The sequence below is a fragment of the Mustela nivalis genome (genome assembly GCF_964662115.1).
Source record: "Mustela nivalis genome assembly, chromosome: 8".
Classification (NCBI taxonomy): domain Eukaryota; kingdom Metazoa; phylum Chordata; class Mammalia; order Carnivora; family Mustelidae; genus Mustela; species Mustela nivalis.
Genome location: NC_139027.1, coordinates 111,712,832 through 111,784,920, shown reverse-complemented (window position 1 = coordinate 111,784,920; position 72,089 = coordinate 111,712,832). Strand labels below are relative to the sequence as shown.

Below are 72,089 nucleotides of genomic sequence, written 5' to 3'. Positions count from 1 at the left end.
GGACCATGCAAATATATTAAAAGCAAATGGACTTGGGGAAAGAAACAGATTGAATGAATTTCCATCCTTCCTTCCTCATTTTGTTGGTAGTGGTAAGGGTGATGGATTAAAAATAATAATAATTGGGGCGCCTGGGTGGCTCAGTGGGTTAAAGCCTCTGCCTTCAGCTCAGGTCATGATCCTAGAGTCCTGGGATCAAGCCCTGCATTGGGCTCTCTGCTTGGCAGGGAACCTGCTTCCCTCTCTCTCTCTGCCTGCTTCTCTGCCTACTTGTGATCTCTGTCAAATAAATAAAATCTTAAAAAATAATAATAATCATAACTTAATTTTTAAAAAGAATTATAAAGGGCTTTTTTAAATATATATTTTGGTACTTCAACTCCATATGATCTTCAACTCAGCATTGCCGGCTGTAACCCCTAGGGCAAGGTAGATAACCAACCATAAGGAATAGCATAGGAAGAAAGACCATTTAACTTCTAAATATTACCAGTGAGGAAATAGTTCGGCAGGGATGTCTCTTCTCTGTTTTGGGGTAGGAGGTAAAGAACTGTTCTTTACCAATTAACTTCAGTTAGTTCCACGAGGACTGATTCTCTGCTTTTTTCAAACCCTACTGGAACTCATGCATTTGCCCATTAAGCTTTAAAAGCTACAATAAGGGCACTTGGGTGGCTCAGTTGGTTAAGCAACTGCCTTCGGCTCAGGTCATGATCCTGGAGTCCCAGAATCAAGTCCCACATCGGGGCCTCTGCTCATCAGGGAGCCGACTTCTCCCTCTGCCCCTCACCCCTTTCATGCTCTCTCTCTCTCTCTCAAATAAATAAAATCTTTAAAAAAAAATAAAAATAAAAGCTACAATAATATAGTCTCTTTGCTTTTCACTGTAAATATATTTGCTCAACATAATATGATATTGATATATATTGTGTAACATCTACTACATTAACATGCATTGTAGGACATTATTTTAATACATATTAAACTTGTTAAATACATGTTAATACATGTTAAACTTGTGGATCAAAAATTATACAGATCTTAGTCTAAGGCAAAATTGGAAAACACGAATTATTACTTATCAAAGGCAATGTAATTCCACTCTTGGTACAGCACCAAGTAGTATTTGTAGATTAATATTAAATATAGGTGCCACGGGGAACTTTCAAGTATTTGTCTCTCTTTTTTAAAGATTTTATTTATTTGAGAGAGAGAGAGAGCATGAGAGGGGGCAGAGTCAGAGGGAGAAACAGACTCCCCCGGGTGGGGAGCCAGACGCAGGGCTCGATCCCAGGATCCTGGGATCATGACCTGAGCCGAAGGCAGACACCTAAATGGCTGAGCTACCCAGGCACCCCTATTTGTCTCTTTCTTATAAAATTGACATGGTCAGGTCCTAGCAAACAGAAACGATGGATAAATTCCATATCAGTACACTGTGCTGCCCAGCTGGTATGTGCTTTATGTGTTGGAAGAAAAATCTACCACCACCTTTCACCTTCTCCATGGCCTTTTCCTTTAAATACTCCTTGAGGGAGGGTAATTCAGCTGCTGGGTCCACTCTTTGCCATTCCCACCTTTTCTCCTCTGTTCAGCTTAGAAGGCTCCAGTGGCTCGGGTGACTGGGTGGCTCAGCCAGTTGAGGGTCTGCCTTGGGAGTCCGGGATCAAGTCCCGTGTGGGGATCCCTGCTCAGCGGGAAGAGTCTTCTTCTCTCCTGCCCCTCCCCTCACTTGTGTACTCGCTCACCCTCTCTCTTTCTCTATTGCTCAATCTCTGTCTCTCAAATAAATAAATAAAATGTTAACCATGTTAACCAAAAAAAAAAAAAAAAAAAAAAAAGCTCCATCAGTCATCTGGGGACAATGAGGTAACCCAAGGATGAAGACCAGAACTAAAGGTGGCAGGCAGAAAGAGACAAGGAGCCTGGGTCCTAAGGCCCATAGAGCCACCATACCAATGCCAAACCATCAGCTTCCCAATTTCCTTCATGTAATAGAAGATAATTCTTTATCTTATTTAAGTTCTTTATGCAGGGTATCTTTTGCTAAACTCAAAACACAGCTCCTTACTTACCAGAACTTAGTTCATCAGCACGCCCAGGAAAAGATGCAATAAGGAAATAATAAGATATATAACATACTGTATAAACAAATAAATGCACACTTACATACACACACTCACACAATATTTTGTATGTATATAATATAAAATATTTCAGTTACCATATATATGTATATATAATACAATTAACTATAACTTATAGTTAATTGAGAATTAAATGTAACTTAATACATAATTTACAGAACTCAAGATATTAGGAGTCATCACCATTAGTTTTACTATTTTACTAAGAATAATCCCCAAAACACTCATTAAAATACTGGTTCTTTTCTTTTCTACAGATTTATTGGGATGAACAAAGCCGTGTACCTATGTGCGTGTGTTGTGATTTTGACCCTCAACATTAACAGAAAAAGATTCAGTTTCAGATCTTATCAACTGAAATTTTCCAATAGAGTCAAACACTATCAATGAGGATACAGCTGGTGGTGCCCAGCTGTAGCTTCTAAAGCCACAAGAGCAGAATGATTGATTCCTCTCCAGTGCCTTTTAAACTATGATCTAAAAAGCTATGTGCCCAAAGTCTGGAGAACCTCTTCTTAGAGCAAACAGATAAAATACCTCAACAACCACTAAGCCAGGGCATTTGGCTTTTAGAAATCCCAACAGAAGAGATCTGCTCTGTGCAAGAAGATAGATAAAAGACATATATCCTAAGCCTGAACTCTATCACCCCAGGTGGACATTAACCCTCATAGCTGAGGCAGGATAGCACTAATGGGATTTTGTCCCCAGTAATATGCCCTCGTTTCTTAATGAACCCTTCCAGCAAATGGCAAGCTCAGAGACTCTTCCAGTATGTTGAAGGAGACCCTTACTATCTGAGCTCTCTCTTCAATAATGAACAACAGATTGTTTCCAAGGTTCTGTGGGCAATTATAAATTTACCTCTTGCCAACAGCTTCATAATCAGGAAAACAAAGGCCACTTTCACTCCCTGCAGCCCCTGAGTGAAGTCTACCAGTCAGCCCTTTACAGAAAGTAAAAGCCAACAAGTTTTCAGGTGACAAAGGTGGTCAGCCCCTGGAGTGGAAAAGGCAAATGACAGGTTTGGGGGTGGTTTGTTGTTGTTGTTGTTGTTGTTGTTGTTGTTTTGTTATGGCTGGCTTTCACCCCAAGCTAGAATGAGATACTAATATAATGAAACCTTATCTCTCTCTCTCTCTCTCTTTTTTTTTTTTTTTCCTGAGCCATGCCGTGCTTTATCCACTGAGGAATATCTCCTGAAGTTTAAATATACGCATGTTTAAGAATCTTATTGTTACGCTTTGTTTGAGAGAAAAATCACAAAAAAGATAAGAATTGTAGAAAAGAATATGGTGAATTTGTAGCAGAATGACAACTAGAAAAAATCCACCTAACATTTTTCTCTGTCAAGTGGCTTTCACGGTTGCCCCCTGGGAACACTTACATCCCTTCTGAAGACAATAGGATAAATTAGCCTGTTTTCTCACAGGTGCTCAGCACAACCGTGTCTACCTTTTTCTCCTCTGAGTATCCACAGTCATCCCTGCAGTTCAGTTAGACAACGGTGGGAACTGGGCCAGCCCCATAATTCTCAGCCCTTTATCTTAATAGGATTTCTGAGAAGTCATGTGGATACGGATCATACAAATTATTCTGCCTTTTCGGGTCTCAGTAGCAGGAAAGTGTCTGCTAATGAGATTTCAGTATTGACAGACAATCAACATTTTCCAGAAAGGAGATGGCATCATTTTCAATGTGCAGGAAACAATTTCTCAAGTTCAAAAAGTACAGGAAATATCAAACGATGATTTTAAAATTACGATCCTATGGGCAGGTTATTTATTTTTGACCAATATTTCTCAATAGAAATAAAGTGTCTTTTTGTTCTTTTTCCAATCTGGAGTCACTTTCTACTGCTCCAAAAATTAGTATCTGATAATGTTAAATAATTCCTGCCCACAAAGTAGACCTAAGTTCTCAGAATGTTTAGATACATATAAATGAACAGTATCTGGAATTTAAGTTCAAATAGTGAGACACAATCTATCTTGTATCTGCCTTTTTTCATTTCCTGTGATCAACAAGCAGAAAGGCAGCAGCTTCTAATGTCATTTCCCAAAGTGGGTTCCATTTGTCCCTAGTCGAGGGTCCTGGACAAAAACACTCATAGGAACAAGTATGAGCCTCAGTGAAAACTACAACTATTTAGATCGCCACCTTCCAGGTTATTTGATTTTAGTCTCTCATTGTCCTTGAGCTGTTTTACAACACTTTATGTCATAGACATCTGATGGGAATGCCGTGATTTTTGTCTATAGACAAGCGGACTCTCTCCTACGTGACAGAAGAGCAAGAGGCTTCCCTTCCTGTCCTGTAGGAACCTCAGTCCTGCTTCATATGCACACTCCTCTTCATGCTCTTGATCTAGAAATGTGTCCACCTTTTCTGTCTGGTTCTTTCACTGACTGTGAGTTCAATAAAATCTTTAACATATATTCATTGTTCTATTGGTCTGTGAGTCATTTTATCCCCTAGTGAAATCATCTTTTGACATGTGTATCTATTTTTTTAGAAAAGATACTACAAGTTTGGGAAAAGCTGGTAATGAGGACAGGCCACTGAGCGGAGACTCTGAGACCTGAGTCCCGCCAAGACTGCCCTTAACAACGGGATAGCTATCTTTTAACTTTCTGTTGTGGAAAATTTCAGACAGATTGTAGAAAGAACACGGTGATGGCGTTTCCTCCATCTAACCACTACCCAGCTTTCGCAATTGCCAATTGTGGCCAGTCTTATCTTTTCTGTTCTTTCCCCACAACTTCCCGTGGGATTATTTTGAAGCAAATTCTAGACATCATACCACGTTGTGTATCTCTAAAAGATCAAGGCTCTTTTTAAAAAGTCATAGCCACAATACCATTATCATACATAAAATCTGACAAAAATTGCTGTAAGTCATCAAACATTCAGTTATTCAAATTGCAACTTTCCGACAAATCGTCTTCTGGCTCTGAACAACACTTCTTCTGTTGATCTTCGCTTATACTCTTTGAAGGTGCATTTTTAGGGGTACAGGTCTCCTCCACTATCCAAAACAAGAGTGTTCCCATGAAAACCTTCAAAAGCCAAGAGGGCATAATAAAGCTAAGACGCAATTACGATTTTATATGGAAAAATTTTCGAGTGATTTCAGAGCCAAAACATAATTGCTTTTAGGTTTTCCTGATATCTTCGGACCCTGCTGAGGGATACACAAAATCAATCAACCACGGATGTTCACATGCACATTCAAAATTATGGCAGCTCAATGCTGAAAAGTTGAGTATAAGTGGGGGCAGGAGCTTAGTGGGGTAACATTCAGTGCTTGGAGCACAAGCTGCCTTTACAAGAGCTTGCTGCAAAACAAACCCTAGGGGTGACTGGGTGGCTCAATGGGTTAAAGCCTCTGCCTTTAGCTCAGGTCATGATCCCAGAGTTCTGGCGTTGAGCCCCACATCACCGGCTCTCTGCTCATCAGGAAGCCTTCTTCCTCGTCTCTCTCTGCCTGCCTCTCTGCCTGCTTGTGATCTCTGTATGTCAAATAAATAAATAAAATCTTTAAAAAACAAAACCCTAGAAGCTACTTGTGAATTTCACATTTCTTTTTAAAGCAAAAATCATCTCTGTTATTTCTTTTGGTTAAAGAAAATAGGTATTAATGTAGGTCCGTCATAAATGCCAAGTGGCTTAAGGCAGACTTCCAAAAAAATGGGGGATATCTGTATCTTGTTGAAATATTGTGCCTCTGAAATATTCAGCTTGGTCTGAAATTTTAGAAATTCAGACCCCTGTTCAAATGCACCATTTTGAATTACTACTTCAAGAAAATGATCAGTAAAATGGTTTTGAATGAGCCTCTCCCATTAAGGTGTTTATGTGTATAGAATTTTAGGTAAAAGATTTCTTAGAACGGGCCACTCTTTCACTATTTATCTACTTCAACAAGTCTTCCAAAATGATGATGCAGCTGACCATTGAACAATGTGGGGGGGGGGGGTAGGGGATCTGCCCCTCTGCACAGTTGAAAATCTGAGGAACTTCTGAGTCCCTAAAAACTTAACTACTAGTAGTCTACTGTTGACCAGGAGCCTTACGGATAAGGTAAACAGTTGGTCAACACATAAAAAGCATAAGCAATTGCTAAATAAGATCTCTGAATTTCTCTATAAGTTCATGAATGTAAGAGGCATTCATTTCATATCTTTAGATTTGCCTCTATCATATAAGCCAGTAGAAAACACTCTGGAATGAAAAGCTAATTGTCTTCACTATTAATGATTGGGAGGTATCTTAGTCAGCTTGGGGTGTTATAACAAAATATCACAGACTTTTGTTTAACCAACAAAAATTTATTTTCCTCATTGGGGCTGAGGACTTTAAGATCAAGGTGCTGGCTGCTTTGGTCCCTGGGAGAGTTCTTTTTCTGGTCTGCAAATGGTCCTCACATGGTAGAGAGCGGGGAGGGGACAGTGCTCTGGTGTCTTTTCTTCTTCTTCTAAGCCTTCTAGCCCTATCAGATGAGGACCTCCCCCACCCTTATGAATTCATCTAACCATATCACTTCCTCAAAGGACCTTTTCTCTAAATACACTCACACCAGAGATTAGGGCTTCAACATATGAGGTTGGGGGTGGGGACACAAATATTCAGTCCATAACTGTAGCTTGTTCCAAAATTTTCATCTTCCATGAATCATTCATTCAAGTGCTCAGGCCAAATGCCTAAGAAACACTACTAATTCTTCTCTTTCCCTTTCACCTTCCACATCCAATCTATTTGCAACTTCTACTGGCTTCATATTATATCCCAATTCCCATCACTAACCAGCACCTGTGTTTCAATTATTATGGTCTAAGCTACCATCTTCTCTCACTGGAGATGGTGGCCCGAAGATGAATTTAATAATGGATCAAATCATATCATTCATCTGCTTCAACCCTGCAATGACTTTCCATCCCTCTTGGAAGAAGAGCCATACTTCTTGCCAGGTGGCCTTCAAGGCATTACAGGATTTGCCCACTCCCACCACACACACACTGAAGGCTTCATCTCCAGCTATTCACCTTCGATTTATTTCTGCTGGAAGATATACTTATTATAGCCCCAGAGCCCTTGTAAAAGCTTTTCTTCTCCAAGAAGCGGTTACCTTCTAGATTTTTCTAAAGCGGGCTCCTTCTCGTTATTGAAGAAATCACTCAAATGGTGCATTTTCAGAACGGACTTCCTTGACCCCATTTAATTGCACCTCCTTCCCTAATCCTGCCCCTTATCTTTATTTTCTTCATAGCACTCATGAGAATCTCAAATTAAGTCTTTTGCCATTTGTTTATTAGTCTTGGTGCCTCCACTAGAATGTAAGCTTCTTGAAGTCACAGGCTCATCTCTCTTTCCACAGTGGAGTCTCCAGTGTCCAGAATGGAGAGTGCCATATAGGATGCTATGGTAGGCTGAATGACTCCCCGACCTGCTTCAACATGCTCATACCCTTATTCCTGGAACCTGTGCATATGTTACCTTGAATGAGAGATGGACGTTACAGATGTGGTTAAATTAAGGGTCTTAAAATGGGAAGGTTATTCTGAATTATCTGTGTGGGCTCAAATGTAATCATGAGTTTTTATAAGACAGAGGTAAAGAGGCCAACAGAGGAGAAGATTGATGTGATGGCAAAAGCAGAGAGTAGAATGATGTGGCCAGGAACCAAAGAATGCTGGCAGCTTCTAGGAGCTGGAAGAGTCAGGGAAATGCATCCTCTCCTGGAGCCCGCAGAAGGAAGCATCCAGCTGACACCTTGATTTTAACCCCTTGAGACGCATTTTGAACTTTTAACTTCCAGAACTGTAAGAGGATAAACTTTTTGTTGTTGTTGTAGTTTTTGTCTTATATTTTTATTTATTTATTTGACCGACAGAGATCACAAGTAGGCAGAGAGTCAGGCAGAAGTAGAAAGGAGGAATCAGGCTCCCTGCTTGAGCAGAGAGCCCGATGCGGGGCCCGATCCCAGGACTCTGAGATCACGACCCGAGCTGAAGGCAGAAGCTTTAACCCACTGAGCCACCCAGTCGCCCCTAAACTTTTGTTTTAAGCCACTAAATGTGTAATAATTTGTTACAACAGCTGTAGAAAATAAATATAGATACATTTAATAGATATTTGCAGACGTAATTATGATTTAGCACAAAAGTTATAAACTAACACTTTTTCTATTCAAATCTAATCTCTTAATGAGTGCATGTAAATCACTTTATACAATCACTCAATAAATGCCAACTATCGTATTATTATTGCTTTTGGTTCAAAGAGAAACCCTAGCCTTGTGCTCCTTAACCTACTTCATGTCAAAATCACCCAAAGAAGTTTAAAATGCTTGTACTTTATCTCCCAAAGCCAAGCCAGCTACATAATTTGCAGGGCCACTTAGTCATACATTATTTAGAATTTTGAAACAGCAGCAATGTGACATTTAAAGATTTTTATTTATCTATTTCAGAGAGGGAGAGAGCACATGTGCCAACATGGGAAGAGCAGACAAGGAGGGGGAGGGACAAGCAGACTCAGCGCTGAGCACAGAGTCACCCATGGGGCTTGGTCCCAGGACCTGACCAAGAGTCAGGCACTCCCCCCAGGCACCCCAACAATGTGACATTTAAATTGAGCTCTGAGCCCTTTTAAGCTTGGGCCCTGTAGAACTGTATAAGTCGGATTCCCATGGAGCCCCTTGGGATGGAGGACTCTGAAAGAATTCATCTAGGGCAGTGTTCTGGTGTCTGTGGTATTTGAAAAGCCAAGTTATTCTAGTATAAAGCCACAGCTGAGAATCTCTAAACAAGCATGTTTGGGGCCCATGCCCAATGCTCGCTCCCCAGAACATTACTGAAACAACCTCTTGGTAAGACAAAGTTGAATGTATCTCTTACTCTAGTAAGGCAGAGCACTGCCTCGACACAGTCCTAGTAACATCTCAGAAGGGAAAGGATGAACTTGGAATATTAATTGAAATCTGGGAGTCTCAATTAAGGTAGTTTTCTTCTCAGGAGGGAAGGCAGGCTTGGTTGGAACCGGGTAAGAATCAGAACACAATAGTTCAGGGATGGTGAACACAGGAAGCCAAAAAGACTTAAAACACACCATCTGATGCCTTCTACTAAAGAGTCTGATGGGCCTTTTAGAAAGTTTCTGGAAATAGCATAAAATTATTTGTAACTTTTAACTTCCTGTGCAAGTGTTTCTAGGAGTAGTAAAGTTAAACTGATTGAAGACAATAGAATAATAGTCACATTAATATAGACAATAAGCTGTGTAGTCTGAATCCTCACCCCAAAGGGTTAAATGATTTTCATACTATTACCTAATGAGTGAGTCAAGCTAGAACCTAAACGTTCTTATTCCCCAGATAGTGCTCATACCACTTTTTTTTTTTTACAGATTGCTTCTACAGAACACATGGGAGGTACAACTACTTAATTAAAACCTCTTGAGTTACACTCAGAATTCTCACTAAATATATTTCAAAGACAGTATCTGCTGTAATAGGCTTTAAACTTCCAATTTTAAAATAATAACTTCCAATTAGGGTTTTTTAAAAGATTTATTTATTTTTATTTTATTTGGAGAGAACAAGTGGGCAGGACAGAGGAAGAGGGAGAAAGAGAGAATATCAAGCTGACTCCATGCTGAATGCAGAGCCTGAGGTGGGTTCGATCTCATGACACTGAGATCAATCACGACCTGAGCTGAAACCAGGAGTTGGATGCTTAACTGAGTGCACCACCCAGATTCCCCCTCCCATTAGGTTTTATAACAGAAAAGCTTAAAGTATTAACTTTTCATCATTAAGATGGCAATATTTTCCAATTTAAAGGTAAACTATGAAAATGATTTTTGAGGATTTTGAAACTGTTACACACATAAAAGTATCTGTAAATCTCCTAGTTCAATGTGTATCAGGGAACGAAGTTGCTTGAGGAATCAGATTTGAGAGGGAAGGCTTCGTTACTATTTCATGGCTGTTACTGTAAATGGAAATATATCCCAGTCTTTTAGTCTAATTGCCTTCCTTTCTTCACACGATGAAGGGATGTATGTTTTAGAAACTTTTACGAGAAATCCCCATCTTTCCATGCACATGGAGTTAGGTCAATTAATAGAAGTCTGTAGAATTTTACCTACATTAGAGAAGTTTTTGTGAGCTTTCAGAATAAATTCTAATTTCCTGTTGGCATTATTTCTCCAAAAGAAAGCTAATTAATGATGTTTCCTTTGATAGAGAGCCTGTTTCTTTGAGTTGACAATGGTGTCCTGCTGAGAGCTATGTAGCCTCCGGAAAGGCTTTTACATAAAAAACTAAATTGCATACAAAAAAACAAACAAACAAACATTAGCATTGCATGCTTTTTGCTGGGAAATTATGATGGTGACAGGGAGAGGAGGACAGAGGCCGAGGCAAAAACTTTCCCATGCTAGAGGTAGCAAATGTGAGATTTTCTTTTTCTACAGCCTAATTTACTTTTCTTTTTTTAAGATTTCATTATTGGACACAGAGAGAGAGATCACAAGTAGGCAGAGAGGCAGGCAGAGAGAGAAGGGGAAGCAAGCTTCTTGCTGAGGAGAGCGCCCAATGCAGGTCTCGATCCCAGGACCCTGAGATCATGACCTGAGCCAAAAGAAGAGACTTAACCCACTGAGCCACCCAGGCACCTCTCTACAACTTAATTTACTTCTGAGCAAATGAAAAGAACTGAATTGAATTAATATCAATAACTTGGAACCCATTAGAGCATCTTTCATTCAAATGTGAAAATTGTTATAAGTAAATGTTGGGGAAGAAAGAAAGAACAATTGTTTTATTCCTAGTTTTAGAATGAAGATTCAAAGTGTCAAACTCAGAAAGAAAAAAGGGGGAATAAGGGGGGAGGTGATGGATGAAAATATGGTCCATAGAGGAAACAAATTATATCAGCTGTAATTTATTTTTATTTCACTGTAATGTGACAGGGACAATGTATTAATTTATGAGTATTTGATCATCTCCCCCCAGCAAGGGGCAGCTTTACTATATTCCATTTCTTCCTTTGTCTTCTTCCTTCCCCCTAGACCTTGTTATATAAACTCAAAGCAGTCAGGTGAAGAAAGGGGCCAACGGAAAATAAGAGATAAAAAGAGAAAAGAAATGAGATCTGTGAAAAGAGAAAAAAAAATGAGACATGGAAGGAAAGGGGAAAGAGGAGTTAAAAAATAAGAGCTTCTTTAAAAGGAATCCAGGGAAAAGTTTGTAGGGGGAGAGAATGAGCAAAGGGGTAGAAGGTGAAGAGCAGTCAAAACAGAGAGATGGAGTGGGGGCTTTTACAAAAGTTTCATGGGTAATAATTTGGACCCTCCTTAGGATTATTCCAGAGATAGAATTATGTTTCTGGTTCCTGGGCTGTGTTGCATTGGCTGGAAAGACTGAACCACGTAGGGTCACTATATGTATCTGGGTTACATTTTGGGCGTGAATCTCCAAGTCTTTGGAATTTGTGATGTGATCTCCAACTGCACCTTGACTTCAATTATCACCTGAGTCAATGGTGCATTTTGGTATGAAGGCCAGACCCTCGGAACAATGAAATAAAGGAGGGAACCGAAGAGTGGGTTTTTGAAGTAACTCCAGAGGTCATGGCAATATGGCTGAGGCTTTGCTGAAATGAAAACAGCAACTGGGAGGGGAAGAAGGAAAAACAGCTCCAGCTTGGAAATCAGATTTGTGAAGCAAATATAATGAATTAAATTGAGATTGTCTTAAAAAAACAAAAAACTTCCTTTGTGAAATTGCAAACGGGACATTAGTTTTAAAACAATTTCAATGGCCATCTAACTTCTTAAGAAATTATATTCCTTTCTCAGTAGAGAAAGGCGGCCTACTTTAGTCCTGCTTGGAGTGGTCAAAACCTTCCTGCTGCACTGGTGGTGAACAGACTCATTCCAGGGGCTTCTGGCTGCTGTCGTGGAAGTCAACTTCAAGCAGAGTTTGGAACCAGTGCAACAGAATAATAGCTCCCAGAAACTTGAGAAATTTATGGGAAATGCCATGCCAAAAAAGGGCCAAAGAAAAAAAACCCTGAGTTGATAATCCACCAAAATGATACAAAGATGCACAGACACAAAAATAGAGATGCTAGCATCTACCATCCTCCCTCAGGGATGATTTATGAAGTCAAAGCTAAAATTTTAAAAAGCCGCCATTAATGTTATGGTTGTTTTTGAGAGGACGTTCCCCTAAGTGGCTGGAAGAATTCCTAAAGTGGATTGCACCAGGGATGATGGAATGAAGTTTGTTTGGCAAATCTACTGGTTGGAGTAAATAGGTGAGTGAGCCATGTTTTGCTGGGTTTTAATCCCAAAGCAAGAGCCTTATGAATTCTCGCTATTGGTGAAGCAGACCTAGGTTGAGGAGGATAAAGAATGAATTGTAATGGCTTTCAGGATCACCTAATGTGGCTGGCACCAGAGGCATTGAGCAGATTCAGGATACTAGAAGTTCTAGCAAGGATGCTCCATCTTAGTCAATTCTTCCGATGTTTGCGCTAAATAGGATCCAAATCCTAATCAGGGACCCTGAGATACAGCTCTTCTTGCAGATTGGACAGCAAAATGCAAGTAGGTTTCCTATGATGAAAGTAGATTTGAAAGAACCCAACACAGGTGAGTCCATGTAGGGATCACTCTTAGCATGCTTGGTCAAACTTAGAGGACCGTACATAGCCAATATTTGCTTCTGTTGTGGAGAAGAGGAACATCTCATGACAGTCTCTACCTCAAGATGTCTATTAGAGGAATAATGTTTCATTACATGAGAAAGGGGAACTGGAGGAGAGGAGGGGAGATTCTCAGGGGTGGGGGATGGTTAAATACTGCATCTGACATGTTGGCCATCAGGGAGTTTTCCCGTTCTTTGCTTCCTGTGTTTGTGGAAAGGACAATGATTAATTTTGGCAGAGGCAGCTGAATCTGACAGTTCCTCCTGAATAAATCTGACAGTTCCTCCAGAATAAACTAGAGAAGTTGGGGGCAGCAGATGGAAAGTGTAATAGGCACATAGGCACAATTTCTTTTGACACATGGGCATTCACGACCTCCCTCCCACCTCTCCTCCCAATCAAGGAGAATCCTGGCAATGTCATTTTGGTATTTATTATTTTCCTAGAGCTCTGTGGCCTAATTTACAGTGAAAGAAACTTGTGAGCCAAGATGGGTTAACTGAATTGGAAAGGATCTGTGGAGGAAGGGTCCTTCTCCAGAAAGGGGAAAAATGGAAAGGTAGTAGGTAAAAGGGAAATGGAAAGGGAAAGGCAGCAATCAATGCTCACATTTTGGGGATACCATAGCATATATAAAGAATGAAAGAGGCAGGTAGTGCTGACTTGGGTAAGGAATTGCTTTGGGGCTTAAAAGAAGCAGATAGTGAAAGGAAAATAAGGAAATCAATGCTGATTTTTGATTGCAAGATGATGGTCTTTTGGATGCAATGATTCACAAAGACAAGTCTATATAAGCCCCAAGATTTATTAAGATCATGGAATCATACCTTGCAGCAAAGTAAAAGAGGCAAGAGAACCCCCCAGTTAACTTAAGAAGAATTCGATCATTACCAAATTACTTCCTCCCAGCATTAGTACTTGCTTCCAGGTTCACCTCCTCTTGTTTTCAGGAGCTGGGCAGATCATAGCTGAGCTGTGGGGCCAGTCTACTCCTGGTTCATCCTTAGTGTGCATTCTTTCAGAGACCCAACCCAAACAAGGAGTTTCATAGGCCCTCCCATCCTCAGCCAATCCCTGTTCCCTCAGCCAGCCAAAGTTGTCAAAAGCAACACTCAGCCTCTCAGCACACTCTCTACCCCTGCTCCTAGAAACAACAAATTCCCCCCAGACAAGCAGCTCTGAACACCAGCCTGGCATTTCTGACCTTTCAATCTCCCCTAGATTCTGGCCTGGTACTCCTTCACCATCTGGTAAACGGTGATGCCTTCAAGCCCTGTGTGTGTGTGTGTGTGTGTGTGTGTGTGTGTGTGTCTAAAATTTATATTAATATCTTAACATACACATATATAAATATATATGTATATATAACTATATAAAATATATAATAAATAAATATATGTATATGTATGTGTGTGTATTTTAGAGTAGCTTTTCTAGTTGTTCTATTTAGGAAGGTTGTTTAAAATTATCTAAAGCTTCATTAATGGATGTGGAAGTCCCTTATCACCCCACTATAAAGATGGGGCACAGAGAAGTTAGGTAACTTGCTCAAGTTCACATCACTGGCAAGTAGTGGACCCAGAATTCAACCCAGGGAGACCTGCACCACATCTGTTTTCTCAAGCATCTTCTCCTGACAAAGGTAATACACATTGCTTGCTAGTGATATGAGAACAAATCTTGGAAAATCCTAAGGAATAAATTTCTAACATTCACTCCAGTATTTCTACCAAAGATTATGAGAAAATAGCTCTGGGAATGCCTCATAGTCAGAAGATTCAAAGGGCCAAACAAAAATGGGAAACACCTTACATGGATAAATGTGTTACATATTCACACGAGATATGCCAGTAAAAAAGATTGAGCTACTGAAACATGCAGCACACATGAACCTAAAATACATTATTCTCTTTTTTAGAGACTTTATTTTAGAGAGAGAGAGAAAGCATGGGAAGGGTCAGAAAGAGAGTGAGGGGCAAGATCCCAAGCAGACTCAGTGCTGAGCGCAGAGCCAGACAGGGGGCTGGATCTCACAACCCTGAGATCATGGCCTGAATCCAAACCAGGAGTCAGAGGCATGACTGACTGAGTCATTCAAATGCCCCTAAAATACATTATTCTGAGGGGGGGAAAGCACCTTATTCTTTTGTGTTTTATGTTCCTCTTTTTTTAAAATCATTTGTGAGAGTTTAATGTTTTTATCTGATAGGATTTCAAGGATTAGGGCAAATCTAATTCTGCTGATTAATAGTTTCCTTGTGTAATTTGTCATTTTGGATTGTGAGTTCATATTAAGTGGGCTTCATCTATGAGAATCTTAAGGCCAGGTTGAGGGTGTTTCTAAGAGCACGTAGTTTAGTGCTCGCTTCTGCTAGTATGTCACCTTTCCCCATTAAGCTTTTTATTAGAATCTCTGTTTATGGACTTTTGAGACTATGAAAGTAGTATAAATTCAAACTTCAATAGGTAAGAGTTAGGCCCATGGTTACACTTTCTCAGGGAAGTCTAGTTTTGGACACATAGACCAGGTTGAGATGGATGAACTTTATTGCAGTGGCCCTGTGCTAGAGAAGAGATTGTTGTGTTCCCACTGGGGATGTAGCTGGGAAGTTCATGGAGTTTCAGTTTCAACTTCCAACCTCGCTAGAGTCAAGACCTTAATCCTAGACCACTGTGGCCAGTAAAATCCATGGGTACCCAGGGCAGCAGCTGTCCCCTGCCACCACCATCACCCCCACCAAGGCAGTCCCCCTACCATGTCACTTTACATCATGGCTTTGGGTGACTGTGAATTCTTTCTTTTGCAATCAGCTCGGCCTTTAAAAAGAGGTCAGTTATATTTTAGCCATCATTTTGAATTGTTATAGTGGGAGGGTTTTCAAATTTTCTGTTCTACAACAGTGCATGTCAAGTAAGTCTTGGAAATGCTATACTCCTTGGAGAGTCACATCATCAGCCTGGTAAAGGAATAAGAAACTGTTTCTCTATCACTCCCTCATACAAAAGGAAAACCAAAACCCAGAATCTATCCTGATGGCTCAGCAAAGAAACTCCCATTGAGATAAATGTTGGTCCTATCTTTCCACATGTGCAGCTTACACATGTACATGTCTTGGAGGGGTGCCAAATCCGTCTCTGCTCAGCAACCCCTCATCATGCTTCCTGGTCCCATGTACCACTTAAACTCTCATCTAGATCAGGTTCCTTTTGCATAAGCCCATATAGATCCCTTAACTTCTCCCTTTGTAATTCTTATCCCACTTATTCATGTTCATCTTCCCCAATAAAATATAAACTCTCTGAAACACCCCACTCATCATTTGAAAAGTCTGGTATCTTGAGGATCAAATATAGCAAAGTCCAGAAGGAAGCCAAAAAGCACAGGGCCATGTGCATCACTCCCTCTCCTGCCACCTGCACTTTCACGTGGCTGACATTTCTCGGTTGCTTACTCTTCGTGAGACAGGCAGGTGACCCAGGTAGGTAGAATAAAGTCTCTGTGGCAAAGAGGCCAGCTCTCTAATCTCTCTCTTCTTAAGTACATGGCAAGATGACCTATCTGAGCCTCCCTTTTGGTTAGGCTTGACCCCATGACTTTGTGACTAGGTCCTTTTGTAGGAATGAGAAAAGAAGTAATGCGTGTGTGCCTCTTGGAAGCCTGGCTTTGAAATCTCCCAGAAGACCTCTTCCATATGCTCTTCTCTTCAGACTGATGGAATGAAAATGGCCATAGCTGCCTTTGAAGCCACCATGTTAGACAGCAAAGCCTCTCTTGACTTGGGTCCCAGAAAAACCTGCACAAAGCATAGCTACTGTTATTTGGGATGGCTAACCTGACCTAAGAGAAGCAGAAATAAAATTCTTGTTCTTAAAGCCTCTGAGATTTGGGAGTCTGTTAACACAGTGTAGACTCTCTAATAGCTATCAATCTTGAGAAATTCACATGTTCTAAGAAAGAATTCCTATTATTTTGGAATATGTTCCAGAGTCTTCAAGATTGGGCCAAAGCAGGGGATTGCATTTTGCAATTCAGGGTTTTTGACTTCAAAAGCTGCAAGTTTTGTTCCCACCAAGGATGCATGACTAAGTTCACCTATGGTGAGACACTGCATAATGGATAGTCTTCTCTATATAGACAAATGAGCCTACTGAGCCATTCTGTCTGAGGGAATGACTGGGTGGTATGGAAGTTCAGTCATTTTCTTCTTACTACACTTCCCTCTTACCATCTTTCAAGAGTGGAAAATCCAATATCCATGGTTCAGTCCCAGAGGGGGTTTAAGAGAGTCACCTCCTCTCCTTTGTGCCTTTCCAACGCTATGGTGATAGGAAGGATTAGGTGTAGACCAGTCTTCTGAATGCCTTAGGAGACCAGGTCAGTCCCAGTGTCTTGAAGTATTAGCAGCATTCTTAGCCATCTGCACCAGCCCTGACCACCTCTAGACCTCAGGGCTGAGGGAAACCTAAGAAGTGAGTGACATTGAGTTTTTATAGGTAACACAATGGCTATAACAAAGAGGATCTTGGATCTTTGCATTTGTTCTTGGTTTGAAGCACTTTCTGGAGCAACTAAAAGGCACCTGGTTTGCATTTCATCAAGTCAAAGAGAAGGAAGGGAGGGAGGGAGGGAGGGAGAGAGGGAGGGAGGAAAAGAAAGATGGCGGAGCAAACAGATTGGACAGAGGATGGGCACATGAAAATTATTTTTTTTTAACAAAGCAGTATTTTTTACTGCCTAGGCGAATGACTTTCGTGAAAATACTTCTATGAAAACTAATATACTGTTTTGATTTTACTCAGCACTATCATTAGGCTTGGATGCAAACAGAAGTTTACAATAAAATAAAAACATGTATGATCAAAGACTGTATATAATTTTGTGATAAGGTGATTTGTAATTCAAGCAGTGTACTGCTCGAGACTCGTATTTTGATTCCCCATTCCAGATGCTGCAGATGCTCTCTGAGGAAGCAAAGAACACATGGATGAAGAGAAAAATAATTAAATATCACTGAGCTAAATAATTAAGACTATTACAAACAATATAAATAACAAATTTATAATGTATTACAATACAAATAAACAGCATTTTTAGTGTAAAAACTGCATTTGCACAAAGAAGCTATTTAGTAACAAATACAACGAAACTACATCAGAAACATGTGAAAATGATCTGAGTCACACATTTGCAGGGGCACAGTTGCCACGAAACTTGACCAAGAAGAAGCCATATGAAGGCCATGTGCCGGTCTGAAACCACCAAAGGCCTTCTAACCAAATCTCCTGGTTCAGAAAAGCTGCTCAAAAGGTTGCCCCATCAAGGTTCATCATCATTTGGTTTTTCAAGAGGAACTGATCCGAAGAGGATTGAAACATCAGACTAAGGTAACAATGCTGAACAAGAAGGAACTTTTCTGTTGGCACAAAAGATTCACATGAATACTTTTCAAAATGTTGTATTTGACAGGATGGGTCTGTTACACACTTATAATACTGGCGGAAATAACACTTCAATACTGAGCTGGACAGAGATGAGTTGATACACATTAGCGAAAGCACCAATCTTTCCCTTCTTTCTCTCCCTTCATACCAATTTAACATTTTATACTGAAATCTTCGGTGGACCTTACTGTTCACATATATTTGGGCTTTTTAATGTTTGCCATCCTGGAAAGCAGCATACAGGCTCCACTCTTAAAGACTTGGTTGTAAAAAAACATAAAGGCTAAGTGCTCGCCTTTGAAGACATTTTTTCTCATCCTTTCCCAAAGGTCTTACAGGATGCCGGCTCTGCAGACTTACATATCCTCAAATCACGCAGCAATGCTGTAGTTATCAACCAGGATTTGGGCCATAAAAAGGTCAAAATTTGACTTTCTCCCCTGCTAAAAGCCAACCTGGCTAAAGCTTCTTTACTTTTTATTACAGTCGTTAGTTTGGATTTCTTTTTGTAGTTAGAGAGGCCTGTGCTAACAGGGCCCTTACACACCAGATAAGGTGTAAGTGTGCACCCGTGAGGTGAGGTTCGGGGACCTGTGAAGTGAATGAGTACTGCCTGTTACCCCATTCAGTGCTTAGACTTCAAAGAAAAAGAAAGAAGTGGGCTTGCCTATCCATAGCTCCAATAGGAGATCTCTAAGCAAGCTGGGGTGGTAGAGCAGATCTAGCAAGAGATGAATGATAAAACAAACTAATAAAAGGTAGCTAGAAGTTTCAGATTTTCCCTCTCATCAGAGAAAAGAACCCTGCTCCAACTACTCATGCAAAACACACTGCACCCCAGTACAGTCTATAGTCACTTTTATTTAATTTTCCTAATTTTGATTTACATAAAATACTTTTCTATAATTAGAAAACTGATATTGCAACATAGGGAAGCATGATTATTTTTTATTTTTTTAATCAAAATCATGTTTCCACACATTTGACTTCTGGATTAAATAGATTATCTCCAGGAAAAAAAATCCATAAAAGCCTATTGGAATGTTAATCTAATTTCAAATTATTTTAGGTTGACATTTTTCCCTGTAGTTTTTTATTCAGTAAATACTGGAAACAAACCTACAGGCCTTAAGTGAAAAGAAATTAAATTAGATGTGTACTTTTCCAGCCATTTAGTAAAAACCCCACTTTTTGCCAGGATATTAAAAAAAAAAAAAATGGTTCCTATAGCCACAGAAGCTTCAACTTTTAGTGGATCTTCTTCTCTAAGTTGTTTTCTCCTCTTCCTCCGATTTTTTTTTTAAGTATTATTGAGAAAGAACATACATTTCTCTTGTTGTATAATTAGGTATTATTTGGGGTCCAGTAGAAAATTGGCCTTATGTTCATAAAAAGCAAAAATAAATTTTATTTCTTCATTCCTTCCCTTTTGGTCAAATACTCCACTTTAAAAACTTTTTTTTTTTTTTTTTTTTTTTTTTTAATATGAGGAGTGGGAAAGGGGGGAGGTATTATGCAGAAAAGCCAAACTATGAAAACTTTATTCCATACCTCTGAACTTGAACTTAATGATCTTTGAAAACTTTGTTTCAGCTGATTATAGGAGAAAGAAATCCAGTGACAGAAGCACAGGCTCTGCTCAGCAATGAACCAGAAAAGCTTTCCATGATCAGGGAGATGGAGCTGCCACCATCAGAACCATGGTGCTTGGGCTGAGGATGTGTTAGAGACGTACATGGCAGGAGGGGTAGGAAATGAGCCAAAGTCAAGGTTTTCCCAGTCTGTCAGTTCTGTGATGGCCTCAAACTCAAGGTGCTGTTGCTGCGAAGAGAAAAACTATTGGCGACTCCTCATGAACTTCATAGTACTGGGGGATGAGACTGTCAGGTAACGGAGTTAGAAAGATGAAAAATAACCATCTCTAAAAATTGGACTCTGTCAGAATAAAAACTCCCTTTGTGTGAGGCTTGCAACAGGCCCATTCAGCCACTCGAGGGTGGAGGGTCTCAGCACCTCCCCCTCCTCTAGGGAGCCTGTGTTCAAAGTTAATACAAGGTAAGGGTTATCAAAACAGCCAGACAGGAGTATATTGCATATTTCTTTATAAAGATGACAGAAAGTTTTTGAATTTCATAAACCTGTATTACTTGTTTTTCTGTCTGGACCCAAGGGGTGTAGGATCAACTTTAGACATCTTTCATAAGCTTGGAATCTAATTTTATGAATTTATTCTAAGACATAAATCAGGTAAGGCAGAAGTAGATGGATGGATTCTTTAAAAGAAATCGGGCCCCTTGGGTACTTTTAGTAGATTGAGTATTGAGAGATTTACAGGGATAAAATTCTTTACAAGATTAAGGAAGAAGGAAACGAAACCAAATCTTTCATTTCCAGATATTCACTTTCATTAATTCTTTCACCAAAAGCACATCACTGAAAGAAAACCAGAAATGGTTTTGCAGTTAATATTAAAGTGGTTCAAGAGCCAGGGAACCCCTTGAGATGGAAGCAAAACAACAAAGTATTCAAGTTCTCTTCACAAGACAACCTTGTCCTGGGCAACACTTAGGGCACTTCTGGCTTCAAAAAGAATATTGCTAAAGGAACCTTTTGGAAAAAAAAAAAATTACTACGTTTTGGCAAACAACAACAAAAATCTCTCCTGTAAAATCCCTGCTTCCCTTTTGAATCTCCAAAGGTTACAACATTTCATTCAAGACGCTTGGCAGTCACGGCTCCGCGGGCTTTGGTTCTGGATTATGTAAACCCTCAAGTCAGAATGAAGGCGGCTGATGGGAAGCGGCGGCTGCCGGAGGCCGCTCACTGAGGAAGTATTGTGAGGAGCGTGGGGCGCCTGCAGGCCCGTGGTGGGAAAGTTGTAAATACTAAAGGTAAGAAGTAAATCCTAACAAAGGAGGATCGGAGAGTTGGATGGCGTCCAAGCTCTCTTCTACCATAATATCCAGGGCCCTCACGGTTTCTATCTCTGGAAAAGCGTCTCCGCACAGCGGTGGCTGATATCTCTTACAGTTTGACAAAAACAAATATTTAACACAGAACACTTCTGCAAGAACTCCCTCCCATGCGCTGTGAGGATGGTCGTGGTGCTTGGCTTTCGTGTTATGGCGCCTGCGGGCTGCTTTCCCTGGTCAGGACTCTCTAGCCTCAAGCCAGTGAAGGTGTGCCCATCCCAAGTCCCCGGACAGATCCCCCACACCCGGTTTGTCTCTCCGTTTCCTGATTGTCATGCCTGAAACGCTCTCATTAACCTACATGAGGCTCAATGCCAGAGACTACATGACTAGAGATCGCTTTTTTAAGAGAAGCTTGCTCATTCAGGAAAAAATAAGGATTTGATTTACACTGCAGACCCGAGGGAAGCGGACCTACTCCTTCGGTCTGAATGCTCGGAAATACTGTCATTAGACCTGTGGTCCCTTAGCGGCGTGCTGGCTTTTGCGCTGCCTCAGTGTGTCTTCCGCCACCTCAGTGTGGGCGGCGCCGGGCGGCTCAGGCAAGTCTTCCTCAGGCTCAGCTTCGGCCTCCTCCTGGGCCTCCCTCAGGGGCCCCTGGTCCTGGGCGTCATTCCTCTCCTCGTCCGCGAGGGCGACAGAGCCGTCCTCCTCCTCGTCCTCCTCTACTTCGTCCTCATCAGCAAGGTCTTCTTTTTCTTCTTCATCATCTACAAGGCTGTCCTTGTTTTCTTCTTCATTCGAATCATCTTTTTCCTCCTCTGCGTCCTGCGGCTGTTCGGCTTTGTGAGCCTCCTCTGACTTCCGGGTCTGCTCTGTGGAGGGAACAGAAGGGAACGTCCTCTCGATAAACTGATCACTCAGCAGGCCATCGAGGGTGTTTAGTCGTGAAATGAAGCCGGGGTTGGGGGTATGGGGGGGAGGGTACGTGACAGTTTTCTCCAGTCTGAAGCTGTGCTAGCCCACAGCATGGACCTCAGCTGATGGTGTCCTACCTCCATCCGGGGCTTCCTTGATCCTGTCTGGAGATTTCCCTGGCCCTGCTGACTTTGGTAGAGAACAGAGGGCAAAGGTTCCTTCATGCTTTATATTTGGTACCTTACAGAACACTCTGTGACCCACCCACTAGTCAGGTGATTGGTTGAGAAATGTGACTTAAGTCAAGCCAATCACAGGACTTCCCAGGAGCTTTCAGCCAGAGTCAAGGGGATAAGCCTTCTGTCTTCCCAAAGGATTTGTTCAGCTGATAATATGCGAGTTAGGGTTGTTGACAGCCCCTGAAACAGCCACATAGAAGCGGAAACCCAACATCCCTTGGGGTGTGCTTGAAGCCAGAACATCCCTGGATCTTGCAATTATGTGAGTTAATAAATTTTCCTTTTTTTCCTAAGTTACTTTAAACTGGATTTCTGTGATTTTTAAAAATTCTAAACACAATATATTTTCTAATTATCTATGAAAGCCTCCAAGCCTTCACAACTTCAAGAACTCAAAAGAAACAGAAGTTTATTTAAACTCCCACATAAAATGCAACAATTATAAAGTCTCATAAAAGTCTTCACGCAGAGTCTCAAAACTAGGAATAAAAGCATGCCAACCCAAGGCTCTTGAGTCCCACAAATGGTGTGGGGTAGTGCAAGGATTTGGGAAAACTGTTCTTACAGGACTTAGGAGAGTTAATGGTACACAGTTGAGACTCAATAAATATGAATTCCCCTCCTTCATTCCAGTTTGAATGAAGGAAAAGGTATCAACTAACTGATGAAGGGCATACACTTAAAGGGAAAAAACAATTGCCAAAATGAAGTATTCCCTAATTTAAGGAAGAAAAAAAAAAAAAGAACCTTTGTTCAAATCTGATGTAGAGAATACATTTCAAAGAATTTGGTAGTGGTGATGGTTTGGATACCTACTGAATTACGGGGGAAGAATCTAGTATCTCTTTGAGCACAAAAGGGTACACCACAGAATTCAAAAAATACTCTATTCACATGAGTTTGTCATACTTACCAGTGTGTTCAGATAAATGCTTTGGAAATGGTAGATAGAAACATTCTGATATTACCACCAGGACCTGGAAGGAAAAATGTGGTTTTACAGTGACTAGATATTTATTACCTCAAATGTAAAGAACCTCAAATGTAGGCCTTGGTTCTTTAACCAGACATTCAGAGACAATTAATTAGCAGTTGGTCAAAAGTCCTCAAAAAAGACATGGATACAATTAAGAATCTTCTATTTTTTAAATGAAACAATGTAGGAAAATATTATGAATATATAACAGGAGTCAGGGATCACAAAGTCAAATGTCTATAGAGGGCCCATTAAAAATAGGTATATCAAACAGGTATAAGAAAATAGATACTCTCAGCCAAGCCTAAAATGGCCTTTTAAAAAAACACTCCTATGGCCAAACAAAATTAGTCTGCATATGGCTGCCTCTCACCCATGGGTAACCACTGACTGAATAAAACATGATGTCCGGGGCTAGAATTCTTAAGAGTACCAAAAGAAATTTCTACAGAAATAAATTGTGAGAAAAGTCATTGATGATATGAACTAAACCCTATTTTAGACAGTGATTGCCTTGGCTTCGTCTTCAACCTTACTGCAGCATGACTCACTTTCTACTTGCTATAAGCATCCCTCTCCCTTTGTAAACTACAAGCTCTTTGGAGGCAGGTTCCGCCCAATCTCTGTTCCGCGCCCGGACTGGCATGGGCCACGGTGATGAGGCTACAGATTGTGTCAAAAAGGGCACAGTTCTCTGACTGGGAATAAGCTGCAGTCATTCTTCACACCTTCCCCTATAGCACCCCACAACACAAACATCCACCCAGAGAGAAGCTGCCTGTTTAGAAGGGCAATCCACTTCTTGTACCTAGCTAACTCCTGGACTATGCCTTTACTTTGAATAATTGCAGGGCTTTAAAATAATACTACTACTTCATACATTAGTGTTTTAAAAGGTGCTTTAAAATGTTAAAGAACCTAAAGAAGTCATAGTACTTTTGATTCAACTTCATAAACATCAGATGAGTACCCTACTTTGTGTTCAGAATTATTATCATCAAAATTTGGTTCATTAGGTTCCAGGTATCATGTCAACTTCTGCAGGGAGAAGTTAAAAAAAAAAAAAGGAAAAAATGGTGATTTAATTATAAAGCAATACAGAACATGAATTCCATAAGAAAAAATGAATAAAGCACTTTGACAGATATTCACGAGATACAGATACGACAACCAGTTCTAGGTTTGGGAAGGATCAAGAATGGCCACTTGAAGGAGGCAGCTTTTAAGGCCATGGACATGATCCAGAGTGGGTGGGTAGCACCAGCTGCCAGCTCTTCTAAGCTACACCAAATTGACCATCAGGGGACCACTCACCAAGCAGGGGTCCAAGCAAGTGACAACTCCTGAGAGATCTGGCTCCTTCCCCAGGGAGGAGCACTATGGGGCCGAGCCATAAGGCAAATGCTCCAGGCCTGGGGGGGGGGGGGGGTAGGGACACTCCTCCCTACCGGGAGGGTCTGTAGGGGCAAGCACCCTAGGATTCCAGGAGTCTGGCTCCAGGAGTCTGGCGCATACAAAAGGGATTGACTGCCTTTCCCTGAGGGTGCACTGAAGAGAAGGGGCAGTGATCTTTCAGCCTGTGGGCTGGAGATCAGGGAGCTGCCATTTGTTACTTTTTTTTTCATCCCTAAAGTGGTGTGAACAGCCTTCAGGGAACAAAAGTCCCATGGAGCAAAGGGTAGGAGCTTCCACTGAGCCCTGCCAGGAGAGGTGCAATTGGGTGCACCAGGCCCCACCCCCAGAAGTTTGGCAGGATCCTCAGCAAATACCAAGTTTACAGATGGCTCAGAACTGAAAAAAACAAAAACAAAACAAACAAACAAAACTGCACTAGAGTAAGATAGTATATAGAATTAGAGGTTGAGAACTTTGTTTACAGGTGAAAAATAACATTTAGTAACATAATTTAGTTGTAACGAGGTTCAACCAAGAAAACAAACAAAAATCCAAACTAGCAGGCTTGTTTTGACTTCTCATCTTTTTAAAATTAGGAAAAAGTAGGAAACAGAATAGTTAGGCTTATGGGGAACAGTAATTTGATCAGGAAATCACTCCTCTATGGAAAATACCAGGCTCCTGCTGGCTACTGTGTAAGTTAAACTCTAGAAAGATTCATAGAGAGAAGAACTTCCAGGGACACCAGGACCAAGCTCCATACGATTGCACACCTGGTCTCTGCTTTCAGCCCTCAGTTAATGGCAAAGGTGCCACAGAGCACAGAAGGCACAGCTGCAGACCTTCCTGAAGGCTAAAATTCTAGCTGTTGTGCACTTTTTTTTTTTTTTAAAGATTTTATTTATTTATTTGACAGAGAGAGAGATCACAAGTCGGCAGAAAGTCAGGCAGAGAGAGAGAGAGAGAGAGAGAGAAGCAGGCTCCCGCTGAGCAAAGAGCCCGATGCGGGGCTCAATCCCAGGACACTGAGACCATGACCTGAGCCAAAGGCAGCGGCTTAATCCACTGAGCCACCCAGGCGCCCCTGTTGTGCACTTTTTAAAATATATATTACAGTTGTAGAAAAGGAATCAGAGATATATGTTTGGTATTTTATGGAAATGGATTACCAGAAAATGTATGACTCTTACTGCTTTGAAATCCTTATCCTTTTGTTAAAGAAAGCTCTCCTCCCAACTTCCTTTAAGGAATAGTATTCTATATCCTTTAATCACTTGAATAGTCTAGAATCAACTCTCTTCTTTCTTCAGGCCAAATGTTAACAACCTTTCTGAACTATTTAAATCAAAGTTTCTGAATGAACTTAGGACATAGGCCTGACCTGATTTCTTGAACTTAAAGTTAACCTCAAAGATAAAATTCAAAAACTCGATGCTGAGAAGACTTTCCAGTGGTCTTTCAATACGTTAACACACAGCCTACATTCTCTACAACTCCAACTGAGAACGACCCAGGATTTCATGGTGTTCCCCCTTCAAAAGCCTCATATTCATGGGCTCTAAAATACACTGCTAGAAAAATCTAGCACCAGACAGTAGATGAGAGAAGCATATTTATATCCAGTCAGATTTACATCCAAAGTCAAATCCTTTTAGGCCAGACCATCAGGGTCACATTGGTTAGAAATAGGATTAATGTGACCTAATGAATGACATATCTTGAGTTCCATTCCCACCTGTGGAGTTAACACCAGCAGTCAGATCTCAGATATAAGCCATAGCATGAAGTAAGCATGTTTGCAGCAAAATAAAATCAAGCCTCCTTGGCTTCTTGAAGTACAGCTTTGTCATAACAAGTTATATATCAATATATAGCTATACACACACACACACACACACATAAAAGCTATTGCTAACATTTTAAGCTTATTTTTAAAGAAGGACTTACTAAAAAGCTGAAATGCATTATACAATGTAAGGATAGACTTGAAGATAATCTAACTTCAACGTCTGTCCTTTTATATAAATTTTTAGTAATCATCAATTATTCCTATCATACAGTATTTAGGGGTTTGTGATTAATATATAGCACAATGGTTTTTAAGAACTCCTTAATTAGAGTTTAAAACTTGATGATATTGATCCAGTATGGATAAAAGAAAGATTAAAAATTATGTAAAAGAGTAAAACATTTCCATATCTCTTACAGTTGCTTATATAGTTAAATAAACAAATTTATGACTTTAATTCTTACTCAAAACATCTATGGAGAAAATGTAAATACCTACTAGGTACTAATTTTCATACTTAAAGAAGACGTGGTAATGTGCTTTGCATCTTTTCTTTTTCTCATAATAAGGACTGTGTTTTTTATGTACCTTATCTCACAAAATCCACCTTAGGATAACCAGACTGTATGTATAAGCAGCAGGTCAGGATTAAAGGTTCAGTTGCGGGATATAAGCAAGAAAAAATCACCTTGTTCTCTCAAGGAACAAATTCACAGATTTGGCCTCATCACCACAGTGTTCCAATCAAGGAAGCAATGTGTGAAATCACAGCTGACTTGGTTGCCTTGGAAACTGACTAGGCAGCACACATTTTCACAATATTTTAGGTTAGTATTAGGAGATAATAATTTAATGAACTTTCCATTTTTCTCAAATTACCACTGAAAGTAGTATCAAAAAAGTAACTTTAGATCATACACAAAATGATACTTGTTTATGCACCTTTTCTTTCTTGACTGCTTTCTAGTTTTGCATAAAACCCATGTGGTTTTAAAGAAAGAGAAAAAATGGCATTATCTCTTACCAGACCCAAGAAAAGGCCAAAAATCAAGGTAGCCATGACGAAAAAGACGTAAGAACACCAAGCAGGAATTCCAAGGGTCACTGTGAAATAGTTGTGAAGATGCTGTAATCAGAAGGAAAAAATAAAATATTTATTTATTACCAAACATGTTTGAATCTCCCTCCTTTGCTAGAGCTGAAGTCTGCTAACTGTTTCTACATGTATGAGTTCCCACAAAGTTCACCCCATCTGCATTTATGTAATTCTTCAAGGAAAAAGTCAAATTTTACAACATTAAAAATTGGAGGGTACTAATGAAGGTCATATCTATTAAGAGTTATATTTCTTTGTTTATGATCTGGTAGAACTCTGGCAGAATTGTTTTTCTAGACCCTTCTTTCATCATGACAGATTCTTTTTGGTCATTCTCCCCTAATAATTCCATATACCTCAATATTTACTCATCATGTGGCATCCACAAAAAAATCAAATTTCTTTTTAAAGATTTTATTTATTTTTTAAATAAATTTTAAAAAAGATTTTAAAGATCTTCTTGTCAATTTTTTTTAAAGATTTCATTTATTTATTTGACAGAGAGAGACACAGTGAGAAAGGGAACACAAGCTGAGGGAGTGGGAGAGGGAGAAACAGGCCTCCTGTCGAGCAGGGAGCCGGATGCAGGGCTCCATTCCAGATCATGACCTGAGCCGACGGCAGCCTCTTAAACGACTGAGCCACCCAGGCGCCCCACCCTTTGTTAATTTTTAAGTGGAACTAAATTACTACTTACAGAACATCAGTCATTTAAAATGTCTCCACACTGGGGTGCCTGGATGACTCAGTAGGTTAAGCGTCTGACTCTTGATTTTGGCTTAGGTCACAATCTCAGGACTGTGAGATGGAGCCCTGTGCCAGGCTCTGTGATGGGCATGCAGCCTGCTTATGATTCTCTCTCCTTCTCCCTCTGCCCCCCTCCACCCCCACTCCTCCTCTCTTTAAATAAATAATAATAAAACAAAACAAAATGTCTCCATATTTCCTTTTCCTAATCAGATGATTTCTCTACCCTACCCAATAACTACCCTCAATAACTTGCCTAAATCACCATAAAGCTGAAAATATATTAAACAGAAGAAAGTCTTTCTAGTTAATTCATTAGGAATGAATGAGATTCCATCAGTCTTTGAGTACAGCCCATATCCCTTCATGCTTACTATTCCCATCAAATACTTTAAAAATGAGTGAAGAGATACCATCTTTGCTGAAAATTGTTTACATGCTAACTCATGCAGGTATGAACCTACCAGTCTGGAGTGAAGGCCCACTTGAATTATGGACCTGCAGCAACCATGCTTCACCATGATGGCTTAGTGATCATCTGTGTCAGGCACTTACAGCTCCAAAACCAGTCATTCACTATAATCCAAGCATTTACTGGGCCCATGATGAAATGGCTCCAAGCTAAATGCCACCAGCAAGCAGAGATAACAGAATGACTTACCTAAAACTGATGAGGTGGATGAAAATGACTCCTAGTTTCTATTTTAATTTAATATTTCTCAAAACCCAAATTACTCAAGTATCTCCCATTGGTTTCTCAGTTTATAAATGTTAATTCAATTAAATAATATATTTTATTCTGGCTTAATTCCAAATGATAAGCCAACAAACAAAAAAGTTTGTTAATGGTCTAGAATAATCTGAGCTCTCTTCTCTCCAATTTCTTATTCAGTAAAAGACATAGATCTAAAGACTCAGCAAATACTTTATATATTTATATATGCCAAGTGTTCAATAAATATTTATTGAATTAAAAAAAGATACTAGCACATCCTTTAATTATTCATAGGAAATGCAAACAACTCATGATTCGTAAAACTATCATCCATTCATCCATCTTCTGTTGATGGCATTGGTCATCATTTTATCTTTAGCTGGGGCAATTATTTATTAAGAGTAATCTAACATTCTGCAGCCCAGTAGAAAAGAGGTATTTGCAATATCAAAAGCCTGCTTCATTCAGATTCTGCTCAGTGTAAGTTCTAAAATGTAGCATACATGTATCCACCTTTAGAAAATTCTATGTATACATAATTTATGCTTTTCTTGATGACTCCGTGCTACCATCAGGATTAAACTCTGAAATGTGCCAAAGAATTAGAAGATAGAGAAAACCAGTCTGGCTTTGTGCTGAGCCATAGAGGTGTGTATTCTGGAGCTTGTTTTATAAATAATATCCATCCATATGGCTGGAATGAATAACGTCCTGTTCTAAGTCCTGCATAGTGTCTCACACTCTTTCTGCAAAATAAATGATTAAAGTAACCCTTAAGAAATTTTCTAAGTTATTTTCTGGAATTCAGTAAGTTATATGACTTTGAATCATTGCATTCTGGGTCACACACTGCTGAGTGGATTCAAAATATCCTCTTACTGTATTGAATTCCACTTCAATTTTCTCACATCAATGTACTCTTTAATGATCTATGTGAGCCTCTTAGAGAAACCCTGCCATCTTGTGGTCTTTTAGTTGGTTAATACCAAAGCCTCATTAACCAAGTTGTGTTTTCACAACTGCAGACATAAATCTTTATCTGTTTACTTTGTCAGAGTCACAGTAGTTTTAGAACACCTTTGAGAGTGTTGGGGTTTGCGGCATTAGGTACGTGAAGTCTTGTTGTATATATGTTTTTGAGTAATAACTGATTCAAACTGATCTCACTCAGTTTTAGATTCCCGTGTTTTAACTGCCAGGCAAAGTGACAGTTTTCAATTGTGGAAAATACTGATCCTTGTTCAAAATTATATGTGCTCATTATAGGGAAGTATCTTACTGTTTCCTTAAAATGCTCAAAAATATCACCTAATGGGCTTGACAACATACACAGTACCATTGTAATAGATAACGGAGTTAGAGGTAGTTTTTGGCTACATATAGATTTGAGTGAGAGACTAAATGAAAACACCATTACAGTAGAATAAATGAGAACATTCTACCTGGTGGTCAGTTGGATTTAAGGAATGGAGCAAGGCCAAAGCATCCATGGACAAAGGTAGAGCTTTCTCTCTCCAAGGAGCCCAGTATTCCCTCTGGGGATGGAACTACTGAAGGTCAGATTCAATGCTGACCAGGGGCACTCACTCAGGGACCCCAGTGCTGTATAGTCTCATTCAGAGCTGGGCTGACCCTAATGACTGAGAACTTTTTGGATTTAGATCCCGCCAGTGTCACAGAATATACTCTGAGGAGTTTGGGGACAAATCCAATATCCCTTTCAAACACAAATCAGAATCCTCAAAATATCCTCCCTATGTGGGAGCAGCTCAGAAAGATTTCTCTAGTAATAGCCAAGGGTCCAGTTCATCTTCAATGTTTTACCCTTTCAACACTTGCAACAAGACACAACTTTGCAGCCTCCTGTAGGCATTAAGAGAGGTGTTCTGTGGGTGTACACCATCTCACTGTAATAAGGTTCTAGATCATTTTACAGGGCAAAAAAACCTCAAGACAGTAAGAGGAAAGATGCCACTATCTAAAACACAACGTTTTGGGGGAGCTTTAAAATATATTCTTGTTAAGTGTTGGTGTGGATGTGGAGAAAAAAGAACTCTCGTGCACTGCCGGTGTGAATGCACACTGGTGCAGCGACCTTGGAAAACACTATGGACGTTCCTCAAAAACTTAAAAATGGAATTACCATGTGATCCAGTAATTTCACTATGGGGTATTTATCCAAAGAATTGAAAACAATAATTGGAAAAGATATATGAATCCTATGTTTATTGCAGCATTATTGACAATAGACAAATTATGGAAGAAACCTAATGTTCATCAACAGAGGAATGGATAAAGAAGATATGGTATATATGCACAATGGAATATTAGCCATAAAAAAGGAGATCTTGCCATTTGCAACAAGGTGGATGGATCTAGAGTGTATAATGCTAAGTGAAATAAGTTAATCAAAGACAAATATATGATTTCGCTCATGCAGAATTTAACAAAACAAACAGAAAAAGAGAGACAAACCAAAGAGCAGACTCTTAACTGTGGAGAATAATGGTTAACAGAGCAGAGCTGGGTGAGGGTATGGGTGAAATAAGTCATGAGGATTAAGAGCACACTTTTCATACTGAGCACTGAGTTAAGAGGAGTTACTATATTGTACACTTGAAAATAATATAGCAGTTTGTTAATTACACTGGAATTGAAATTTTTAAAAAAGTATTCCACTTTGAAAGAAACATTCTCGTTATTCTCCAGTCTAAACACTCATGTCCTTAAATCCTCATGATGAGGTATTTATAAAGTCTTAAATCTTCTCCACCACACAGACTATCCCCGCCAGGATGCATCCTACCTTATGGTCTGCATCCTTGAACAAGAACAGTGGCACTGAGGTGAGGGAAGTTACAGACTATATTAGCTCAGTGAACAGCACAAATTCACCAAATCAAATAAAATAATACTGAAATGCATTCAGATGCTAAACCTAGTTAGCAAAAATACACATTGTACAACCTGCCATTAATCCTGCTATCAGCCTGGATTTTAAAAAGTAAATAAATAAAAAGAGAAAGCATTCCTTATTGACTAATGAAAGGTAAAAAGTAAAATAATGATGACAACAATGATTAATGGATACAACTAACAGGAAGCAGTTACCAAGTACTGACTAGGTGCCAGATTCTATGCTAAGCCCTCAAAATGTTCTGGTGACAACAGTTTATAGCAGGGAAAACTCAGGAGCTCAGAGATACACACAAAGGGTGGAGAATAATGAGTTGTCTCTCTGGAAGAGAGAAAGATAATACTTCCCTACACCATTGTAGCCAACTGTGAAAAAAGATGAGAAGACAGAAAGGCTGGAAAGTCTCTCCAAACAGGGGCCACAAACAACATGTCAGCCCCAAGATTCCGAACCCTGACAGTGGCACCAGACTCAGTGACAGTGCTCGACAAGTTCAATGTGTGCACTGCTTTCATGGCATTCGCCTCACCTTGTACTATCCTTTAGATCATTAACATTTTTCATTAAGATGAGTGACTTCTTTTAAGCTGAATTTCAAAGGAATTTGATATTGCTACTATTCTAGACATCTAGAAGATGTCTATCCACCTTGGAGAAACTCCTTGAGCTGTCTTCCAGCCACCAGTGACTCTTATGAGGTAGGCAAATGTCAAGACTATATATGAGGATGGGTGTTAGAGCTAAAGTGGCAGTGATTTCTACAAGTTTATATAAAAATTAAAACACGTCAGTGAATACTATCACGACTGGATTGGAAAGACAATCTGAATTTTAGTGCTGGATAGAACATATGAGATTATCCACCCTTCCCCCACATTGTGGTACAAATTACCTACTAAGGATCACTTGGATTCCAGGTGACAGCAGGAAGCTTGCAGGATCTGGCTTGTAACACAGTACTAGGAACTTCTTCACCTCGAGAATTTAGTCAAGCAAGAACATATGGGAGGTTGGTGTAGAGTTAAGGAAGCCAAATGCAAAATACAACAAAACCCCTGAGTTCATGGGAACTCAGCTGTGTGGGTGTCTCCTCACCAAGCAATTCTGACATCCTGAGGACAAGCTCTTATTTCCAGAATGCCAGACCCAGCAAGCTGGCTTTACTCCTACAGCAGAAACTCAAGGACTTTAAGGACTAGTTCAGTAGGCTCATCTTATAGATATCACTCTTGTTTTTACTTTATCTTTTTCTTTTTTTTTTTTTTTAAAGATTTTATTTATTTATTTGAAAGACGGAGATCACAAGTAGGCAGAGAGGCAGGCAGAGAGAGAGAGAGAGGGAAGCAGGCTTCCTGCGGAGCAGGGAGCCCGATGCGGGGCTCGATCCCAGGACCCTGAGATCATGACCCGAGCCAAAGGCAGCAGCCCAAACCACTGAGCCACCCAGGCGCCCCTACTTTATCTTTTTCATTACAGAAAAAAAAATTAATACAGACAAAGATAAGAGATTTAGCTATAGCCATAATTTCAGTATCAGAGATAGCTATTGTTGACATCTGATTAATCTCCTTCCAGGCACTTTCCCATAAACACATGGAAATACCACACAAACATAACATTACAAACACTGCTTTGTTACCTTTCCCCCGACTTAGTAGCATGCAATTTTCCCTATAGGTGTATTATGCCTAACCAGCCACCCAACCAGGGGATGCTGTTGCTGAAGAAACACTGACTTCTGTCTGTTTATGAATCCACATCACCACAGTAGGATAAGAGAGATTGTGGATGGTCATCAGTAACCTTGCCTCACTGCCATTAGCCACTCTTTGTCTTTCCCTCTTTCTTGTTTGGCTCTTTGGACCTTCTCTCTTGGAGACCTTACACCCATTTGGTTCTAGCCATGTTCTTTCCCTCTCTCTCTCTCTCCACATGCTATGTTTCTTTTGTTCACTGTTAATATGGTTGCACTGGAGTTTTATATTGTTTAGACATGAGTTACAAACAGATTATTTCCCCACAATGATACATTCAGCATTGATGGAAGAATCCTGGGCAAGCGAGAAGGGCTGGCTAAATACGCTGAGTGAGCTGAGTAGTCAGCTAGGAGGACTTGCTCCATAAGTGGTTCTTTAGATGCAATGAGGCAAGACTGCACCTCAAAGTTGAAGTGGAAACCTGACAGACAGCTGAGGATTGGTTCTCACCAGGCTGGAAATCACATTCCCTGTGAGTAAGAGGACAAGATCTAGATTATAGAAACAGGTTGTGAGAGCCCTTCCCAGAGATTTCATGGAAGCTTGGAAACTTGTTGCTAAGAAAATAAGAAACTACAAAAGTTGTCAAGAGGCTTGGAGAAGCTAGATGCTGATACAGAGGGTGATATCAGATTTCTCTCGCAGTTTTTTAAGGTAATGAATACACACACATGGAGAGATCAAAATAATCTACTAAGCTACCACTTATGTTCCTTTAGTCATATTACTCCCTGCTACACACACACACACAACCTACAGTTAGGGCAAATACACTACTAAGGCCAATAAATATAAATGGACTAAATTTATCATTTAAAAGAATTACTTCTTGCTATATGCATTTTACAAGACTCATTTATAACAAGAATGAAAAGGTTGAAAGTGGAAAAACATTCCAGGCAAAAACTGACCAAAAAGGAAAAAATATGGTATTAATACTAGATAAAACTGACTCATTAGAATGTAAAATCTAATTGCTTGTGTTTCACATTTAACAATTTATCCTCTAAAACTATATTCTTTTGGGGGCACCTGGGTGGCTCAGTTGGTTAAGCCTCTGCCTTCAGCTCAGGTCATGATCTCAGGGTCCTGGGATTGAGTCCCACATCAAGCTCTCTGCTCATCAGGGAGCCTGCTTCCCCCTCTCTCTCTGCCTGCCTCTCTGCCTACTTGTGATCTCTCTGTGTCAAATAAATAAATAAAATCTTTAAAAAAAAAAAAAACCTATCTTCTTTTGTTCCCCGTTTAGATATCTGCAAAGACATTCTAAGGATACATATGTATATAAACATCATATATACTCTACTTTTCAATCACTAAAAAGAAGGGTCTTTATTGGGGCATCTGGGTGGCTCAGTTGACTAAGCATCTGCCCTTGGCTTAGATCATGATCCCAAGGTACTGGGATCAAGGCCTGAGTCTTGTCCCTGTCCAGTGGGGAGTCTACTTCTCTCTTCCCACTGTCTCTCCCCACTAACCCGTTCAGGTTCTCTCTCTCTCGCTCGCTCACTCTCTCTCAAATAAATAAATAAAATCTTAAAAAAACAAAAGGAAGAACATCTTCATTGGTTATTCAGAGATGGTTCATATTCTATTCTCCAAATTGCCTTTTCTTTGCAGTCTGATGCATACACACAGAATCTGCATGCTGCCCACGGCTGGCGCACGGTGCGTATAAAGATAAAACACCCACTCCTGGCCTTGATGCGACAGTGCCACACATTGTAATTATTTGCATAATAAAATGAAAAACTGTAACTCCTTATCAAACTCTTGTTTATCAAGGCACAAAATGCCAAGTTATATGAGGTCAAAGCAATTATTTCTCTCCCTGGATACAATATTTGAAAATATACCTCTTTAACAATGCATGAAAGTTACGACCAACTTCCATCTAAGCTCTTCTTAAACGACTGTACAAATTCATCTCTTGACATGCACTTATTATAGGTTCCATGCTAAGAGCTTACTCTTGGGATTCCTGACATCCACCTATAATGGTCATCCTGTTGAATTAGACATTATAAGGCTACAAGGTTCTCAGATGGCTATCAGAATAAATGACTCTGTCAACCTTTAGTGTCAACATACTGCAAAAGGCAAAATTCTTACTCTCAATTCCCAGTTGGCAATTCATAATTCTCAAGCCCTGAATAAACTTCTTATCAGTGTTAAGAAAACAGTAGAAGGAAATAATATGAAACTCATACTATCTGGAGAGAGGGGAAATCCCAGATATTGTTTAATATCATACACAAATGTCAAAAAAAACCAGTTAACAAACTTTAAGAAATACTGAATCCAAGTGACAAACCTAGCTTCTGTTAAAAAAATACTGGAGTTAGTATTCCACCTTACAAGGCAGAAAATAAAATATAACTGAAAAACTGGGACCCAAAAGACCATTCTTAAATTTCCCTAAACATATAACAATGTGCATGAGAAACAGAAGAGTCTTCATGAACTCCTTGAATATTAAGTTCTAAGCAGGACATCATGACTTAGAATCATAGCCTTGAAAAGACAAATATAAGGACTCACTTCTAAAGACTTTTTGAAATGCTTTAAGGATATATATTTAATTCCACAGCAAGTTTGTTAAATTTGGCAGAATTTACCCCACCCTACACATAAAAGGAAGTAAAAGATTATGTAACACATTCAAGATTATATAATTGTTCAACATTTTTAACCTAAATAACAGTTCTAACTCACTGAAATGACTCAGTGAAACGATAAAATTGCTTATAGCAGGGGCATTTAAACTTCTTCTTAAAGGGCCAGAAAGTAAATATCTTGGGCTTGTGGGCCACGTGGTCTCAGTCAGAGCTACTCAACACTACCACTGTAGCATGAAGGCAATTTTAGATCATAATGAATGAACATAGCTGTGTTCCAATAAAACTTTACTTATAAAAACAGGTAGCCAGCCCCCAAGCTATAGTTTGCAGATCCCTGATGCACAGAATCACTTTCAGGCTTAGATAATCTTTGACCTATAGGGAGATTCTAACAATGGGAAAATAAGATGAAGTTAAACCACATAAGTCCTTTCAGCTTTAATAAAGGAATTCACCACTGATCTAAGAAAATATGACTGATACAGTAGTTATGGGTCTTTGTTCCAATTTATGCCCTTCTACACAGGGACGCAATTCTACTGGAGACCCCACATGAGAGCAGTTGTGTGGCTTAAGAAGAAAAGTGACATTATACAAGTATTTGTAATTGTTTACTTTCCTATTGTTTAGAAGCTACATTTTTACTCTTTAAAAACCTGTCTGCAAAGATAGTCACAAAAAATATATTTAAGATTACTCACCCATATCTTGCCAGAGATACTAAAAAGACCAGCCATTCCAGACATCCTAAAAGAAAAATGAATAAATGAAGAGAAGGAGAACCACTGGTGATGTATATTATGAAAAAACAAGGGGGGGCCTAGGTGGCTCAGTTGGTTGTGTCTGGATCTTGATCTCAGCTCAGGTCTCAATCTCACAGCTATGAGCTCAAGCTCTGTGTTGGGCTCCATGCTGGGCATGAAAACTATTTTAAAAACAAACAAACAAAAAAATAAAATAAAACAAAACAAAAAACCCCCCAAAACCAAAAAACCTCAGGTCACAGGGATCTGCCCCTCCACTTTTTGTAATATTATCCTCTCTCCTGGATTCACTTTCATTCACATAAAGCTTAGATTCATAGTCTTCATTTCAATTCCTCTGTTATAAATATTCAACCCCTCTGGCCCTTTCTCCCTCCATTGTACATACCTGACAAAAAACCCCAACCTTGGGTAGCTGCATGTCTCTGGGGAAAACCACATGACCAGCTGATCACTCTCCCTTTCCAGTCACAAACCTCAGGGAGCACTCAATACTGTATTGTTTTAGGCTCTACCTGAGATGATAGCTCACGTCTTTTCCCTCTCTTCAGACCTTCCACACCCTCCCCGCCTTCCCATGCCTGCTCAGCTAACAAATACTCCTTGTACATCACTGCAAAATCAGAAGCCACCATGTGATCTCTCTTATCTTCCCACCACCAAATCTGAGCCTGGTGTACACCTGATCCGCCTCCTCCTGTTACGACAGAGAAAGGAGATCTGCCCTAACCACAGCCCAATTCCTCCACTTGTGCCATGGATCCCATCCCTTTGGTCTTGTTAATGACTTGGCTCTTTCTGCCATCCCTCTTCCTGCGTTAGCAATTTCTCCCTTTCTGTGGGATCATTTTCTTCTGCACGAAAATATGTTCTACCTTCTCTTTCTTTTAAAAAGTGCATTCTTGGACCTTACATGGCTCTCCAGCTTCACAAACTTCTCCAAAGAGTAGTCTGTGCTTACTGTTTCTTCTTCCTCACTAAACCTTTAACAGGTACAGTGCAACAGCCTTCTGATTGTCTCACCTCATCCACTGGGGCCTTCTCCAGCCTCTCCTCCTAAGAGTCATCTTCTAATTGTATGCACTGATACATCCAAGTTCCAAACCAAGGCCGCAGACCTGTATGATCCTGCTCCTGCCTGCCTCTCGTTCTTAGTGTACACCGCTCCCCCTCCCTTTCTCTGTGCTCAATGTTACCCATCTTTCTGCTCTTCAGTACCATGAGCTCTTTCCCAGTGGGGGCCTATAGCCATGATATCCCCATTGTTGGAAATACTCCACCCTACCCTCTTTACCCAGCTAGGTCATTCTCTCCTTCAGTTCTCTCTGCTGCTCCAACTCTCATCCAATAGAGGCCCATGCCTCCTGCCTTACTAAAGATCTGTCTGTTTTTAACAGTAGTTACCCAGATAAAGATTCTTCATATCCCTAGTTTTTTTTTTTCCCTTAATCTGCCTTAATTTAAGTTACCTAAAGAGAACAGAGGGACCAACTCTGTCTTGTTGAATATCTAGCACCCAGAGCAGCATTTGGCATAAAACCAGTGCTCAAATATTTGTAAAATGAAACACCAGAGGTGAGGTGCTTTATTTTTTTTTAAGATTTTATCTATTTATCTGAAAGATAAAAAGAGCACAAGTAGGGGTGAGGGGCAGAGGGAGAAGCAGACTCCCCACCCAGCAGGGAGCCCGATACAGATTTTGATCCCAGGACCTCAGGATCATGACCTAAGCCAAGGCAGATGCTTAAATGACTGAGCCACCCAGGCACCCTAGTGAGCTGCTTTTAGAGTAAGCTCTAGATTTCCTGGCTATTACACAAATGCTACTGGATGATTTATTCCTTAAATATTGCATACGTTGATTCTATTTCAACAGGGATATTCCCTATTCTTATATATACTAATATAAACAACTACAATTATGACAATTCATTCTAAATTAAAACCAACTGTTAAAAAAGTTTGTATGGTTTGGCCTTATCTACCTCACCGATAATTACACAGTTTGACCTCACGGACAAAAGTTACCTTCATCTGTGTTCTACTAGGCAGCTAAAGACACCATAGGTTTTATTTTCCACATAAATACAAGAGCAATTCCTTCATAAACTGTAATTCAAGAAAGAGTTAACTCTTCTATCTTATCAATAATTTAAACAGAAGAAAGAATAGCAAATTTTATTCAATATCATATTTTATAAAGAGAAAATAGTTAATATGGCTTAGTACAAAAGTTGGAGGAAAGGCTTTTATAACCTACCTGAATCTGGATACCTAATTCCCAGCTAGTAACTACTAGCTGTAACAAGTGTTACAGATAATAAAAAACCATAAAACCATTGGCCAAACATGGTCATGTACAGTCTGGGTAATTAGAACTGAATATGAAGAAAAATTTAGACTTGCAAGGTCTATGGGCTGTTTAAGTTAATATCTCCCATTTTATAAATAATACTTTGTCATAAGAAAAATAACAAATTACGTCAAAGAAGCTGGGGATTTCCAGCCAGTCAGAGGCTCCACTGATTGCCATTTCTTCTCTAAGATATAATTTTGCAGGTCTTCATAGACTCCTGGGCCACGGTAACGGCGGAATATCCCATCCTTTGCACTATAAATCAGAAAAACAAATGGAGAATAAATCCATTAAAATAACAAGTGTTACAGATAATAAAAATTAAAACAAATACTAGTTTTACATGTGACCTTCACTTTGAATTTTCACTTGGCTCAACTGAAGAAAAAAAATATAGTTAGGCATAAATATTAATCTATTACAGATTAGAAACTCCAAAACTGCAGGCATTACGTATTTTACTTTTATCACTGCACAATTTAGGACCATAAGCAAAGTCCTTGGCAGCATCTAATCTACCAAGTTACTTTTTATTATTTTTGCGATCAATTATTTCAATTTTTCTCTTACAGTGGCAAAAGAGCAATTGTTATCAAGCTTTAAAAACTTGTATCCAGCTTTCCAAATTTATGTTATTCAAGCTCCCCACCGCCCCGCCTCAATTAACAAAACACCTTGTATTCTCACAGGTCCCTCAGTTTTTCTCTGACTTTCTCACCACAATCCAGCTTCCTGAGGGAAGGTCTGCACTGGCCATTTTCTCCCCATGTATTACTCATTCAGCATTCTTGTGATCGGTGGTTCTGCTTCTACAACTCCATAGAAACTGCTAGTACTGGGGGTCTCCAATGGCTCATCAATGCCATATCTATAAAGCACTTTTCTGTCATTTTTCTTGGTCTGTAATCGGCACTGTCCACTACTAAACATCTCTTCGTTTCTCCTTTCCATTGGCTTTTATGACATGAGCTCCTTTGGCTTCTTATTACCCCTACCACCCCTGCTCACTTCCTCACTACCCTGTCTTCCTTTGCAGATGTCCTAATGTTGGTCAACCCCAGGTTCTATCCTTGACCCATTTCTAGTCCTATTGTGCATGTTCTCCCTAGATACATTGCAGTGTTTGTCTACCTCAATGCTGAGGAATCCCCAATACATCTCTCCAGTCAAGATCTTTCTTCTGTACTTGAGGATCCTGAAGTCAAACTATTACTTAAACTTCTCCACTTGGAATTAACAGGCACTTCACTTTCTTCTCCATCCTGGCCTCTATCTTCCAAACTTCATCTTATTCTAATGGCTCCTCAATAGCTTTTATGAGTTCCACATGGCCCATTGGTAGTCATTATAGGCTCTTCCTTCCTTATTGCTAAGTAGTCACATGTCCCAGTGATCCCACCTCCTAAGTATCTTCCCTTTTCTCTTCCCCCATCACTACCTGAGCCTCACTAGCCTTATCACCCAAGATGATCCAACTGCATCCTATGGGCCAAAACCAGTTACAGTCCTCAGAAGGTATCTCATTTTCTCCCAGCTTTCTCCATGACAGCTCCTGTATCTGGAAAGGGCTTCTCCACTGTCTGCTTAACTCAATTCCTGCCTTTTGTGTTATCAGAGAAATCTTCTTTGACACTCCCCACCCCTCCGACTCACTGTCTGACATTATGTAGATTTCCCCTGTTGTACTCCAGGTACCCTTCTCTTATACCAGCTATCATTCACTGCACACCAGTGCACACTCTCTTCAAATGTTCAACTGAATAAGCAATTCTTATGGAAAACAACTTAGAATTCCTGATACTGTTTTCGAACTTCTTCTAATGTTCTTAAGTTTCTAATCAGAAAATTATTTAAACTTACTGAAAAAATGCTGGGAGAGTAGTGACAAAGAAGCGGCCACTCAAACCTACAAGAGGCATAAAAAAAAAAAAAAAGTTTCAAGTCAAATTCAGACTACCCCAAGCACCTGATTTATGTTGTAAGAACAAGCAGCCTTGAGCTTGTTTTCATGGCCACATTAAAATTGTTCCATTTATTTAATCACATTTAACTCTTTTCTTTTTACTTAAAGAAACTGTATTTTTATCCATTTTTATTTACCTACCACTTTCTGGTTACTGACATATAATTTGCTTATTTTTTATGTATTGCACTTAAGTTTTCTGGCTTGTGCATTGCTTAGAATAGTATGGCGGCTGAAAGGACAGGTTGTAGAGTCATGCAATCTGGGTTAAATACTAAATTCTCCAGTTACTAGCTTTGTGACCATAAATACATTACTTAACCTTTCTGTAAAATGGGTATATGAAAGCCTGCCTAAATCATTCTGAAGCGAGATTAGATCAGTTACAGGTTTAAAAAGAATGAAGAGTATGAAATAATAAGATCATGTATAATCTTTTCACACTTAGAAAATTTGTTAATTTCTGTCAAGGAAGTCTATCTATGTTAAAAAGATTTTTTTCAACTTGTCTCAGCAAACCTTTACTGAACAATAACCACATATCAAGGGCTATGCTAGGTACATGTGAAGATAAGGATAAATAAAACCCTTAGTCATTCATCAAATATTTACTAAGCAACTTCTTTGTTCCAGAGACTGTGACAATGGCTCAAGACATACAAAGCAAAAATACAATTTTTGTTTTTACAGAAGTTAAAACGTGCAATCTTTGTTTTTACAGAAGTTATAGTCTAGTGGCAGAGGGGGAGAATTTAGTCAAATGATCATGACCAGAAACAGAGATGGATGATATCAGGGAAAGGGGCATGCAACAAAAACCTGCATGACACCAGGAGTAAAGAACAGATCTTTGCTCTTTACTATTAACTAAATAATATTTATGTGGGCACCAAGAGTGAGTCATTCTAGTTCTGGCAAAAAGAAGGAAAGCTAAAGGATCCTCCTGGCCCACATGAAAACATGCAGAGATAACATTTTCACATTTCTCATCATTTCTGCCTTTCCCACTTAAGAACAATCTAGACAAAATCAATCCCTAGTTAAATAAAGCGGCTCAAATTTTACATCTCTGCGATGACTTGCTGTTTGCAATACTGAAGGTGTATTTTTAATAACAAGGAATGTTTGCTTATACTCATTTTATAAAGTAAATCTATACTCAGCAAAATAATTTATTGATTGATGATCATGAGTCTTCCCAAAGAAGCATTCTCTAATTTTTCTCATATCCAAGCAATTAACTTTAAACACCTGTATGGCACCTAAAAGCAAACACAGTATTCTGAAGGCAGTAATAGCCAATACTACAAAAAGAAACATAAACTTCACATTTATGATTGTACATTTTTCTAAAGGTTGTACTGGCAGGAACAGAAACAAAAGTGATCCGAGAAGTCAGCTGAGGATTGGAATAAGCATCTCTGTCTACAGGTCATTCTCACCTCTAACAGGCTTGGAATTCCGCTCTACCAAGGAACAAAGGCATCTTTTGGTATAGTTCCAAATCTAAATTGCCAAGGGAAGGAGTACTGGTAATCTTAAAGGCTTGAAAATTATTATATGTTTTGCTAATTACAGATAGTTTCATATCCCACTTTTTTCCTAGCTACAGATTTTTATGACTGCCCTAAATCTTAAAGGACACTCACAGTGTTAGGGAATTATGCTTTATTTACAATGGACTTCTAAAATGGAAGGCACAGGGGCGCCTGGATGGTGTAGTCATTTAAGCATCTGACTCCTGGTTTTGGTTCAGGTTGTGATCTCAGGGTTATGAGACTGAGCCCCACATCAGGCTATGCATTCAGTGTGGAGTCTGCTGGAGTTTCTCCATCTCCTTCTACCCCTCTCCCTGCTCAAGCTCTGTAAATAAATAAATAAATAAAATCTTAAAAAAATTAAAAATCCTTCATATGTTCTTGGTCAGTAAATTTAAACTATCAGTTTTCTCATTAATGGGCATCGTAATTTCTATCTCACTATTTTTTAGTATTAAATGATTTTATATTTATAAAAGATAGAATAGGTACTAAATACAGCATAGTGAATATGTTCTTTAAGGCTCTGGCTCAAAGTTGGAATAAAGTGGGATGTAATAAAGTAATTTAGTGTCAAGTGTTTTGGAAATCATACATTATTTTGGAGAACATACTTTTACAAATAAATGTGCCCATGAAAAGATAAATACAGAGGAAATAAGAAAGAAAACACAGTGATATATATATATAGTCTCTGAGAGTCTACTTTTCTGGTTCAGACTAAAAGGATGCTCATTGCCAAAACTATTAGAATAAAGGGTATGAGAACTTTATGGCTCTTGATATGAATTGCTGTGCTTTTTTCCATGACTACTGTACCAATTTATAAGACCATCAATTAAGGTTCATTTAAAATAAAGATTATTAATAAATTATAATTCTCAAAACTTATTTATGTTTATTTCTTCTAATGAAAACCCATGCAGAATACTAATAATAAGATCACAGCATCTAATGCAGATATGAATTCAATTTGAATGATACTGGAATAATACACTGTCACTAAGGATATCTTCAGGATAATCAACAACAAAACCAAGAATAACCAAAGTAGCCCTTAGACTATGACACACTACTAAGTCCTTTGAAGATCTGACACCCTAGGAAATTCACCTCAAATAAATGTCATTTCTGAGAGGCTAACAAAGGTTAGAAAGCTTTGGGTTTCATGTCACTGCTCCAAAAAATGTGTTCTAACCTTTAATACTGATGCTGCTATCAAAGGAGCCTCTCATTACCTGAAAAGTTAAAACATTACCAACTTGGAACAAAGAAGCACCATCTGAGGTTGTGGGCTTTAAGGTCAAGGTCTAAAAAAAGGCAAGCATGGATCTCAGCAAAGGATTACAACAGAGGGCAGCAGCTCATGTCAAGGTTGGCATAATGATTCACTGCAAGAAACCTCACCAAGTGTAGAAGAAACAAGTACATACTTAAACTTCAACTGAAAGAGATGAAGTTTGAACACAAGGTCTCCCAACATTTCTGTGTATCTTTTTTACTTTAAGGGAAACCTCTACTTTAAAATGAGGACTGCAACATAAAAAGGGCATTCATCCAAAATGCAGGGCAAAATTTAATTTAAATTAAATTTAATTTAATCTAGCTTATCTTAAACATGTAAAGCAAAAGAAAGAAAAGAATTAAAAGATAAGAGAAAGAAAAATGTACCAGGGAACTATATTTTGATATGTAAAAACACAACAGAAATGATTTAAGTTCAATACTTTAAAAATGGGGATAGCTGCTAGCTTTTGTTCTACCGTTATTAGCTGTGTTGCTTTGGGCATGTTACATAACCCCTATGAGCCTCAGTTTTCTGAGTAATATAAACAGTCCTTCCTAGCATTGTTATGAAACTAAAATGTATGTAAGTCCCTAACACAACTACAGGCTGAAGTAAATGCTTAATTGAATATAAGTTATTATCACCAAAAAAGTAGCAGAAGGAAAGCAGTGAAAAAAAGTAGAACTAGCCTTACCTTTTGAGACTGAAATAAAATTGTCAGTTTTATACAAAAGGCTAATTTTTACAATTATAAAATTAAAATATGAACACTAACTGAAACACAGTAAACTAAGTTGGATTTTGCAACTAATTAGTGATTTAAACACAATGTTTATTCCTGGCTATGGTAGGAATCTGTAAACCAGGTAAACCCTCTGGTCCAGTGAACTAGCCATCACCCATGTGTGCTCTAGGAGCAGCTGCTGTTTTCCTGTCCTTGACAGCTAAGCTCATCTGCATGGAACAGAAGGTTCAAATACATGCTCATTACATTTAATTTCTCAAAAAACACACAACTGATATATCACCTGGTCGATGCAATAAGCAGGCAACACCATGTAATCTAACTTAAGGACTTTCCTTTCCTTGACGTCTACATCTCAGCTGTAAAATACAAAGTGTATTTTAATAATCTTTATAATTCTGAAAATTTATTTTCTGTTAAAAATACCTAAAAAAATCTCTTGTGAGATATGCCAATGGAAGAGTTATAAGCATAACTAAAGACTATGCAGAAACACTTCAAAAACTCTTGCTTTCACTTCTTTTTAAAGTTTACTTGCAGGGAAAAGACATGAAATTATGCCTTACTAGCACTCATTGGCAAGGCAGTCCTAATGAAAGAATATAGTAATGGAGATCCATAACCAAATAGAAATCGGTATACAGAAATATCCAGGAAAGTGCGCAATTTGAGGAAAAGTAGTATCATTTCAGTTATTCCCCACTGCTCATTCAGGAGGCTAGATTTTGTAAAAGTGAAGTAAATACCCAAAGAGCTTTCAAGAATAGGGACAAGCTGCCCCAAAGACTTGCCAGTGAGTTAATACATATAAGACGCCCTCTCTTCATTTGGCTTCCAGGACCCAGACCCCTCCACCTCCTTCCTACCTCACCAGCTTCTCTTCTTCTGCTGCTAGAACTACATCTCTTCTTCAAAATGTTAGAGTGCCCCGGTTTTCAATCCTCAAAACAACTCTCTATTCCTTCCTCCCCTCCTTTCGAATACCATCTACAAGGATGATCTTCAAATGTACATCACTAGCTCTGGGGTTAAGTAACATGCCCAAAGTAACTAGCTAGTAACTAGTAACTAGTAACATGCCCTAAGTAAATAGCTAATAATGGTAGTACAAAAGCTAGCAGCTATCCCCACTTTTTAAGTATTAAACTTAAATCATTTCAATTGTGTTTTTGCATATCAGAATATAGTTCCCTGGTACATTTTTCTTTCTCTTATCTTTCAATTCGTTTCTTTTCTGGACTTTGTTTCTTCACTATTCCTAAAAAATACTGGACCAAAGATTTTTTCCTCCTTCTTTGATAAAAGTTTCAAATATATATAGTTTACATTTGCATAAATAGCATGAATTAATGATAAATTCATTTTTAAAATATTTCATTATAATAAATTCCTCTCTACATGATCAAAAAAAGCACTCAATCCAGTAACAATGGAAAAAATAGCCGTAAATCTACATTTTAGATGGAAAGCCTGTATTCAGTTAGCCTTTAGATCTATGAATCCATCACAAAGCTAATTGTTTAATTCTTTTCATTCAAATCATGCTGTGAGTTCACTGCAGGTATACCAAATGACTGAAACGTGAATAGGCCAGCTGCATTTCTAAGAAACTCATCATAAAATGTGCTTGGTGCTTACTAATTACCAAGGCTTACACCTGATTTTGTTGGACTTAACTACTAAAAGACAAAAACGACTTTACAGCAAAAATATAATTGCAATGACTTGACATCCAAATAGAATAACTCATTCTAACAGCTCAAACCACAAACTAATAAGTATAATTGTCTATCTCTAAACAGCAGATGGGCAGAAGTGGCTTTGATTCAAATGATTAGAAAGGCAGAGGCTTGAGGACTAATGGCTTTAACAGAAATCTCTCTCCAAGGGTTTGTCAACACATCCAATTTAACAGACACCATCCATTTTATTGTCCAAGTAATTGGTAATGCATTACTTTGTGTGTTTTTGCACTCACGGTTATTACAGAAAAGTAATAGCTGCACCTCCATGCCTTCTTTTTCCCTTGTATAGGGATACACGAGATAGAAATTGAATGTAGACAAGAAAAAAATAACTAATGAAGTTTCAAAAAATCCAAGTTGAAATTTGAATCATAAAAGCCCAACTTCTCTTCTCATTTTGTATGTAATACACAGTTATTTTTGCAAAGATTTTATTTATTTGTCAGAGAAAGAGCATGCACAAGTAGGGAGAGCAGCAAGCAGATGGAGAAGCAGGCTCCCCACTGAGCAAAGAGTCTGATACAGCACTCAATACCAGGACCCTGGGATCATGACCTGAGAGGAAGGCAGACACTTAACTGACCACCCAGGTGTCCCCACACAGTTATTTTTAAATTACAAATAGAAATTGCATCTTTTCTGAATTTAAAAATTTTTATTTCCCTCTTCCTTTTGAAAAATTGTATCATTAAGAGCTAATAAATGTAGATGGAACAACAGAATTAGAAATTCACCATTCTGGAATCCATTATGAAATATTTGATTCAGATAAGATCATCATGGATTTAAATCTCCAAAGTATCACCCCAAAGGTTATTCCCTAATCAAAAAAAGGGTATTTCCTTTATAATAGAGAAGTTTATTCTCATCACCTTAACCAAGTGTTCAAACTCAACAGCATTAATGGTGATAATGTGTGTTCAGAGAGAATACAATTTAAGCCACAGGATCACCTATAAAGTACTCTTGCCATTAATTTTTAACCCAAATCATGCTTTTGACCAAAATTCAAGCTTGAACAAAATAGAATAAATTAAATGTTACCATAAAGAAACACATAGGCAAATCCCTGGTCTGTTCTCTTCAGAGTGTCAATGTCATAATGCCATGAAAAAAAAGAGGAGGGCTCTCTTCTAGATTGAGGGAAACTGAAAAGATGTAACTGGGGCACCTGGGTGGCTCAGTCCTTAAGTGTCTATTTTCAGCTCAGGTCATGATCCCAGGGTCCTGGGATCAAGCCCTGTGTTGGGCTCCCCACTCAGTGAGGAGCCTGCTTCTCCCTCTCCCACTCTCCCTGCTTGTGTTCCCTCTCTCACTGTGTCTCTCTGTGTCAAATAAATAAAATTTTTAAAGATTAATTAATTAATTAATTGAAAAGATGTAACTACTTAATTTAGTTGGTGAACCTTGGTTAGATCCCGGTTCAAAAAACTATTAAAAAAATGAGAAATATGGAGAAAGATTTTAATATGTTGAAGTATTGATGGTAAAGTATCATGGGGTCTATAATTAATTTTCAAATGATTCAGTAAATTAATAATAACAATATAAATATATATCATATATATGTACATATGTATATACACACACACACATATATATGTAAACATAAACATACATAGACAGACCCAGATATGTCAAAATGCTACCTGTTGACTCTAGCTGGTCAGTTCATGGGTACTCAGTATCCTAGTCTTTCAACTCTCCTATACACTTGAAAAAACTCAATTAAAAAGTAACAAACTTTTGCATTTAATGTTCAACATGTACAGTACCTGGTTCTTGAGTGACATCTACTTTTCCTACACTGATCTGAAGTATTTCACCGTTCTTTGCAAATGTCTCCCATTCTGAATCAGTCTGCTGGCAGGATGGACACCAAGGAGCATAACTGTAAAAGAAAAATTGTTAGTCAATACAAACATGAAAAAAATCTATAAAGCAAAGTAGAGAAATAGAGCATTTAAATTTAAAAAATAAATTCTTAACTAAAGGGAAGAACAAAAGCAAGCTTTTCTGAAGTTGCTTAATACAGAAAAAAACAGAAGAATACTCCCCCCACAACAGAACATACGAATATCAGTTCCCTGGTGATTTAACAACCAAAGTTTAAGATTTTTATGAATTATTGTAATATATAAAATATTTTACTTCAATGTTATTCTTTTTAATTTTTAAATTTTTTTTAATAAACATATAATGTATTTTTATCCCCAGGGGTACAGGTCTGTGAATCACCAGGTTTACACATTTCACAGCACTCATCATAGCACACACCCTCCCCAATGTCCATATCCCCACCACCCTCTCCCGTCCCCCAGCCCCAAGCAACCCTCAGTCTGTTTTTTGAGATTGAGTCTTTTATGGTTTGTCTCCCTCCCAATCCCATCTTCTTCCATTTTTTCTTTTCCTACCCCCCAAGCCCCTCACATTGCATCTCCACTTCCTCATATCAGGGAGGTCATATGATAGTTGTCTTTCTCCAATTGACTTATTTCGCTAAGCATAATACCCTCTAGTTCCATCCACGTCATCACAAATGGCAAGATTTCATTTATTTTGATGACTGCATAGTATTCCATTGTATATATATACCACATCTTCTTTATCCATTCATCTGTTGATGGACATCTAGGTTCTTTCCATAGTTTGGCTATTGTGGACATTGCTGCTATAAACATTCGGGTGCACGTTTGTATCTTTAGGATATATACCCAGTAGTGCAATCACTGGGTCATATGGTAGCTCTATTTTCAGTTTTTTGAGGAACCTCCACACTGTTTTCCAGAGTAGTTGCACCAGCATGAATTCCCACCAACAGTGTAGGAGGGTTCCCCTCTCTCCACATCCTCGCCAGCATCTGTCATTTCTTGACTTGTTAATTTTAGCCATTCTGACTGGTGTGAGGTGGTATCTCATTGTGGTTTTGATTTGTATTTCCCTGATGCCGAGTGATGTGGAGCATTTTTTCATGTGTCTGTTGGCCATCTGGATGTCTTCTTTGCAGCAATGTCTGTTCATGTCCTCTGCCCTTCAATGTTATTCTTACAATGGACCCAAATTTTACTACTTTCCAGATAGCTTTTGATGGAGGATGAAACCTCTCTGAGTATGCCACTAAAGGAGGCCAATTTTCACAAGGATGTTTTCAAACTAGCTAAACCAGTTTCAGATTCATCGAAGTGAGATCTGATGGGTAGAGACCAGAAGATGTATTGCTAATGGGTCCCCCAAAATGCAAGTCATTTCCAAAGATATGTGGCAGTTCTGAACCATTCAGAGAAAGTAGAAGCTACAGGCTAAGCCTGCTCCACAGACTCTTTCTTAAATAGAAGGGTTAGAAATAAACACTTGGCTGGGGCACCTGGATGGCTCAGTTGGTTAAGTGTCTGGCTTGGGCTGGGGTCATGATCCCAGGGTCCTGGGAAAAGCCCTACATCAGTCTCCTGGCTCAGTGAGCCTACTTCTCCCTGTTTGTGTGCTCTCTCTCTCTTTCTCTCTCTCTCTGGCAGATAAATACATAAAATCTTTAAAAATAAATAAATAAGTGCTTGGGCCTTCAACCAGAACTCTACTGTTGTAGATTATTTTTTCATTCAATAAACATGATCTAAGGACCATGTTAAAAACTGAGGTAACCCCTGTGAACAAGACAGATGTGGTGCCTCCTTCCTCTTTGTGGAGTCATCCAGAGATGAAAAGAGGTAAGCACAGGGATAATGACAATCAAAGAGGCAGATGCCACGACTGAGAACGCGGAACAGATGCTATGGAACACTCAGAAGCTGGTTGAACTCAGAAGAGCCCACAGAGAAAGAAGCATCTGTGCTAAGATCTAAAGTAAGAGTAATAGCCAGAGAGGGGTCAAGGAATGTTCTAACCCAAGCAGAGAGAACAGGAAGTGTGAAGACAGAGTATTGACAGGACAGGATGAAAACATCATTCACAGCCTTTAAAAATGTTGTATAAGGAATCAGGACTTTATTCCAAGCTCCATGACTGACACCCTAAAAAAAGTTAAGACTCATGATCAGATTTACATTTTTGGAAAAGTCATCTGGCAGCTCTGTGGATAATGGATCAGGGACGGATAAGACAGAAGCAAACTGGAAGGCTGTGCTTCCTCCTGGTAATATGCTAATGGCCTCACTTTGCCTCCCATGATGCTAGAAAACGTCATATATGGGCCATAAAGCTCTAATGTGTTCCAGGATGTCATATGCAGATGTTAAAATAGGAATCGAGAGAAAACTGCTATTTAGAAAAGATAGTGGATTGCACAGTGTGTCTTAAAAAAGAGTCCTAACCTCCCATATTCACGCATATGATCTTATTCTGAATGAGGATATTTACACATATAATTAAAGTAAATATCTTGATGTGAGCTATTCCTGGATTTAGAGTAGGTTCTTATAAAAGAAAGAAGAGCAAAGTGTGACACAGAAACACAGGAGGAAGGCCATGTAGAGATGCAGTCTGAGATGGGTGGTTTGTAGCTACAGGCCAAGGAATGCCAAGGACTGCTGGCAGCCACAGAAGCTAAGAGAGGCATGGAACAGAAGCTCTCCCAGAGCCTCCAGAGGGAGCCAACCTTGCTAACATGGTGATTTTGGAATTTTGGTCTCCAGAATTGTGAGAGGATAAATTTCCACTGTTTAAAGCTACTAAGTTAGTGGTAATTTGCAGTAGTCCAAGGAAACTTCCACAGAAAGGAAAGTATCATTTGAAATTAGAAGGAATTGGGATCAAATATGCCTCATGGAGACTTAAAAAGCTGGTAGAGCTACGCTTAATATAAAATATTGTGAACAAACAATAACATATACTAGAAATCCATGTCAAAATACTAACATAGGACACAATTAAAAGGAAAATTAACATTTACAAAACATGACAAAAATACATGAATACAAATGGAGAGACATTCCGTTTTGCTTAATAATACCCAGAAGAATAAAAGCAGTAAATAAAATTAATTAACCAATGCTCACAAAATAGAACAGGATACTCCAGGAAAAAATATCCCCAAACATTTTGAATAATATTTCGGGATGCCATCAACTAGATATGGAATTTTAAAGATCTGCTTAAATCTGTTTAGATTATATTTTTTAAAAATCCTCAACTCAAGTCAAAATGCTGAGGGAATAAATGCAACAGGTTCTTTTAAAAGACTTGATATCACTGAATAATTTATGTACAATTGGTGAATTTTATAGTACATAAATTATGCCACCCAGGGATAGAGGGCAAGAGACATGGATGAACCAATATTGGCAATATGTTGATACAACTACTGAATCTGATGATGGATGATGGGGGTTCATTGCACTACTCTTATTTTTATGTTTGAGATTTTCCTAATAAATCGTTTTTATTGTTTTACTGAGGTATAACTAAGGTATAACTGACTTATAACATTATGTAAGTTTTAGGTACAACATAATGATCAAATATATTTCTTAACCCACTGAGCCACCCAGGCGCTCCTGATCAAATATATTTCTTAAAGATTTGATTAAATGGAAAGATCCAACAAGTTCTGGATGGGCAGCCTCAACATTGTGAAAATTTTGATTTCCCCCCAACTTATTTTCCATTCCTGAATTATTTTTACAAAATGTGGCATCTATCATTTCCATATTAAGAGAAGGAAGGGGTGGGGGGAAAAGAGGCAGGAAACAATGTCTGCCAAAAGAATAAAACAAACACACACAGGGAAAAAATGCCTTAGGAAAGGAAATAAAGGGGGAAAAAGCATTAAATGATCAAATTCTACAAGATTTAGGCTCAAAGGTGCTATCAGGTCATCATTCACGAACCCTTTCACCTTGACCTGAACAGAAGCGTGGATGGAAGTGCTATGCAACACTCAAGGCAATGATGCATACGAACCAACTTTCCTGAAAAACAACAACAAACCCATCTCTGAAATGGGGCAATACTTTCCTCCTTCACATTATGAAAGGGAAAATGGGGGTGTTAAAAGTCAACATGATGGGAGGTTGCATTTATTTCAAGACAAGTATTGAGATTGGGCACAGCCCAGGAGAGAAAGGTCTACCCAAAGCAAGGCATGCATTTTTCTCTCCAGCCAGGCTCCAGAAGCTGCCAGTCTTTAGCACAATTGCTCATCCTAAGGACTGTTCATTCATCTCTAGAAGGGTCTAGTATAGCCAATTCCAAAATAATTCTAAAAAGTCATTAATCTTCTCATTACAGCTCACTGTGTAATCCCTGAAACCCCAGAAATGTGGACCAGAGAACATGGACCAGGAACCATCTGCTGACATCTTTGACCACGGCTGATTTTAAACATTTCCAGGGCAAAGTATATAGCTGGTACATAAATATTTGCTGAATAAATAAATGAACAAACTTCAAAGAAAATAACTATCTTTGAGAAAAGTCATTTTTTACATATTTAAAAATTATCTGTAAGGCAGATGATACTGGGGCAAGCAGTTGGTAAACTTTAGGGATAAAGAGAACATTTTATTATTTAGTACTTCAATGGGCATTTCAGTGTATTAAATAAAAGTTCTGCCAAAGGACTCAACAAGACCAACCACAAGTATCCATGTGACTTTGGTCAGGTTAGTAATCACTCCATGCCTCAGCTTCCTCAACTGCAAAATGGGACAGTAACAGCAGCTACCTTAGAAGGTTACTGGGAGATTAGAGGACTTATATAAAGCAGGCACATATTAATAACAATCACTAATACCAATAACATTTGTAATATGCTGCTTGGTTTCCAAGATACTTTGATGATGCATTAGAGCTCATCTGAACCTTACAACGTCACTGTCAAACATACAAGGCGAGTATAAAGGACCTTGCTTAAGGTCACCTAAGACCACACAGAACAAGAACCCAGATGGAGGTAGTTATGTGATAAAACCTCCAAGGAAAATAAGATCCAATATTGACAGAGAGAGAAAGAGAGGGGTGGGGGAGGGAAAGGGAGAAAGAGAGAGAGAACCAGACAGAAGGAAGAAATTACCAAAAATAAGGAAGAAATCTTGCAGTACAATTAAATGAACTCTAGATTATTTTTGTTTTGTTTCCCTAGGCCTGTGCCTTTCCATTTAACTCAGGGATATATTTACTTCATCAGTAATTATTAAATCATGCAAATTTCATCTTTTATTTTTTAAAATCCCAGTCCCTAATCTCTAGACAGGCTATTATAAAAATTGGGATTTGGGTGACATTTTTATATCCCAAGATATAAAAATGCCATTGAGGTCACTTTAGATATTCCAATTTTTATGTAGCTGCTACCCACTGGAGACTATGAATGTCATTATTTCTGAGATTTAATCAGAGCTATTTGTGTTGGAGTGCACCAACATCATTCACTGACTTAGTGTGTTCTTTTGGTGGTAGATATAAGTCAGCTCTGAGTCTCTGGTGTGGGAATTGGTCCACTGTTGTTTCAGCTTTTTAAATGATTAGTATTCTTTTGGACCTAAAGAACTGTGTTTTAGACAGTAATTCAGAACCTACTAAAAGAAAATATCTCAGGGGCCAAAGCAATACAAACAAAGGAAACTCGTGACTTTCATGTACTCATGCACACTTTATCTCTCTCTGTGTATGTATGTAGATATAAATGTAATTTTTATGTATGTATCCATGACAAAAATCAGCAGAAAGGACTGCATATGGTCTTCATTTATATTATTTAAAACTAGTTCATAACGTCAGTCTTCTAGGAACTATAAAGGAGTTGACTTGCCATAACTTTGTCTTTTACATTCAAATTCATCCTTTTTTCATTTAAGAGCCTCTAAGAGGAATTAGAACCTTTATAATCATGGAAACTATACAATAGTATCTTTTCTATTTAAACTTTTCTTAGGCGGCAGTGGTATATAGTAAGCTTCATAAAGACATTTGAAATACATTCCAGATAGCTAACAGTGTTACATTACATCAACTTGGATATCAGTCCAATGTTTTTAACCACTTCTGGGAAACAGAATTCAAAATCATGTTTTTTCATCCATGTTCACATTTATGTATATATTACACTGAGCTTCTGCCATATGCAGGGTGGTTGAAAGCCTTTGATTACTTTGGTTGCATAAACCAACTGAATTTGGTGTGAGATTCTATTAAGTGTACAAGAAAGGAGTTACTTAAAAACATATCTTAGAAATAACACTTTACTAAAAATACATTTTTTATTCCCCAGTAATGGGCAATTTTTCTTCTTCTGTCTTGGCTCAAATTTCACACACTCTCTTCAGGAGAGAGTACACATTCTCTTTTCTTATCCTTGCAGAACAGAGATGGACAATGACTGATATGGTAGGTTTTCACTTAGAACTGACTTTGACCAAAGTGCTCAAAAGAATCTGTGACAATGAAGATGAAAGAAGTACACCAGGTTCATCTTTCTCTGACTTAATACATGAAACTAAATCAAAATGTCAACTGATGATCTACAGCAAGTGTTACTCCTTTCTCTAGAAAATATGGACAAGCTTAATGATCCAAGAGTTGGAAGGCTTATGTTTGATGCTATTTCTTTACAAGATCATTTCTAGGACATTTTGTCATCACATATAGAGGAAAAATAAAACTTGATAATTCTACAAAAACCATGATACCTGCTAGAGGAATTAGAATTCACTACCTTCTCTAGAATGAAGACTCCATGAAGACAGTGACTGATGCCTCATATTTAGCTAGAGTAATACTTGGCAGATCCTGGGCCACAGTAAATATTTATTACACTAATGAACAAAAGGTAGATGATAACTATCCTTAGTTCCTATGAAAATATAGATAGATGTTTCCTTCAGTGATGTGCTTGAGGAAGCTCTTTATTAAAGGAACAACTAGTCTATTATTCATTCATTCACTTAGTCCAAGTATTTATTGAACACTTAGTACTTGTTATGAAGGCTCTGGAGATCAATAGAAAGACTTTCGTCCTCTACTGAAAAGCTGATTGTCTAGAAGAGGAATTAGACAAAAACCTAGTGTGGAAGCATATAAATTAATTTATAATTATAAGTTGTGATAAGGGCCATGCTAGATACAAAGAAGATAAACTGAGAATTCTCCCAGGTGGTTGGTGTGCACAGAAGACGGGTACCTGTTTGAGTGGTGAAGAGTGTCAAGAATGAGAATATAGCAATGATGCTCTTTATTTAGAGATTCTACAGAGGAAAAAATTATGGGTGGGCCTCTGAATCCCACAGGGAAAAGGCTATCTTTCAGGTGGCTCATGGTGATGGCTAGCTGACAGACTAAGCATGAATCACCCAGGCTCCCTCACTACCCAGCTACTCTAGGCTTGCATCAAGAACTGCAAAGCTCAGGCCTGCATTCTAGTTCTGGCCTTGCCAACCACTTACTACTGGCCTTGGCCAAAGCTTTAACCTTTTTGAGTTTTAATCTCCTCTAGTAAATGAGAATGAGAATAAGAACTCTGCACCTGACTGCTGGGATGATCAAATAAGAGAGCATTGATGAGGGCTGCCTGGGTGGCTCAGTGGGTTAAAGCTTCTGCCTTCAGCTCAGATCACAATTCCAGGGTCCTGGGACTGAGCCCCACATTGGGCTCTCTGCTCAGCAGGGAGCCTGCTTCCCTTCCTCTCTCTCTGCCTGCCTGTCTACCTGTGATCTCAGTCTGTCAAATAAATGAATAAAATCTTAAAAGAGAGGGAGAGAGCGAGCACTGATGAGCAAGAGGACATGTAATGTGAGCAATGCAACAGTTTACTGTGACCGAGATGATGAGGATCATGGAGGTGATGTGGATAACCCTTTGTGGAAACAATCTGAAATCAAATACTTATATATTCACTTATGAGATTTTTTTTTTTTTGCATGTTTTTAAATACACATAACAGTAGCCAGGGCAGTGGTTTTCAATCAGAGACATTTGGAAATATGCATAGGGGATGGAGATTGCTAATTTTTTTTTGGTGAATCCTAGAACGTAATGGGCAGGGGCAGCAATGGGCAGGCCACCCCCATACATCAAACAACTGTTGAACCCAAGATGCCAATAGGGCCCTGATGAGAACCACTGCTGAATGCTTGACAGAGAAAAAGCATTCAGTAAACATATGCTAAATAAATGAATGCTGTATCTGCTACTTATTTCCTTCAGAGCACAGAAGACTGACAGTCCCTTGAAATCAAAGAATGTAGCTCATTTTCATCTTCCCAGATCCCTAACTCTAAACCTGAAACATAACAAGCATTTAATGACTATCTCTTAAACATTCAATCAGCACATCAAGATAATCTACTAAACCACAAAATATGATAATTATTTGACAGGGACAAGCTAAGGCGATGATGTTGAAGACGTTCTCTTCAAAAATAAGGATTTTTGAGGGAAATTACTAAAACCTAGAGGTCCTAGGGAAATAAATGAGACTTCCCTCCATCACTGTGACTGCTTCCAAGTTTAAACATGATTGTCCAAAGAAAAAAGTAAAAAAAGGAGTGTTTTATAAAGAGCCATACACTTTACAGAGGTAACCCCTGTACTTTGACTCTGGATATCAGATTAATCAGCTCAAAATAAAGCTGCTTGGATAGCTTCTTTTTTCCCTTGGGGTGGGGGGCACCACCAGAAAAGTATATAGAATGTATACTATTGTTTGTCAAAAGAACACAAGTAGTATTCTCAAGGACTGATACAATGGGAACCAAAAAAGTTTAAAATAGCAAAAGGTTACAAAGTAACTGAGTGAAGGATAATATGAAACAATGGAAATAAAGAAAACATCAGAAGATATTTTACAGATTATATAACCTTTCCTAACCCTGAGAAAGGGCAAACTTTTCATCAGAGGTTAAGATAAGAAAAGCACAGCAAGGCAATTTTAGAGACACAGCAGAAATAGGGATAAAATTATAAAACAATGTATAAAAGCAAACAAGACGAGAAACACATGAATATACAATAAGCAGTAAAGAAAATGTAAATAGTAATGGAATAATTTTTCAGGTTTTAAAAACAAAGATTTCATAACTGAAATGGTGAGTTACTACAAATATATTTTTACCTGATATTTCTCCTTAACAGAGCAGTGCTTTTTTAAAACTGAAAATTTAGGGGCACCAGGGTGCCTCAGTTGGCTGAACAACTGACTCTCGGTTTGGACTTAGGTCATGATCTCAGGTCCCCACTCTGAGAGTTTGCTCGAATATTCTCTCCCTCTGCCCCTGACCCCCCATGCACACACTCTCTCCCTCTCTATCGCTAAAATAAATCTTTTTTAAAAACTGAAAATTCAATTGCAAGTTACCAAAAAAAACTGTTTTAAAGATGAAGAAGATACAAATTAGGTTTTACAAAAGCAGCAGAAAATGCTGCTAGGTTCTTAAAAATAAGTTAAATTATCAATCCCAATATAACTAGGAATTGTATTATAGGAGCTTTGTATGAAATGGGATATAAAAAAAAAAAAATTCCCAGAAGTTGCATAAGCAAATGAACAAATAAAGAACTGTCATTCAAAGTAATGTCAAAATTTTAATACTACCAGAAAGCCTCCTAACTTGCTTCTGTAGGAAAGTTAAAAGCATCAGCTGTGGACCCCTAACAATCTCTGTTTATTATGATCAGTTCACTTGAAAGAGGGATTGACATGGTAGCTAAGATTAACACATTTGGCTTTTTTCTGTTATATACATCAGGGGGAAAAAAATCTGACAAATTATTGGCTATTTGAGTGAATTCTTAGAAATATAGGCCTATCATGGTAGAGAATATAATGAATTTTATGTTTTTTAGGTGTTGGATTTTTGTCAAAGGGAGGAGACAGAGTAGTACAAATTACAAACAGATAAGAGCCACAGTATTTCTTCAGGACTTAGGTTCTGGTAGATAGAAAAATTTGGATATAATGGTTTAAGTATTTTTTTTCCTTTACAGTGTCCTTTCATATTGAACTATTCTGAAGTGTACTTGATGAAAAGGGAACTTCCACTAAAATGATCTCAAGGGCAGCTTACTTCCGGTTTACAAGTTTCATCTTGTATCACAGCCCACATGTATTCTATGCAATGGACGTATGGCAAGTTTACAGCAGTTTGTTACCATGTCTGGGCCTGTACATTTATGAAGAATACAATTTGAATACAGTCAACATGGCCAATTTGAATACAGTCAACATGGCCAAACACAGGAAGTGTTGGTTGTTGCTATTTATGAGCGTATGTGGCTTAAACTCTCCTTTAGTTTGCTTAGTTCTTTTAAAGAAAAAAAAATCATAGCTATTCCAAAAAGGAGCTATAAAGGAGTTGAGGCCTTCAGCTTTGACCTTCATCATGCACATACACGAAGTCAGATTTATTCAGAAAATTGACATCTAGAAAGCTCCATTGTGTAAGCACCTACAAAGAACTTCCTGTAGTACTAGCTGACAAGATGCAGTCGAAAATTCTTACAATTATTACAAACATGACAGTGTTGAATAAAGCTCCACTTACTTAGAAGTTTCTCCCTTAAATGGAAAATGACCTCATCTTTATCCAAAGTGGTTAAATAGCTTAATAAGTCTTTCAAGTCTACAGATCTCTTTAATCGTTTCATTTTTTCATTATGATATCAAAGGCATTTTACACAGAGGCTTAAAATATCCCCTTCTTTGTGACCAAAAGGTATATGCATGTTTGAAGGGGTCATGGTATTGTGTTTTCTGAACAATGTAATCTGCTAAGGGAGTTGCAACTTTTGGTCCTGATCTCACAGTGAGGTTTTCACTCCACAGGCATCTGTTTGCAATCTAAATTGAAAGAATCAAGATTTGGCCTTGGACAAATAAAGGAAAGATCCAATTCTGTATGTCTGTGTCCTCAAGGTAAGATAAATCAGCAAACAGTAGCGATCAAGTATGTATATTACCTGAAACTACAATCTATAGAGATTAAGTTCTCAGTGATCATTTCTCCAGAGGTTCTTCATTTTTGCCCGGCAAGCCCACCATGATGGTCTCTGAAGCCTGTTCAGACATCTGCCCATTGTCTACCTCAACGCTTTTTCCCCAAATGATCAATTTCTTCCTAGAAGTTAATTTTAATCTACATGCCTGTTCCTAACTCAAAACTGTATTTTTCCCGTCTCCTTCAAGCAAAGGCACTGCATACAATTACCTTCTATTGTTCAAAAAGGGCAACCTAGGAAGATCCTTTTATTACACTAGCACAATTAAGATATCTACCCAGGAATCTCTACGTCTGAAAATGATAACCATTATCAACATTTATTTGAAATCTTGTTCTAAAATCTTCAAAAACACTCCCATCTTCCTGTTTTATTTTCCACACTGACATCCCGGGGTCTTCAAAATGAAAACCAAACTACTTCGCACACACCGGTCTGCCCCCCGCCATGCTGGAATTATTCATTCAACAAATACCTTGCCTAGCCCGTGCTACCTATTTATACTATATGTGAATGGCAGCCCCTTTCTCTATGTACACGCCTGTATCAAAAGGACGCGAGTTTTTCACAGGTTTTGCCCACTTACCCCCCTCCCCGTGGTAAGCTTGCCCACCCCATCCCTCAAACTCTTTCCCCTCCAAAGCTGGTGGCTAAAAGGGCGGGGTGGGGTGAAGAGGGAGGCGATGCTCGGCACCCGCAGCTGTCACCGCGAAGGGCCTGGCGCGCATGCGCAGCGTGAGCAGCCCGGCCCCGGCGCCACAGGTCGCCCGGCGAGCAGTGGTCGAGCCCAGCGGGCAGTGCAGGATCCACAGACACCCTCACGGCTCTGGGAGGGCGGCGCCCACGAGGGCAGTGTGGCGTGCGGGGCGGGCGGGCACACTCACAATTTCAGCATCCACTCGCCCTCCATCACCAGCGTCCAGTTGGAGGCGGTCATGGGCCGCACCCAGCTCCGCTCCTCCGGTAGCGCGGCCTGCTCGGGGCCGCCCTCCGCCGTCGCCGCCGCGACTCGGGCCACCAGGAGCGCCGTCAGCAGCGGACTCCAGCGCCCGCCCGCCATGTTGGGGCGCGGAGGGACGCTCCTCGGCAGGGGGCGTGGGGAAACGAAGCGGCGGGCCCGGGGCCTCGCTAGCCCGCCAGCCCCGGCCTTTCCAGGTAGTCGGAGGTGGTGCCGGGCCGCCCCGCCTCCGCCCGGCCGCACCGACAGTCCCCGCTTCGGAGGCGGGCCGCCAGCGCCGCCTCTTATCCGCCCGGGCCCGCCGAGGCCACGCCCCCTCCCGCCTCGCCTTGCCGTTGCCCGGGGTGTCGGTTGCGTGGGCAACGGCCGCTCTTTCTTTCTGACGCCCTTCCCCCTCCTCCCCCCGAAAATAAACAGATGACCCAATGTTGCTTAAGTTGGAACGGGCACCGCGTGTGCCCAGGCTCCAGTCCGGGGGTTGGCGTGCGTGGGGGATTTCTAAAGAGAAACACGGCCGCTAATTTAAAAATTCATCCCCTATTCCATGGTAGTGGAAGTAATAATGGGTTGCAAAGTAAAGCTATGTGTAATGAGAAAACAGAAAGATGCTTGGCCATCTCTTGCGACAAGGAAGAGGAAAATTTAAATACTCTCTGCCCCTGAATATAATAAGTGTCACTGCCTAATTAGAGATAATAGTGAAACAAGACTCTGTAATATTTGTAAATAATTGTAATTTTATAAAAACTTGTAAGATGTGAGTGCTAACATAAAACGAGTCAGGGAATAAAAGAATATTGGCAGTTACAATTAAATGGCTCTCTCCCTTCTCTTGGCTTACAGTTCCCTAGATCTAAAATGAGAGAAGCGTAAATGATTTCCATCTCTCTCTCCAGATACGCATTAGATGTATCTGTACCTTGAGAACAGCACATCCTGAGTTTGTATGGCTGAAATACAATTAGAAGTGTGCTTTATAAAAATTTGTGAGCTTGCAAAGCATAAAACTAGATAATATGGTCAACACATGATGAAAAGGTGTGATTTCTGTCCTGGGCTTAAAACAAAGACCATTATAAAACAAACAGTATTGCTGTTTACATGAGATTAATCTCTAATCTTGTAGGAGAGAAAGATTAATTTTGCCTCCAAAGGAGATCTTACTTGAGTTCGGTGTTAATTAGCAGTAGCTCAATGTTATCTGGAGCCAGCCCTTATAAAAATATAAGACTCACATTTACAAATCATTGTAAATTTGGAAAATGTCCTTGTAATAAGTGTTAGTAAGAATCACTGGTATTGCATACAAATCAATCCTATAAACCCAATAGAAAACATTTTATTTTGCTTATAAAAAGAAATACAGGGATTCTATCATTCTTTTCGGTGCAGCTTTTGTATATGATTTGGGATTGGTAGAAAAAATTCTTTAAAACAGATTCTGTATTAAGAAATAACTATTACCCATGGGGCACCTGGATGGCTCAATGGGTTAAGCCTCTGCCTTCGGCTCAGATCAAGCCCCGCATCCAGCTATCTGCTCCACAGGGGGCCTGCTTCTCCATCTCTCTCTGCCTACTTGTGATCTCTCTCTGTCAAATAAATAAATAAAATCTTTAAATATATAAATAAATAAAAATAAATTAAAAATTAAAAAAGAAATAACTATTAATTTGGGGGTGTTATAATGGTCTTATAAGTATATTTTTAAAAAGTCTTTATGGTTTATGGATAGTAAAATATTTATGTGTTTAAATATATGGTATCTAGAATTCACTTGATAATACTCCAAAAATAAAATTGGTAGGGGGAGGGAGGTGCGTGCAAAGAGAATGGATAAACAAAAGTGACGTGTCTATCAGTGCTGAAGCTAAGTTCATTTTTCACTTTACTCTACTTTTGTGTATGCTGAAAAATTTGCAAAATGACGAGTTAAAAAGAGAGAGTATCTGAGGCCCAACGGAAACCCATTGCTGAAGGCTCTTCCTCTTTCTAAGGCAAAATATGTGTTCAAAGATTGCATTTCCTGGCCTTCAGAGTAAGGTCAGTAGGAAGATACATAGCAAGAACGTATGGGAGCAAAAGAGCCGCGTGATAGCACAGAGCCAGGTAAGGGGGCAGTTGCTGTCCAATGATCAGTATCTTGAGCCCTGACACTTCTTACCTATGCAACTTGGGGCTAAAACTAGTTCACACCAAGGCTTTGTTTAAATGCAGGTAGTACTAGAACCCACTGCATAAGAGGGCTGTGAAGAGTAAATGGGGTAAATACAGTGCCTACCTAGCACATGGTATGATTAAATAAGCTCATCTTATGATCTGGAGGCAACAGCATGCTATAATGCTTCTAAGACTCTCTATTTGTCCTAGATTCAAGTCAAACTTGCTTTTCATGGTACACAAAACCCTTCACAATCCAGCTTCAGTTTTGCCCACTTTCCATGCTGCCATTCCCACAAACAGTAACTCTACTCCCCATTCCCCAAACACATCAGGAACCCTGGTAAAGTCTTCAAGGATGTGACCTGAAGTCAGGTTGACAAGAAGTCCTGCCTTGCTTCCCCTTTTTCTCTAGGGTTGAAGAGGGAGTTAAAAGCCAAATGCCCCTTTTCCTCTGTTCCCAGATCTGCATGTTTCTAACCGAAGCATCACATGTGGTAGAGGTATACCAGTGCCCTTCTCTTTCCCAGCCCACAAAAGAGTATGCTTCTACACTCCCCATGAAGTTAACCCAACAATGTAAAAGTTCTGCAAGCAGAAAGCATCTGTATGTACCACTTGCAGATTGAAGCTTTTAATCACAAATGTGAGACCTTCCTGTGGAAGCAGGAAGCTCCTCCTATGAAACATTTAGAGAAAAGACATGATCTAGGATTATACAACACAAGAGAGAAGGCTAGGTTGATAAGATGCCTCATGGAGAATAGTTGCCTTAGATGGTCCCCTGGATTCTCAGTGGATTTTGCCTAGGAAAGATATACATTTTCATGATAATAAACCTATTTAGGTTAGCTATTACTACATAACTACTGCAATAGAAAGTCTCATGGTTCTGGGGCTGAGGAGATTGGTTGGGTGATTTTTGCTTGGATTCCTGCATATGGTGGAAGACACCTGTCACACCCACTACGTTCTACTGGCTAAACAAATCACTAAGGGCCAGCCCAGATTAAAGGAAAGAGGAATCAGACTTTACCCCTTAACAAGAAACAGCCAAAATAAATTGTAGCCATCTTTCCTTTATCAAAAAGTCAACCTGAAAATTTGGAATTGTTTGTCACTAAAGGATCATCTAACCCATCCTGACTAGCCCAGTATTTTCTTTTTATGACTTTGTCAAGAATAGCTTAGGTGTTATTTTGGGATGACATTTCCAGAAAGTAGCATGGGAACTACCTCTACCCTTTTACCTTTTGTGAGTAGATCTGCCCTATTCGGTGCTAGTTTGGGAAAAATGGTTTTCAAGCCTTTGGGAAGCTACATGCTTTGATGCCATAGTGTTTAAGGACTCATGGGACTTCACAGGATTTTTGTTAAACTTATTCAGAAAAGACTTTAAAAAATGTGGCAAGATTTATATAAACGTACTCCTAAGGGTGAGGTGTCTTTTGTACTTTAAACACTTTTTACACACTGAATAATGAACTTAAGAAAAAATATAAGAACAGATATTCCAATCCATATATTCCATATATTTAGAAACTTTTAACACAGAGTAACAAGCAAAGACCTTGCTAAAATTGGTAACTCAGGACTTGGTATTAAGAGGATAATCAATGAGAAGTAAAGAGATTATATTCAGATTACAAACTCCAGAGTGAGAGGATATGCAATAGTTTTCCTACTGAGGATGGTGAAACCAATACAGAAATGTTAAATAAGCTAAGTAGTGCCGTAAAATTAGTCCACAGAGTAATAATAGTACAGGAATTTAATTACACAAACAGATTTGCTAAATGCCTTACAGGAACAAGAGGTGGAGAGAGAATTTAAATAGGACACTACTAGAACAGATGGTAGGAGAAGTCATGAAGAATGGAAATACACTGAATTGTCCCAGGCTAGTGAATAGAAACAAATTCAGAAGAAGGATTAAGTCTCTAAGAAATAGCAATCCTAGGACCGCTTCTTGGGAAAAAGAGAATCAACCAATTCTCTTAAAAACTAGGGAGCTCAGGAAGGCTACATACAAGAGAAATAGAGACATATCAATTCTCTTCCTATACAGCAGTAAGAATAATTGTAAAATGTAATATGGGCAAAGATCTTATTGAAGAACAACAAAAACTATCAGTGGAAAAAAAAAAAAAAGGAAATCTGGAGAAACATGCAAGACATATAGAAAAAGCAGGATAGGCTTATAGGGTAGAGATGTTAATTTTCCCAAGTTAATCTGTAAATCTGATGCAATATAATTCAAAATACAGCCAAGATCTTTTATAATTCTAAGTCTGTCTCAAAAAGTTAAAGCTTGTGACTAGACAACAGGATTTTGAAAAAGGTCAATGATATGAATCTTGTCCCCTCAGACATTAAAATATGCTATACAGTGACAATAAAATGGAGGAATTAATATAAGGAGAAGCAAACAGGTAAATGGATCTGAGTGAAGACTCAAGAAACAATATATGTTCATGCATAAATATGTGAATGTTAGTCTATTAGTCAGGAAAAGGTAGATATAGGCTGTAGTAACTAACAACCCTGCAAATCTCAAAGGCTTAACTCAGAAAGCTCATGTCTCCACCATGCACTTTCCACGTTGGATCTAGGAGACGCTAGAGAAGCTGAAGCCTGGGCAGGGTCCACACAATACAGGCTGCTTCAGTCTATGGCTCTTCATGTCAACATGAGGCCTCCACCATGATCATAGCAGAGAAAGAGAAAGTAAAAGGCTTCAAGATTTTTTGGCTTCCTGGGGCTCCTGGCCGGTTTAGTCAGTAAAGCAAGAGATTCTTGATGTCAGGGTTGTTAAGTTTAAGCCCCAAGTTGGTTATAGAGATTACTTGAAAATAAAATCTTTTCTTTTAATTTTATTTATTCATTTGTGACAGAGATACAGATTGAGAGAGAGAGAGACTGAGAGAGCATGAGCTGGGGGAGAGATAAAGGGAGAGGGAGAAGCAGGCTCCCCACTGAGCCAGGAGTCTAATGCGGGGCTTGATCCCAGTGGGATCATGACTTGAGCCAAAGGCAGACGCTTAACTGACTGAGCCACCCAGGTGCCCATTGAAAATAAAAACTTTTTTTTTTTTCATTGAAAATAAAATCTTAAAAGAAAAAAAAAAAGGCAGTTTTTTGGCTTCCCTAGTCCAGAAGTAGTACATACCAGTTCAGCTCATAATCCATTGGCCAGAACGAATCTTAAGACAGCCCAATTTCTAGGAATGGTGGTTGTCCTTAGGACTAAAGATTGATGTACACTTACAATGCCCAGTAGCATTAAGACAAATTTCCTCTTCATCAAGAAAATGTGTGTGTATGTGTGTGTGTATATATATATATATATATACCTTAATCTATACACCAAATAGATTTCAAATGAAAAAAGCACAAAATAATAAATGCTTTTTAAAAAGTTTTGGGAGAATACTTTTATAATCATCTGGTGGGCAAAGCTTTTTTTTTTTTTAATACTTTATTTATTTATTTGACAGAGATCATAAGTAGGTAGAGCAAGAGAGGAGGAAGCAGGCTCCCTGCTGAGTAGAGAGCCCAATGCAGGGCTCAATCCCAGGACCCTGGGATCATGACCTGAGCTGAAGGCAAAGGCTTTAACCCACTAAGCCACCCAGGTGTCTCAAGAGCAAAGCTTTTTAAAGTAACATATGAAACACTGAGGCCATAAAAGAATTCTGGTAAGTTTGCCACACAGTGAAAATAAAATGAAGCCAAACTGGGGAAAATGATCTGAAATTCACATAATGCCCAAAGTTTTCATATTCCTAAAATTCAAAGTTCTACTGATTAAGAAAAAAGACATATAACCCAATAGGGACATAGAAAATATTATAAATATCCATAGAAGAACAAATAAGAATGGTGGATGAATATGAAGATTTGCTTCAGTATAAAGCGGATCAGGAAAATATATTTTATAGTTACAAATACAGTTGATTTGATGATTTTCTATGATTCTCCTGTGGGTCCAACCAATTGTGATTAGGATGAACCACCTCGATTTCATAAAATTCTCAGTGGACAGTAAATACAAGAGCTTTCCTTCTGTGATTACTTGCCCTTCTCACCTTTTTTTTTTCCCCCTCCTCACTTTTTGATTATACTCTCGATTAGAGGATATTCAGGAACCTGGCATGTGCATGTAAATTTTAAAGTAGGATTAAATGAAAACTGGAAAAGAGGGAGGCATAAATTTTATTCTATGGCAACTGTGTGGCACAAATCTAGCAAAGGGTACACAAAGGGGAAAAATCACTTTAATGATTCCAAGTATGAAAATTACCCATAGTGCTTGCTGATCTCTAGTAATGCCCAGGCCCTGGAGATTGAGGCACACTAGCTGGTGTCTTCTTCTCATTCAACAAATTTCTTAGAGTGGATATCGTGTGCATGCCTTGTGCTAGATTCTTTGAGAGCAAGAGAGGCAAGAGTCTCTGTTCTTAATGTGCAAGACATTGGCTAGTAACACATTAAATAATAAAATTTGAATAATGTTCAGAAAATACTAAGCATTGGACACTCCAGAGCATTTCAGACTAGGAAGGCTGAGTATATACTGAGGAAGACAATGAGTTTTAGTGCTACTCTGAAATGGATGTGGAAACAGAAAAGATGACCAAGAGGGGCAGATGGAGAAAATGACACAACCCAAAAGACTAAGAACCTCAAAGTTCAACTCTCAGTCTTAAAAAAAAGATCCAGGAGTGCCTGGATGGCTCAGTCAGTTAAGCAGTTGCCTTCAGCTCAGGTCATGATCCCGGGGTCCTGGGATCGTGTCCCGCATAGGGTTCCCTGCTCAGCAGGAAACCTGCTTCTCCCTCTGTCACGCCCCCTGCTTGTGTTCCCTCTCTCACTATCTCTGTCTGTCAAATAAATAAAATAAAATAAAATAAAATAAAATAAAATAAAATAAAATAAATAAAATAAATCCAAACCATTTTATTATAAACAAATATCCGTTATTTGGGAAATCAGGAACTGCATTTGTTGCTTGACACATTAAGTCAGGGTTTATTTTTACTAGAAAGAAGAAACTAAAAGGAACAAAGATGTCCATTGTGTTTATTGTTCTGCTCCAAGGAAGAAAACTTGTTAACTAACCTGTTAGCGCTTGTGTATCTATACAAGAATTCACTTTACAGATCTCATTTTGGCAAATATTTCTTGATATGCAAACCAAGTATTTCCCAAGGTACCTCAATCATGATTTTTAAGAAAAATTTTGTTTTGTTTACATTCCAGTGAAGGTGGAAAACAACTGTCCACCATTAATAAATTTAATTTTATACTCCTAATGTTTAATCTTTTCCCCGATGTCAAGCTCCTCTTCCTTTGCCATCATATAAAAATTTGACATCCGAAAGTAGACAGAGGTAAGCATTGTAATATTAGATAACGCAGGTCAAAAATTCAACTTCTAGCATTTTACCCAAAAAGTGCTTTGGAAAAATTGTTAGGCAGTAATTTAAATGTTCCTGACAGGAACTGGAAAAAATAGTCAAGGTCTGCTCTGTAAGAGAAAATGTAACCAAATGTAACTAAAACAAATGTCTATATTTCACATAAATCATTAATACAATTTACTACTAAAGAATAAACAGAATACTTTAAAATTATAAATATATTAAGATGGCCTTTTAGGCTAAGCTCAGTGGTATGGTGGTAGATGTTTAATAACCCACAACCCTGAGGCTGGGAAGCCCTGATTTGTTGAGTTTGGTACTTTCTGTTTTCTGCATTCTGCCACCAAGAGTAATTTCAGATGGCCAAGTTGATGTCCACCAGCTGGTAAAATTTCAGAAAACATATTATTTGTCTTGTAAAATCTGATACAAGATGACTCAAGGACCCCCACTGCAAACACTAATAAATAATACTCTCCTACCACTTAATAAAATGTGTCCCCTTAACTTAATATTCTAAATACTAAAGACATTTTAAAACTCTAAAATGCTTTAAAAATATGAATGGAAGTGGCTGTATATGTGTTTTGCATATTTATGAACTTAAAATACTACACTTGATTGAATCCTATGCGTTTAGGCATTACCAAATTTCTTTTGTTTAAAGCTTTAAAAAAAATGACCAAAGGATATGCTTTTAAGTGAATTCTTACCTATAAGTGTAACTGGTGTTGAGTTACTGTTTGCATCTTGCTGCATGCCCTTGAGTTTTGAAATGGGTGGATTTAGTACAGGTGTTTGGGCTATGGCAACAATCCTCTTTCCAACGTAAGTAAATGACGCTTTTCCTATGTTCCATGACAGATTTATGACACTGCCTAAACCCCAGTGAATTACAAAGTTAATTTTTTTCTCAAAATGCACTTATATAAAAGACAACATGTAATGAAAACATCTGTAATACAAAACATGCACTGCTGTCAAGTTTTCAGCTTCTACCTTTTATTTTAGCCTATAAAAATGGAAATAAATCTAAATAACACTTAAGAATGCTTTTTTTTCCCCATACTAATGGGCCAGAAATAGTGAACTAGTTTTATTTTTAGATGTTTAATTTGAAAGTATAAGACTTACTCCATTGATCTTATTCTGTGTCACACAAAGAGAGAATTTCATCATGCCATTGAAGGTGATTAAGGAGTCCTCTCCAAAGTGGCGGTGCAACGTGGGGGGCTTGGGGGGGAAGGAAAAGAATAAATGAAACAAGATGGAATCAGGAGGGAGACAAAACATAAGAGACTCTTACTGTCACAAAACAAACTGAGGGTGACGGGGGTAGGGGGGTAGGGAGAGGGTGATTGGGTGATGGACATTGGGGAGAGTATGTGATATGTTGAGTGCTGTGAAGTGTGTAATCCTGGCAATTCACAGACCTGTACCCCTGGGGCTAATAATACATTATATGTGTATAAAAAAATTTAAAAATTTAAAAAAAAAAGTCCTCTCCAGAATGCAAATTGGTACAACCTGTGTGGAAAACTATATGAAGTTCCTCAAAAAATTAAACATGGAACTAACCAATGATCCAGGAGTTGCACTACTGGGTAATTGCTCAAAAAAAAAAAAAATACAAAACACAAATTCAAAAGGATACATGCATCCCTATATTTATAACAGCATTATTTACCATAGCCAAACTATGGAAGCAACCCAAGAGTCCATCCACTGATGAATGGATAAAGATGTGGTATATATACACCTGAGTATTATTCAGCCATTAAGAAAATGAATGAGGGCACCTGGGTGGCTCAGTGGGTTAAGCCGCTGCCTTCGGCTCAGGTCATGATCTCAGGGTCCTGGGATCGAGTCCTGCATCGGGCTCTCTGCTCAGCGAGGAGCCTGCTTCCTCCTCTCTCTCTCTCTGCCTGCCTCTCTGCCTGCTTGTGATTTCTCTCTGTCAAATAAATAAATAAAATATTAAAAAAAAAAATGAATGAAATCTCACCATTCCCAACAACATGGTTGGAGCTAGAATATGATACTAGGTGAAATAAGTCAGTCAAAGAAAGACAAATACCATATGATTTCACTCATATTTGGAATATAAGAAACAAATAAGCAAAGGGAAAAACAGAGGGAAGAACCAAGAATCAGACTCTGGACTATAGAGAACAAACTGATGGTTACCTAAGGGGACACGGTGGGTGAGGTGAGGGTGGTGGTTAAAAAGGTGATAGGGATTAAGGACTGTACCTGACACGAAGAGCACATGGTAGTGTATGGAATTGTTGAATCACTATATCGTAGGCCTGAAACTAACATAACACTGTGTGTTAACTATACTGGAATTTTAAAAAATTAAAAGTCTTCGTCTATGAACTACAGGATAAGAAACAAAGAAATGAAAGCAGCCTCAAACCCAGGATTCAGAAGAGTAACAGAAAATACTCCTCCTAGGAGAAGGTGCAACAAACACCCCACCACTTTTCACTTGGGTTGAAAGGGGGCTGGCTCAAGTAAAAATTGTGTGGGCTATTAGGAAGGAATAAATAAGCATTCTTCTGTTAGGGGAGATTTTTGCTAGAAAATTACTAGAAAGATGGTTGTTGATGGAGAATGGAGGTGACTCTGTCCCTAGAGGACATTAGACAATGTCTGAAGACACTTCGGTTGTCACCATTTGAGGGGGCAAGGATGTTACTGGTACCTAGCGGGCAAAGACCAGGGCTGCTGCTGAATATTCTACAAGGACAGGACAGCCTCCCACAGTCAAGACACAAAATGTCATAGAAACCTTTCACTATATGCAAACATTTACACACATGTAAATGCTCCCAGTTGAAGAAATGGAACATCACCAGTACTCACTTCAATCTTAATTTGTGAAATAGAGTATATTTTGTTGATTTAAAACTTTCAGGGGTGCCTGGGTGGCACAGTCAGTTAAGTCTGCCTTCAGCTCAGGTCATGATCCCATGGGATCAAGCGCCACATTGCACTCCCTGCTCAGTGGGGATAGTCTTTCTCTCCCTACCTTCTGCCCCTCACAAACCTCTGCTTATGCTCTCTCTCTCAAATAAATGAAATCTTTAAACAAACTTTCAGTCAAGAGGTAAGAGAAAGAATTCATACTATATAGTATTTCATATGCACTATATCTTGGATGATATGACAAATATATACTGAATTTAAATATTAGGTTGTGAAAGATTTGTTAATGCTACATATATAATAAAGTTCAGCTTTTGCATTCATGATTTATGCAAAGGTATAAACCACATGGTTCTTGTATGAAGCAAGAGTATAGCGCCATACCCAAAATTAATGTCAAAATAACCCTGTTTGTATTTCTCAAGTCTTAAGAAAGGGAAACTTAAGACACACAGTACTTCTTCTTAGGAAAGTAAAAATAAAAATAAAATTGGGTATTTCTTCCCACCCAATTATTCATACATCAAAAGCTGCTCCCGAGTCTTTCTCTGGCACATACACGTACCTAAAAGACATATCTTCCTTTCCTAGATTCAGCCCCTTAACTCCTGTCTTCCTTCATGAGGGTCGGTAAAGTTACAGACTCACTCAAGGATGGGAGAGAAAACAAGACTGGAAGACACAAGCCCAGCTTCGCCTCAGCAGGCAGGGAGAAAGTTGAAACCTCGCCGATAAGCCATGCGTTCCTTGGGCTTTCTCCTGCACACTGAAGAACACCAGTCATAAACAAAGACAGCATGCTAACAAGAGCACTTACATGTACCTATCTGGTAATTATCATGTGTATTTGTGAATATAATTACTTATATTTGAGAAGATCTTCTAGGAAAAAATTTCCCTATGT

General features: G+C 38.9%; 1 protein-coding gene across 1 annotated transcript; it reads right to left on the bottom strand.

The window, feature by feature from the left end:
• Window positions 1-17,910: 17,910 nt before the first annotated feature.
• On the bottom strand, window positions 17,911-60,996 carry TMX4 (thioredoxin related transmembrane protein 4). Its single transcript, XM_082744420.1, has 8 exons — window positions 60,598-60,996; window positions 48,564-48,679; window positions 41,370-41,415; window positions 39,636-39,764; window positions 37,091-37,136; window positions 27,561-27,662; window positions 23,290-23,353; window positions 17,911-22,094 (listed from the first exon to the last, which is right to left on the bottom strand). The coding sequence occupies exons 1-8, from the start codon at window positions 60,771-60,773 to the stop codon at window positions 21,730-21,732; spliced, it is 1,044 nt and encodes a 347-aa protein (XP_082600546.1). The 5' UTR covers window positions 60,774-60,996; the 3' UTR covers window positions 17,911-21,729.
• Window positions 60,997-72,089: the final 11,093 nt, after the last annotated feature.

Excerpts from the sequence above, each read along its gene's own strand:
- TMX4 (XM_082744420.1), bottom strand. The coding sequence starts at position 60,773 with ATGGCGGGCGGGCGCTGGAGTCCGCTGCTGACGGCGCTCCTGGTGGCC. Across the intron at positions 48,680-60,597 it reads GGCGAGTGGATGCTGAAATT|TTATGCTCCTTGGTGTCCAT; the intron begins GTGAGTGTGCCC and ends TTTCTTTTACAG. Across the intron at positions 27,663-37,090 it reads GTATCTCTGGCAAGATATGG|CATCTTCACAACTATTTCAC; the intron begins GTGAGTAATCTT and ends TTCTGATTACAG.